Genomic DNA, 72,089 nt, shown 5'->3' with positions numbered 1-72,089 from the left:
CAACTAACATTCAACAGGTCGACCCACCAGATGAACCATTCTCTAATGGAAGCCTCACTAGGCATGGACTGTGGGGTCACAGACTATGAATACCATTTGCTTCTGTCTGTAATTTTTCTCATACACTACTACAATTCTTCCCTAAAACAGCTATGGGGTTCTTCTCACAGCCTATTAGTAGTGTGTTTTTCACTTATTGGATGCATTTAATTCTGTGGATTGACAGGAAGATAATTTATTCTTATACTGTGCAATTTTGATGAATAAAATATACTTTCATAGCCAGGCCTTTGTTTCATGGCTTCAAGACAATTACATACAATTAGCTGATTTAAAACCTCAGAGCAAGTTCAAAGTAGACCAGTTGCTCCTGCAAATGAATTGCACAAGGGCAAATTCCCAGATGTCTGTTGAACCAAGGTCAGGCAGAAAGCAACTTAGGTGCCAGTTCCTCACTTTCTAAAGTCTGGCTAATAAACATTAAGACATGAGTCCCTACACAAATTCCTCAGCAATTAACTCTCTACACAAACTCCTAATCTCAGTTTTATGATACAAGATTCAAGGTTCAGTCAATTAACTGTTTATGTTTAGGTTCTGGGATGCTTTTAATGTTACTATCTCTCAAGGAAGTGCTGAGCATTCATTGCTATGAGCCCCTCCACTTTCACTTTATAGACTGTATGCCTTACAGCCTGCACACCAGGGATCCTGGCTGACAGGTGAGTGTTGCCATGGTTACTTACTCCCAATCATGCTGGTGGCATTCCCTAGACAGCAAAACAATCCAGGTTCAAGATGAACCGACACTTTTTAAATGATACCTTAGAATGTTTATCACACTTAGAAATACAGAATACAATGTACAATTTCTCTAATTTTTAGGCTCCCCAATAGTTAAACTTTTAACCTCTTTTATAGACTATTTCCTTAGCAGAAGCAAAATGGTTGGATCCTCCTTCACAGCTGCAGCTGCCTCACTAACAGGTTTATTTCTTGTGTGTTATCAGAATGGCTCTGCTCCCTATCATTTACTCAATAAATATAATGTGACCTGCAAATGTAACTTTTAATATTGCCCTCTGCTGGGTGTATCTATGAGAATGTAGATCAAAGAGAAAGAGAGATGGAACTCAAAAGAATTGGAACTTGAGAGAAAGAGAATGACCATCAGTAGGTAAGTCTTATTACCTCAGATAGATGAGAATCATTCATAAGCCCTCACTACGCTGAGGCATTCTTTTTATTACTCTGGAGCAGTCCTGGGAGCTGGTGTCTCAGGATAAAATAGTAATTCTTATTTGATAACTGTTTTTGTTGTATATAATTTTACTATGTTAGAGTTAAAAACCTTTTTTATTTAGACAAAAAGGGGGAAGTGTGGAATATTCCTTCACACTGTGTAAATATATGTCACCATGATTGATTTAATAAAAAAGCTAAATGGCCAGTAGCTAGGGAGAATTATTGGGGCATAAAGAATGCTGGGGAGAAGAAGGGCAGAGTCTGAGGAGTTGCCTGCCAGATGTGGAAGAAACAGCATGGGAAGTAAATATACTAGGTAAACAAGCCTTGGGGCAACACATAGATGACTAGAAATGGATCAATTTAAGTTATAATCGTTAGCTAAAAACAAGCCTAAGCTATTGACCAAGCTTTAATGATCAATATTAAGTCTCTCTGTGGTTATTTTGGGGCAGCTGGTAGAACAGAGCTGATTGGAGGTCCTGATGAAAAACTCTGTCCAGACAGAAACTAAACAGAGAAATAACAGAACCAAAAGATGTTATGACTCAAATGGACCTAACAGATATCTACAGAACATTTCACCCAAACACAAAAGAATATACCTTCTTTTTAGCACCTCATGGAACTTTCTGCAAAACTGACCATATATTTGGTCACAAAGCGAATCTCAGTAGACGCAAGAAAATTGAAATAACCTCCTGTATCTTATCAGACCTCCATGAATTAAAACTGCATTTCAACACCAACAGAAACAACTGAAAGTCTACAAACTCATGGAAATTGAATAACTCTCAACTGAATGATTACAGTGTCAAGGCAGAAATGAAGAAATTAAAGAATTCCTAGAATTCCAAGAAAATGAATGCATAACATAAGCAAACTTATGGGACACAATGAAAGTGGTGCTAAGAGGAACATTCATATCACTGAGTATCTTCATATAGAAATTGTAGAGATCTCATGCTAGAGACTTAACAGCATATATGAAAGCACTAGAACAAAAAGAAGCAAATGCACCCAGGAGGAGTAGACAGCAGGAAATAATCAAACCGAGGTCTGAAATCAATAAAATAGGAACAGAGAACAATATAAAAAAAAATCAATGAAACAAAGAGTTGGCTCTTTGAGAAAGTTAAAAAGATAGACAAATGCTTATCCAAACTAACTAATAGTCAGAGGGAGAATATTCAAATTAACAAAATCAGAAATGAAAATGGAGACATCACAACAGACACTGAGGAAATCCAGAAAATCATTAGGTCATACTTCAAAAACCTATACTTCACAAAATGGACAAATTTCTTGATAGATATCACCTACCAAAGTTAAATCAAGATTAGATAAACAATTTAAATAGACCTATAACCCTACAGGAAATAGAAGTAATCGTTAAAAGTCTCCCAACCAAAAAAAGCCCAAGGCCAGACAGTTTTAGTACAGAATTCTACCTGATTTTCAAAGAAGAGCTAGTATCAATACTCCTCAAATCATTCCACAAAATAGAAATAGAAGGAACAATACCAAATTTATTTTAGGAGGTCACAATCACCCTAATACCCAAACCACACAAAGACTCACCAAAAAAAGAATTACAGACTAATTTCACTCATCAACATTGATGCAAAAATACTCAATAAAATACTTGCAAACTGAATTCAAGAATACATCAAACAGGTCATTCACCATGATCAAGTAGGCTTCATCCCAGTGATGCATGGATGGTTCAACATATGAAAATCTGTCAATGTAATACACCATATAAATAAACTGAAAGCAAAAGAACAAAAACAAACAAACAAACAAACAAAAAACATGATCATCTCGTTAGATGCAGAAAAAGACTGGCAAAATCCAATACCCTTTCATGATAAAAGTCTTGAAGAGATCAGGGATACAAGGGACATACCTAAACATAATAAAGGCAATTTACAGCAAGCCTATAGACAACATCAAATTAAATGGAGAGAAACTCAAATCAATTCCACTAAAATCAGGAACACGTCAAGGCTGTCTACTCTATTCATTATAGTACTTGAAGTTCTATCTAGAGCAATAAGTCAACAAAAGGAGATCAAAGGGATACAAACTGGAAAAGAAGAAGTCAAAGTATCACTATTTACAGATTATGTGATAGTATATGTAAACAATTGAACTAGGGAACTCCTACAGCTGATAAACACCTTCAGTGATGTGGCTGGATAAAAGGTTAACTCAAAACAATCAGTAGCCCTTCCATATACAAATGATAAATGGTCTGAGAAAGATAACAGGGAAACAAAATGGTGGTGGTTTCCAAAGGAAGTGGCACTAATGGGAGGTGTGACCTTGTTGGAGGAGGTGAGACCTTGTTAGAGGAAATGTGTCACTGTAAGACTCAGCTTTTCAATCTTCTATGCTCAAGTTACATCCAGTGAGACAGTTCACAGTCTGTTGCCTCTGGATCAAGATGTAAGGAGTCTCAGCTTCAGCACCATGTCTACTTGTGTGCTGCCTTGCTTCCCACCATGATGATAATAGGCTAAATCTTTGAATTGTAGGTGAGCCACCCAGTTGAATATTTTTCTTTATAAGAGTTACTTTGGTCATGGTATCTCTTCACAGCAACAGAAACTCTAACTAAGACAAATATCCTTTATAATAGCCATAAATAATATAAAATATCTTGGGATAACTCCAACCTAGCAAGTGAAAGACCAGTGCAACAAGGACTTCAAGTCTTTGAAGAAAGAAACTGGAGAAGATACCAAAATATGGAAAGATCTCCCATGCTCATGGATTGGTAGGATTAACAAAGCAAAAATGGCTATCTTACCAAAAGCAGTCTACAGATTCAGCACAATCCCCATTAAAATCCCAACATAATTCTTTATAGACCTTGAAAGAATAATACTCAACTTCATATGGAATGCCCCCCCCAGGAAAGCTAAAACAATCTTGTTCAATAAAAGAACTTCCAGAGGTATTACCACCCTGATTTCAAGCTCTACTACAGAGCTATAGTAATAAAAACCAAATGGTATTTTCATAAAAACAGACTGGTAGGTCAATGGAATTGAATTGAAGACCCAGATATAATTCTACTCACCTATGGACATCTGATTTTTGACAAAGAAGCCAAAATTATACAATGGCGGTGGCGGCGGGGGGGGGGGGGGGGGCGGGGAAGCATCTTCAACCAATGGTACTGGCATAACTGGATGTCTGCATGTAGAAGAATGCAAATAGACCCATTTCTATAACCCTGCACAAAACTCAAGTCCATGTGGATCAAAGATCTCAACATAAAACCAGACACACTGAACCTGATAGAAGAGAAAGTAGAGAATAGCCTTGAACACAGTGGCACAGGAAACAACTTCCTGAACAGAACACCAACAGTGCAGACACTAAGAGTGACAATGATTGGGACCTCATGAAACTGAAAAGCTTTTGTAAGGCAAAGGACACCATCAATAGGACAAAACAGTAGCCTACAGAATGGGAAAAGGTTTTCACCAACTCCACATCTGTCAGAGGGCTAATATCCAAAACATATAAAGAACTCAAGAAACTAGACATCAACAAACCAAATAATCCAATTAAAAATGGGGTACAGATATAAACAGAGAATCTGAACAGAGGAATCTCAAATGGCTGAGAAACACTTAAAAAATATTCAACATCTTTAGCCATCAGGGAAATGCAAATCAAAACCACTTTGAGATTCTATCAGAAGCTGTCAGAATGGCTAAGATCAATAACACAAGTGACAGCTCATGCTGGAAATGATGTGGAACAAGTGAAATACTCTTCCATTGTTGGTGGGAGTACAAATTTGTACAGTCACTTTGGAAATCAATATGACAGTTTTTCAGAAAATTGTGAATTAATCTACTTCAAGACCCAGCTATACCACTCTTAGCCATATACTCAAAGGACACTCCATCCTACCACAAGGACATTTGCTCAACTATGTTTATAGCAGCTTTATTCATAATATCCAGAACCTGGAAACAGCCTAAACATCCCTCAACTGAAGAATGTATAAAGAAATGTGGTACATTTTCACAATGGAGTATTATTCAACTGTTAAAAACAATGGCATCAGGAAATTTGCAGGCAAATGGATGAAACTAGAAAAAAATCTTCCTGAGTGAGGGAACCCAGACCAAGAAAGATAAACATAGTATGTACTCACTTATAAGTGGATATTAGCTGTAAAATAAAGGATAAATATGCTACAATTCACAGATCCAAAGAGGCTAGGTAACAAGGAGGGCCCAAAGGGGGACACTTGGATCTCCCTGGGAATGAGAAATAGAACAAATTTCATGTGTGGACTGGGGGTAGGTGGACAGGGAACATGAGGGATGAGGTGGGGGGATAAAGGGAGAGATTACTGAAAGAGATGACTGGCAAAGGGGATAATTTCAGGGTGAGGTAGAAATCTACTGCAAGGGAAACTCCCAGGAACTTATAAGGATGACCCCAACTAAGACTCCCAGCAATAGGGGATACATATCCTGAACTGGCCATCTCCTGTGACTAGACAAGACTTCCAGAGGAGTGATTGGGATACCAACCCAACCACATAACCTTTGACCTACAGACTGTCCTGCCTATGTGATATGCTGGGGTAAGGGAGACCTAGAAATTGAGGGGCTAGCCTGAGACCCATGCCATGAGAGTGAGTCCAGCCCTGATACTGCCTATAGTGCTGGGATGTAGAGGCTGGACAGCCTAGAGACATAGGATAGAACCAAACATGACTGGAAAAAAAATGTCAATGTAATGATGCCTAATGATATTCTGCTATACTCATAGATTGGTGCCTAGCCCAATTGTCATCAGAGATGCTCACCTAGCAAGTGATGGAAACAGATGCAGAGACCCACAGCCAAACATTAGGCAGAGCTCAGGGAATCCTGCAGAAGATAGGAAGCAAAGATGTAGGAGCCAGAGAGGTCAAGGACACCACAAGAAAACTCACAGATTGAACTAACCTGGGCTCATAGGGGCTCACATAGACTCAACTGACAGCAAGGGAGCCTGCATGGGACTGACCTAGGTCTACTGCCTATATGTGACAGTTGTGTATCTTAGTCTTCTTGTGGGACTCCTAACAGTGGGAGCAGGGGCTGTCTCTGACTCTTTTGCCAGCTTTTGGGACCCTACTCCTCAACTGGGTTCCTTGTCTAGCGTTAACATATGGGGAGATGCTTTGTCTCACTGCAACTGCACATGCCATGTTTTGTTGATATTCATGGGTGGCCTGCCCTTTCCTAAACAGAAACAGAGGAGTGGATGGGGGGTGCAGAGGGGAGTTGGGGGGAAGGGTAGGAGGAGAGGAGGAAGGGGAAAATGCAGTTGGGATGTAAATAGATTAATTAAAAATATAACAAATTTATAATAAAAAGGGAAAAGAGAAGGAGTTAAAAAAGCTACCAGAATGCTTTCTTTCTGGGCCCTCAAAACTTGGGGACTGCTAGTTCCATGCACAGGAGTAGGTTTGACCTGAACTTTATGCTGCTGCTGACTGTGCACTGGACAATTGTCCTCTGTACACTATAGCTATTGTCATTTTAGAACCAGGGCCCTCTGCTGGCCTCACTTTGCTTTGCAGTTTGTGAGTGGGCAGGTTCTGGGTCTCCTTAGATCACACTCCTTGGAGAGGCTACTGTGCTGGCTGGCAGGTGTGCTGGGAATGCACCTCCAATAGAGGAATTTTAGCTCCTTGGATTCTCATTTGCACAGCTGCTCTTCCCGTTTAACCGTCTCTGTAGAACTGTGAAAAAGAGATGATATAGGCCCACACAGAACGTTTCCAGGGATACTTAGAAAACATTAGCAACCCAAGTTACAGGAAGCCCAACGCCAAGTAAGTGACTGTCTTAGACAAGTGAGATCTAGTCCAGGACGGAGAATCCCAAGGTCAGTTGAGTATCCCTGAGTTTTCTTTTAAAAGGGACCACAAACATAAACTGAGTTTACCAACTTTCCTATGGGCGAATCCCAAGTGAACTGAATATTCCAGGTTTCTCCTTTTTCTCCCTTTACCTTTTTCCTTTAGGTATTACAAGCACAGAAATCTCTGTATAAATTAAAAAACAAAAAACAAAAAACCCAAAGAGTTTACCGTAAATACCTAAGAGTAGACTAGGTTTAATATATTCATGTTTTGTATTCTTTTAGTTTCTTGCTTGTCTGTATTCATGGTAATTGTTGATTTCATGTAATTACTTATGTGTCATATTGTCTGTTGGTCTAGCTATTAGTCTGTGTCTATGATTTGATAGTTTTGTTGAGGTATGTACTTGTTTGTGAGACTGTAGTATGGAGGCTTTTGTCTTTCTGTAACCATCTGGATATTTTTTTTCTTCTAAGCAAATTGATTATTAAAATTGTCTATCTTAACTCAGTGCTAACTAAATTGCAGACATATGAGAGTTAATTATCAAACTATCTGGGAACTAAGGAAAATAAATTCTCCCAAAGAGATATCTTAAAGTACAGCTGGTTTACTTAAGAATAAACATATGAAAGCCGGGTGGCGGCAGCGCACACCTTTAATCTCTGAGTTTGAGGCCAGCCTGGGCTACAGAGTGACTTCTAGGACAGGCTCCAAAGCTACACAGAGAAACCCTGTCTCAAAAAACAAAACAAAACAAAAGAATAAACATATGGTCTTAATATATTTTGTTCTTTTATACATTTGTACTTAATGCTCCTTTAAAAATTGGTAGATTTGTTTTGCTCTATTACTTGTCTTATGAATAAGGAACCAGCTTTACCAGTGTGTAGGTCTCCCATGGCCCTAGTGGGCAGAGCTCAGCTGTTTCCTGTCTCTACTGGGGTGCTTACTTTGTGCCAGCCACTAATCTAAGTGTTTTATAAATGTGAGTAATCTAATACTATAATACCTCTGTGGTGGATTTTGATACATTTCCATTTTACCAATTGTGGAAATTGAAGTGCAGATTTCAAATGCCTAGCTCAGAGCACAGAGTAATAAGGGGCTTAGGCCACTTACAAGACCAAATCACACTATCTAATGCTTAATTAGAGGCAGGTATGGAGGTTCATGCCTATAATCTCAGTTCTTGGGAGACTGAGGCAGGAGGATTATGAGGCAGAAGCTAGCTTGAGCTACATAGTAAAACTCTGCCTCAAAATACCAACCAACCAACCAACCAAGCAAAGATGCTCAGTAGGAGTGAAGCCATTAGACTGTATTTCCAACCTGATTTTAGGCTGAACGGTCAGAATCACGTGGAGCTATTCAGATATGCCAAAAGACCCCAAGGTCCAAATCTGACAGTAACAGAACTACATCATGATTAATGCCATGGGTTTATTTCTGAGATCTGAACAGCCATTGCCATTGAAGTAAGAACCAACTCTCTGTTAAAGCAGCTGAGAAGTGACATCACTCTGACTCTAGTTCAATTAGGAGAACCTGTTTTGTTTGAGTTTTGGAGTTTATGGAAGTCAAAAGAAAGTTGGGGATTCCCTCTGCAGAAAAGATACCCATGAATGTATGAAAAATGACTTCCCCAGAGTCCCTAAGGACTTTTAGCTTCATTGCATGCTGGAATCTTAGGCAGGGTCCTTAAGATTGAATTACTAGCTTGCTGGTTACCTCTAGAACTTCTAAGACCAGGTGTGTCTATCGTTCACAGAAACTTTGGGAAACTTGCAGGAATACTTGGTGAGTTCATGAGTTTTTCAACCCATGGGGTTTTGTAGCAACATGGGTGATTCTGGCCTTCTACACATACATCAAACAAGACAACAAAAGAAAGTGAGTGAACACAAGAGGTGGTCATGGGTGGTGGAGGCAGTGTGTGCTCTAGACATTTGTGTATTGTTTCATTGGTCAGATATTTTATTTTCCTTCATTTAGAGGTGATTGCTTCTATGTCTTTTGCATGTGAGTCCTTTATATACATACATGTCACAAATGGTTCTTTTTTGTGTCTGTATTACTTACTTTTCTTGTTGCTATGACAACATGCCTGATAAAAGCAAAGCAGGGGAGGAAGGGTTTCAACTCACAGTCTGAGTCATCATGGCAAGGAAGGTATGGCGTGAGGTGTTCTCACTCAGGAAGCAGAGAGAGATGAAGGCTGGTGCTCCATTCACTTTCTCCTTGTTTTTCTCAGTCTGAAATCCCAGTTCACAGAGTAAATGTGCTCACATTCAAGGTGTGTCTTCCCATTTCAGTCAAGCCTCTCTGGAAGTGCCCTCAGAAACGTGCACAGAGGACTGCCTCCTGGGTGATTCTGAATCCTGACAGTTGACAGTCTCAAGAGTAAAGACAGGAATATGCTGTCAGTGAGGCAGCAGCATGCTGTCAGTGAGGCAGCAGCATGCTGTCAGTGAGGCAGCAGCATGCTCTAAGTGAGGTAGCAGCGTGCTGTCAGTGAGGCAGCAGCATGCTCTAAGTGAGGTAGCAGCGTGCTGTCAGTGAGGCAGCAGCATGCTCTAAGTGAGGTAGCAGCGTGCTGTCAGTGAGGCAGCAGTGTGCTGTCAGTGAGGCAGCAGCATGCTGTCAGTGAGGCAGCAGTGTGCTGTCAGTGAGGCAGCAGTGTGCTGTCAGTGAGGCAGCAGCATGCTGTCAGTGAGGCAGCAGTGTGCTGTCAGTGAGGCAGCAGCGTGCTGTCAGTGAGGCAGCAGCGTGCTCTAAGTGAGGCAGCAGCATGCTCTAAGTGAGGCAGCAGCGTGCTGTCAGTGAGGCAGCAGCATGCTGTCAGTGAGGCAGCAGCATGCTGTCAGTGAGGCAGCAGCGTGCTCTAAGTGAGGCAGCAGCATGCTGTCAGTGAGGCAGCAGCGTGCTGTCAGTGAGGCAGCAGCGTGCTGTCAGTGAGGCAGCAGCGTGCTGTCAGTGAGGCAGCAGCGTGCTGCAGTGAGGCAGCAGCGTGCTGTCAGTGAGGCAGCAGCATGCTCTAAGTGAGGCAGCAGCATGCTGTCAGTGAGGCAGCAGCATGCTCTAAGTGAGGTAGCAGCATGCTGTCAGTGAGGCAGCAGCGTGCTGTCAGTGAGGCAGCAGCGTGCTGTCAGTGAGGAAGCAGCGTGCTGTCAGTGAGGCAGCAGCGTGCTGTCAGTGAGGCAGCAGCGTTCTGTCAGTGAGGCAGCAGCGTGCTGTCAGTGAGGCAGCAGCATGCTCTAAGTGAGGCAGCAGCATGCTGTCAGTGAGGCAGCAGCATGCTCTAAGTGAGGTAGCAGCGTGCTGTCAGTGAGGCAGCAGCGTGCTGTCAGTGAGGCAGCAGCATGCTCTAAGTGAGGCAGCAGCATGCTGTCAGTGAGGCAGCAGCGCGCTCTAAGTGAGGCAGCAGCATGCTGTCAGTGAGGCAGCAGCATGCTGTCAGTGAGGCAGCAGCATGCTGTCAGTGAGGCAGCAGCGTGCTCTAAGTGAGGCAGCAGCGTGCTCTAAGTGAGGCAGCAGCATGCTGTCAGTGAGGCAGCAGCGTGCTGTCAGTGAGGCAGCAGCGTGCTGTCAGTGAGGCAGCAGCATGCTCTAAGTGAGGCAGCAGCATGCTCTAAGTGAGGCAGCAGCGTGCTGTCAGTGAGGCAGCAGCGTGCTGTCAGTGAGGCAGCAGCATGCTCTAAGTGAGGCAGCAGCATGCTCTAAGTGAGGCAGCAGCATGCTCTAAGTCAGGCAGCAGCATGCTGTCAGTGAGGCAGCAGCGTGCTGTCAGTGAGGCAGCAGCGTGCTGTCAGTGAGGCAGCAGCATGCTGTCAGTGAGGCAGCAGCATGCTCTAAGTGAGGCAGCAGCGTGCTGTCAGTGAGGCAGCAGTGTGCTGTCAGTGAGGCAGCAGCATGCTCTAAGTGAGGCAGCAGCGTGCTCTAAGTGAGGCAGCAGCATGCTGTCAGTGAGGCAGCAGTACTTAAGGCAGTAACACTGCTGCCTTAGTTAGAGCTGCTGACTAGAGGTGAGGAAGTTCAACCTACTAATGCCAGCCATTTAGTTCCAAGGAGGAGCCTTTTTCTTAGCCTAGAAGTGCACATGGAAAAGGGGGTGTGGAGAGAATCCCTGAGCTTCTCATTCATTGTCTTTTCTTCTTTTTTCTTTTTCTTTCTCTCTTTCTTTCTCTCTTTCTTTCTTTCTCTCTCTCTCTTTCTTTCTTTCTTTCTTTCTTTCTTTCTTTCTTTCTTTCTTTCTTTCTTTCTTTCTTTCTTTTGAGACAGGGTTTCTCTGTGTAGCCTTGCCTGTCCTGCAACTCGATTTGTAGACCAGGTTGGCTTTGAACTCACGTAGCTCCACCTGCCTTTGCCTCCTGAGTGCTGAGATTAAGGGTGTGTGGCACCACCACCTGGTTCTATCCATTTTCTTTTTGGTATCCTTTGATCAGAAACATGTAATTTTATTGAAATCCTACCGAGGTTTGAATCTGAAATGTTCTCCATAGACACCTGTGTTTGAATACTTAGTCCCCAGCTGGTGACACTGTTTGGGAAGGCTGTGGAATCTGTTGGAGGCAGAGTAGCTCCTGCAGGAAGTGGCTCACTGAGGGTGGGCCTTAAGGCTTTTTCTTTTCTTTTCTTTTTTTGAGACAGAGTCTCTCTGTAGCCCTGGCTGTCCTGAGACTCACTATGCAGACTAGGCTAACCTTGAACTCATAAAGATCTGCTGCCTCTGCCTCCTGAATGCTGAGATTAAAGGTGTGTGCTGTCACGCCCTGCTCAGCTGTGAGGCTTTGTAGCTAGGTCCCACTCTCTGTTTACTCTCTGTTCCCAAGTATGACTGCGGTGTGACTCGCCTGTTTCCGCTCCTGCCGTGACTCCCCACTGTGATGGGCTCTATCAACCAGGAACCATAAGTCAAAATAAATCTTTCCTTCCCTGAGTTGCTTTTGTTAAGGTAGTTTATCACAATAATAGAAATAAGATAAATTCTAAAGGAGCCTTTTCTTATATGGCAGGTACCTTTGTATCTTGTCTCAATGATCTTATCTGCCCTCAAAGTTGTTTAATCAGACTCCTATGCTTTTTTTCTGGAGACTTTAGAGTTTTGTCATTCACATTAAGATCTGTGGCCCATTTTAGTTTAATTTTATGTAAAATTGAAGGCTCAATTTTTAATAATACTTTTTTGAGCTACATTTATTGAGAATGCTTTTATTAAATACTGGTTTTCTTTGATGGGTTTGTCAAATATAAAGCTACATTCAACCCAGTTTCATTGATCTGTGCTATGAAATAATTCTTCTGTACACCGTGAAAACATGTTCTCATGGCTAATAAAAAACTGATTGGCCAGTAGCTAGGCAGGATTTTTGGGGCAGAGAGAATGCTAGGAAGAAGAAGGGTGGAGTCTGAGGAGTCTTCAGCCAGACTTGGAAGAAGCAACATGGGAACTTGGTGGATGAGGTAAAGGAGCCTCAGGCAGCCCATAGGAGAAATGTGTTAATTTAAGTTGTAAGAGTTAGTTGGAGACAATCATGAGCTATCAGCTGAGCATGTATAATTAATATTAAGACTCTGTGTGGTTATTTGGGAATTGGCTGGCAGGACAGAAAAGTTCACCTATAGATCATCTGTACTCTGCTATCACAGTGCTGAGTTTCTGGTGCTTTAGAGACAGTTCTCAGGCCCTCTGACTTTGTCCTCCTTTGAAATGGTTTTGAACATACCTTTACTGCTATAAAGATTTTAGAATCAGCTTGTCTAGTTATAAAATAAAGTTTGACAGAATTTTGATGAAGATTCTCCTGAATTTATAAATCAATTTGAAGAGAGTTGATATTTTAACAATGTTGAATTTTCTAATCTACGAATATAGCATATCTCTTAGTGATACTTTCAAAAAGTCTATATACCACAACAATAATTGCCCATTTAAAGACTAAAGTTCAATGGTTTTTAATATCAGCACAAAGTACAACTATCATTATTATGTAAGCTAATCTAATTCCAGAACATTTTCTTTTCTTTTTTTTTTTTTTTTTGTCATACTTGAGACAGGGTCTCACATAGCCAGATTGGCCTTAAACTCACTAGACAACTGAGAACAATTTTGATTCTCCTGTCTCTACCACACCAGCATTGAGAGTATAAGCATACATTGCCATGCCTGGCTTTAATTACAGAGCACTTCCTTACCCATTAGTAGGAATTCCTAGTTCTCTGTCTTAATTCCCCCAGACTCTGCCAACTACTAACCTCCCTCCTATCCTGATGCATCCTCTTATTTTGGATTCCTCATATAAATTAGACCAAATGATACATAGTGCTTAGTGCTTGCTTTCTTTCCCTTAGCATACATGTCCACTCTTCATTTTTGTTATAGCATACATTAGTCCTTCTTTCTTATAGCTAAATACTTGTTTTATGGGTATTCCACATCTTGCTGATCTATCAATTGATCATCAATTGATGGATATTTGAATTTTTTTCTACATTTAGGTTATTATAAATAATACTACAACAAACAATAATTTATGTATTTTTATGTAGATGTGGGTTTTTAATTCTCTTAGGTGTAGATGAAAGAGTAGAATTACTATATCACATGGTAATTCTATATTTTATGGCCTAAAATAACTATAAATTTTGTTCTAAAGGGTACACACTTCTTACATTTTCATTGCTAGCTGCACCCAGCTCATGTCTATATACCAGCACTTGGGAGGTTCTGGCAGGAAGCTAATGAGTTTAAGACCACTCAGCAATACTTAGTGAAGTTTGGGCTAGCCTGGACCTTATATTGAGAACATGTCTCAAAAATAAATCCCACTCTCAATGTCTTCATATCCTTTTCAACATGTGGTGTGCAGGCTAGTCTTCTGTCAACTTGATAAAAGCTAGAATCATCTGAGGGGTTGGGCTCAATGGAGAAAATGACTCCATAAGATTGGACTGTAGGTGGGCAATCCTGTGGGACATTTTCTTAACTAGTGATTGAAGAGGAGGGACCATCCCATTGTGGGATAGGGCTACTGCTAAGCTGGTGGTCCTGGGTTTTATAAGAAAGCGGGCTGAGCAAGCCATGGAGAGCAAGCCAATAAGCAGGACTCCTCCATGGCTTCTGCATCAGCTCCTGCCTCTTCCAGGTTCCTGTCATGATTTTCTTCAATGATTAACTATGATATGGAAATGTAAGAGAAAGAAACCTTTTCTTCTCCAAGTTACTTTGGTTATGGTGTTCCATCACAGCAATAGTAACCCTGACTAAGACATATGCTACCATTTGCCATTCAGATGGCATCCATTGTGGTGATCCTTAGGTAGTATAATATCTGTGGTTTTAACTTACCTTTCTCTAATAGCAAATGATATGGATCAGCCTTTAATGTTTCTTGGTCTTTGGGTATCTTCTTTGGAGAAACGCATATCCACTTCATTTCCCCATATTTTAGTTGTTTTTTAACCCATATTTTAGTTTTTTTTACCAAATTGTAGGAATTTCTTTTATATTATTTTTTCCTTTGCTTGTTATTTTTGTTTGTTTTGTTTTTGAGACAGGTCTTGTGTTGTTTTATTGAGTCAATGGAAAGTGACCTCAAAAAAGCAAGACTGGCCTTGAACTCCTGATCTTCCTGCTTTCACTTCCCCAGTGGGGATTACAGATGTGTACCTCCATGCCCTGAATAATTATTTATATATTCTTTTTAAAAAAGTATTATTTTTAAATTACACTTTTCTTATTTTAGTGTGTGTGTTGACACAGGCTTGCATGTCTGTAGAGTGTACTTGTGGAGGTCAGAGGGCAGTTTGCAGGAGTTGGCTCTATCGGTCACCGTGTGAGTCCTGAGGACGGAGCTCAGACCATCGATCGGGCTTGCTGGCAGCACCTTTCCCTGCTGAGCCACCTCACCAGCCCGCTTTATATAGTCTCAATACTAGTCTTCTATAGACTATGAAACTCACATGCATTCCACCCTCCTTATGGGTTGGTTTTTTTCGCTTTTTGATAGTTTCCTTTGGAGCAGAGGAAACAGTTACTTTGGGTTGTGTGTGACTTGTCTGCTGCTGTTGGTTTTGTTTTCTTTTCTTTGAGCTTGTCTTTAATTAGTGACATAAATGTTTGGAATTTTGAGTTTTCCCGTATAATGGATCCCTTTATGGTGCTGAGCTGGCTTCCTTTGTATTCCGTGATCTCCTTGACCTGGATTCTACTTTAATATTAAACTACCTACCCTGATTTCCTTGAGCTACTATTAACATGGAAGATAACTCCTCTTTTAGTTTCCTGAATGTAAAGTGCTCTTTTTGTTCTGGCTGGTTTCAAAGTATTCTACTGTAGATGTTTCTTATCAAATAAGAAACACAGAGCCGATTCAGAGGAGAAAGCCAAGAGGTCAGAGCTAAGAGCCTCACCCTTCCTGCTTCAACGATCCTCTTCAGTCAAGAGAGCTCTCCGAAAAAGACCTACTTCCTGTGTGTATGTCTTTATATACTCTAGCTGTTCTGCCTTCTCATTGGTTGTAAACCCAAACATGTGACTGCCTCGTCACTGCCTGTATGTACCGCCCTCCAGGTCCTTAAAGGCATGCGCCACCACCACCACGCACTTGCTATGGCTCTAATAGCTCTGAACCCCAGGCAACTTTATTTATTAACATACAATTAAAATCACATTTCAGTACAAGTAAAATACCACCACATTTCCCCTTTTCTATTTTAATAAAAAGGAAAAAAAAAGAAAAAGGTTATAACTAACAAAAAAACCCTATATACAAAAGTACAATGACTATATACAATATATACAAGTAATAAATGTCTAAACAATGTCTAGTTCATTTGTATTTGACAAATTCAGAGAAAATAATTTCATTATCTATCCTATTTTGTTAAGTCCAAAATGTATCTAACTCACTTTCTATCCTAATTAATCTTCAACTATAACTAACCTTCAACTATAACTAACTAATTTTGAACTCTCTCAGAGACCCAAGAAGGAAATAATATTAGCTAACAAAAATAAAAACAGAAAGTGCATGCAAGTAACTTCCAAAAAATTTGTGAGTTGACAGAAACAGCCAGCTGCCTGGACAGTCACCTGAGGTTTCTCCGCAATGCTGGGGCATCATCTTCAGCCTATAGTCTTAGCATATCTGACAGACTCATTTGTGAAGTAGGATGTACACAAGGTCAACAGTTCAACCTCACATTGGGTGAGAGCAGTCCATGTACCAGAAACACCTGAATTCCACTAGTGTCATGTTATGATTCAGGATTTTAAATTCTGGAAATTGTTGTTGGTTTTTTAATTCAGCTGTCCATTCTTCTTGGCTGTGTATATATGGCTTCATCTCAGCATCCCATTCTTCTCCACATCCCTCTATCAAATGCCAGTCTACTATTGAGGGGCGTGAGCTTAGTTACTCTTCAAGAATAACTGTTTCAGCTGCTGTTCCATTGCACATCAGAAGCCATTGGCCCACTGCCTGTTCAGCTGCCTTTGAAGAAAAGGGCATTGTACCTTTTCCAAATTGTGAAGGCCACTTCAGGGATGGTGCCATATTGTCCTGGCCTCAGAAGATGCCTTTTGATAAAGCCATAACCACATTTGTTTTGGCAAGAATCAGTAGTCCTTTGTTTCATGTCCTGTCTGTCCATTTTGTCAGCAGTTAATTCGAGGATACTTTGTTGTCCAGTGGCTAACTTTTGCCACAATGAAAGTTAACTCCATATGCAGTTTCTTCAATGCCCATATTTTCTCTGAAGTAGATTGGTACTGCCAGGAGCCGACATGTCTCATAATCATAACAAAAAAGAAAAATTTTCTAAGTTATTAAAACATTTTAAATGCCATATTCTGTAGATCTCTGAAGGGTTTGAAGATGACCTGTCTAAAATATATCTGTTCAATTTTTAAAACATATCTAATATGACTACAAGTTCTATTGTAATGTCTAACTACTAACTTTCATTTCTTTATATCCTAATAGTTGGTAATAATAACATTCAAGGATCAGAAAATTGCATTGTTAAATGAACGGTATAAGTACAATTAGAAATATACATATAGCATTTTCTAACAACATCAATTTCAATATATATAATTTGTATACAATATAAAACAATCCAATCCAATGTAAAGTATTTAAAACTAGTAATTGTCTTTTTCTTCTTCTTTTTTCTCTTTTTTTTTAATAAGAACCTTAAATCTAATCTGCTTAGCCTTTGTCCTAACCCTTGACAACAACTTGTAACCAACTCCTCTAAACAATGAAAATTATCCCAGACCCAAAACCCATTAAAAAGACCAAAAAACGACCCGCCCCACACCACCTCTTTGGGAATGTGGGTGTCGTATTCTTAAAATTGCTTCCTGCTGGGTATGGGCGAAGTTATCTTTATCCTGAAAGAAAAATTTTAGGTTAATTGTCAAATTCTAGGAAAGGTAACTATATCCTTCATTATCCAGTCTGTGTATAATGCCAAAGTTCAGGGTTTATCTCAAGTCCTTATTCAAGTAGTCTTTGAGACTGGATCATCTCAGCTAGTCATCTCAAAATTGCTCTGAGCACCTTGTAGTTCAAAGCTGATCTGTAGATGATGTTTGTCAGCTTAGTGATGTTATTATTGTCCACGTGGAATTGTTGTTGTTGAGGGGCCCCAATTTCTTCCTGGAGACTTCAGTTGATGTTAGGCCTGGCCGTGATTTCCTGCAGAAAACTGATAAGAGACTCGAACACAAAGACATATATATACAGCTAATTGAAGCCTTTTTTCTAGAATTAATTAGTAATCTATATGACCATTCATATCTTAACAAAGTTTAAAATGTATATATATATATATATTAATCTTGTAAATTTTGATATAGAATTTATACTTTAAGAAAAGTTTTAAAGAATCAGAATAGAATCAAAGAGTTGAGATTAGTAATAGAATAGTCCCATAATTAATTTGGCTTTTCTCCTGTCCCATAGCAGAAGATGACTCTTTTCTTCTGGCATGATACAGGGAGTTTGCATTTTCCTTTTAACAACATGCTTGAGTTTAAAGAAGGAGAGAGCCATTCTCCAACTCCAAAGTCAGCTTTAAATTTTAATTGAACTGGGACTATTAGAAGACCAATAGTGTTAAATTTTTAGAGAAAAGCAGAAGCAAACCTATAGGAAGACATAAAATTTTTTTAGATAATATATACCCATATGCCGTTTCACTCTGTTTCCTGGGATAGATGATTTGCCCCTTTTCTTCAGTTGTCTCATTTGTCCAGTGTTCTTCAGATTCCTTAACCTTCATTCTCCTAAAAGACAAAAACAAAAACCTTTCCCCAAGACTAATTTTGGGGATGTTCCTTTTTGGCAAGTTATTATCTGATTAAATGAAAAGACATGTGTTACTGGTATAAGTTAGTTTAAATTGGATGTTCATGCTGGTTGATGAACTATCACCTCCTCTAATTAAGAGGTCTCTCTTGTTCAAATCGAACCTTTATCAATTTTGATGGTACCCACAACTTATCTTCTCCTGTAGAAACAAAAGCAAAACCTCGTCCCCAACGTAACACATACCCTGGTTTCCATTCTGAGGTCAGCACATCCTTAAAGTATATAGGCTGATTTAATTCTGTAGTTTTTTCTATTATCCAATGTCTCTCTGCAGCTGTACCTTTCTCATTGGCATTAAGAAAATTCAAAGTTAATAGAGCATTATGCAGTCTGTTTCTGGAGGTTTTTGTTACCCCTTTCTGTTTATTTAGCATATCCTTTAGAGTTCTGTTTGATCTTTCTATAACTGCTTGACCTGTAGGATTATGTGGTATGCCTGTAATATGCTTTATATTGTAATAAGCAAAAAACTGTTTCATTTTAACAGAGACATATGATGGAGCATTATCAGTTTTGATTTGTGCAGGTATACCCATGATGGCCATAACTTCTAGCAAATGAGTGATTACAGAATCAGCTTTTTCAGAACTCAAAGCAGTTGCCCACTGAAATCCTGAATAAGTATCGATAGTGTGGTGTACATATTTCAGTTTTCCAAATTCTGCGAAGTGAAACACGTCCATCTGCCAGATTTCATTCCTTTGAGTACCTTTTGGGTTACATCCAGCTGGTAATGGCGTTTGATTGTAGAAGGAACAAGTAGGACATTTCTTTACTATTTCTTTGGCTTGTTGCCAGGTTATGGAAAAATCCTTTTTTAAACCTTTACTATTGACATGATGTTTTTTATGAAATTCTGAGGCCTCCAGCACATTTCCTATCAATAATTTATCAATCTCATCATTGCCTTGTGCTAAAGGGCCTGGCAGACCAGTATGGGATCGAATGTGAGTTATATATAAAGGATGACTCCTTTTCCTGATTGTATCTTGTAATTGAATAAATAGTGAAGTTAATTCTGAAGCATCAGGGATAAATTCTGCAGTCTCAATATGTAATACTACACTTTCAGCATACTGAGAGTCAGTTACTACGTTGAGAGGTTCTGAAAAATCTATTAATACCAACAGAATAGCATACAATTCTGATTTTTGAACTGAATTATAAGGACTTTGAACCACTTTACTTAAATTTTCTGATTTGTAACCTGCCTTTCCTTGTTTGTTGGCATCTGTATAAAATGTACGAACTCCAGATATGGGTTTTTCCTGTACAATTCGAGGCAAGATCCAATCAGCTCTCTTTATAAGATCAATTCTATTGCTTTTGGGATATTTGCTGTTAATTTCTCCCAAAAAATTACTGCAAGCTCTTTGCCAAGGTTCACTTTCTGTCCATAATTTTTCAATATCCTCCTTAGTTAAAGTACGACAATTTCTGCTGGGTTTATTCTTGCTAATTGACAAAGTCTCAATTTTCCTTTCCAAATCAAGTCAGAGATTTTTTCCACATAAGTTTTTAATTTTTTATTTGGTTTATTTGGTAAAAATATCCATTCTAATATAATATCTTCCCTCTGCATTAATATTCCTGTTGGAGAATGCCTAGAAGGTAAAATAACCAAAATGCAATCCAGCTTTGGATCAATACGATCCATGTGCCCTTCATGTACTTTCTTTTCTACCAAGGCCAATTCTTTCTCAGCTTCAGGTGATAATTCTCTTGGACTATTTAAGTCCTTGTCACCTTCTAAGGTTTTGAACAAATTATGCAGTTCATCATTTTTTACCCCAACAATAGTTCATAAATGAGAAATATCTCCAAATAATCTTTGAAAGTCATTAAGAGTCTGTAGTCGATCTCTCCTAATTTGCACCTTTTGGGGTCTAATTTTTTGTAGCTCTATTTTATATCCTAAATAACTAATAGAATCTCCTCTTTGTATCTTTTCAGGAACCATTTGTAATCCCCAGCAAGGCAAAATTTTCTTTACTTCTTCAAACATTCTTTCTAAAGTATCTGCATTTGAGTCAGCTAGTAAAATATCATCCATATAATGATAAATTATAGATTTAGGAAATTTTTTACATATCACTTCCAATGGCTGTTGTACAAAATATTGGCACAGAGTTGGGCTATTCAACATTCCCTGTGGGAGGACCCTCCATTGAAATCTTTTAATCGGTTGAGAATTATTATAAGTAGGCACTGTGAAAGCAAATCTTTCTCTGTCTTTTTCTTGTAAGGGTATTGAAAAGAAACAGTCTTTTAAATCAATAACTATGAGAGGCCATCCTTTTGGTAACAGAGTAGACAAAGGAATTCCAGATTGTAGAGAGCCCATTGGCTGAATTACTTTGTTAATTGCTCTAAGGTCTGTTATCATTCTCCATTTACCAGATTTCTTTTTAATAACAAATACAGGAGAATTCCAAGGGCTGCTTGATTCTTCAATATGCTGAGCTTATAACTGTTCTTCTACCAGCTCTTCTAAAGCCTGGAGTTTCTCTGTGTTAAAGGCCATTGCTGGACCCATACAGGCTTGTCTGTTAACCATTTTAAAGGTAGAGCTGTTGATGTCTTTGGAAGATCATCAGTTGTTGTGCCCTGTTCTTGTATAATATGGATGGCTGGTGACCACTCAGAATAATGCCTTCTAATATTTCTCTCAGAAACATGTGCTAGTTTATGATTTGTTTCTGAGATTGGAGGGATGTTAATCTGAGTATTCCATTGTTGCAACAAGTCTCAACCCCACAGATTCATAGCTATGTTAGCTACATATGGTTTCAATTTTCCTCTCTGTCCTTCTGGACCTATACATTCGAGCCATCTTGCACTTTGTTTCACCTGAGATAACGTCCCAATTCCTAACAGTTGAATGTTTACCTCCTGAAGAGGCCAAGTTGGATGCCAAAATTCTGGTGCAATTATGGTAACGTCCGCACCTGTGTCTACCAGACCAGACAACAAAACACCATTTATTTTTATCGTTAATTTTGGTCTTTGTTCATTAATAGAAGTTTGCCAAAAAATTTTCTTTATGTTTTCTCCTGAAATTTCTATTTTCTCTGTTTCATCATCCTGACCAGCATGACTTATTCCAATAGGCATTTGGTTATTTAATTGCTCTGAGTAGGGGTTTCCTCTACGACTGCAGGAAAGGTTTGAACTGGATTTGCTATTGGGGCCTGCATGAGGCCCCTCTGGGAGTTTCCCGAAGACTGAGACAAAAGATTATGCTGTCTGTCCCTTGTTGATCTACATTCGTTGGTCCAGTGTTTTCCCTTACATCTGAATCTGTCTTATTGTGAATCTATTGCTTTAAGCTGCAGCAGCTGTGGCTGCCGGCTCTGCCCACTTCAGCTTCTCAACATGGTGGTGGTCTGTTTTCTACCAGCTCTGGGAGCCATAACTCTCAGAAACAGTGGGTCTATGCTTCTATTAAAGCAGTGTGTAGCCCAGAAACCTCTTTTTTTATATATATATAGTAGTAAAGACTACATCTACCATACAGCGTAATGTGTTGCTGGCAGACGCCTTATTTCCGCCATACTGCTGGTCAAACGTGGAGGCCAGGAACCTGCCAGTAGTTCAAACCCGCATTTTGTGGCGTCTAGCTGCCCCTATGAGACATGAATCAGGAACCTGGTTTTGGCTTTGTTTAGAATTGGTTATTAAATATTCTCAGGTTTAAGGTGGAGACTCGAGCCATTGGGCACCATTTGTAGCTAGAGTTTTCCTGCCTGGCCCACAGTCAGGACAAATCTCTCTCACCCGCCAGTCCTGTGGTACAATCCTATTATATGTTGACCAAGAGTTTAGCATTTGCTTTACATATGGGGAATGCATGCCATAAGATACTATTGCCTCCTTAAACCTTCATAAATCTAACATTTCAATTGGAGCCCAAATATTTTGTGTAGTCATTTGATCAGGCAACTGCTGTATGGTTACTGGACAAACTAAGGGTGACTGTGTGAAAACAGGCTTTCTTTCTGTAACCCTATGATCCAATCTTGAAGCAACTTCACTGTTAGTTTCTTCTGTCTGAGTTTTTACAGGTTTAACAAGTTTTTCTAAAGCTGTCACCCTAGCACTTAAATTGACTATCTTTTTAAATAGTAAAATGAGAATAGGCATAGTAATAAAATGCATAATTCGATCAACATTAATCTTCTCATATAGCTGTTCCATTGTCAGACTGCCTAAAATTGCAAACAAAGCCCAATTTTCTTCCAATGAACACAGAAAACCCATTTTTTTTAATGTGGAAAAAAATTTCTCTTTTAAATAGTTTCCTTTAAAATATTTAATATGTTAAGTGACTTACCAAGTCCTCGTAGAACAGTACCAATCCGAGGGAATTTCAAAACAGCCACCTAGTGTCTGAGGTGTGAATCCAGAGAGAGAGAGAGAGAGAGAGAGAGAGAGAGAGAGAGAGAGAGAGAGAGAACATGCAAGAACAGTAGCCGCAAGTTCTGCCTAAGAGCTTGAATCCAGCCACGTGTTCCCGCTTGAGCCTAGTCAAGCCTTGGTTCTGGCTACCTTAAGCTCCAACCATGTGCATTGGCTTTACAGGCAGGGGCCCTGTTCGGCAGGGCAGGCCTGAATTGTCTGTAGCACCGGCTTTAAGCAAGTAGCTCAAGGTTAGTCCGGCCTGAGGTCAAGCCGACCTGGGCCCGGGCTAGGGAGCCGGCCGCCCTGGCAGGAAACCGGACCTGCCGCCAAGCCAAGTTAAGCAGTTTTTAATGGATTCTTGTCACGTTGGGCACCAAATGTAGATGTAACCAACCGTCTTATCAAATAAGAAACACAGAGCCGATTCAGAGAAGAAAGCCAAGAGGTCAGAGCTAAGAGCCTCACCCTTCCTGCTTCAGAGATCCTCTTCAGTCAAGAGAGCTCTCCGAAAGGGACCTACTTCCTGCGGGTATGTCTTTATATACTCTAGCTGTTCTGCCTTCTCATTGGTTGTAAACCCAAACATGTGACTGCCTCGTCACTGCCTGTATGTACCGCCCTCCAGGTCCTTAAAGGCGTGCGCCACTGCCGCCACGCACTTGCTATGGCTCTAATAGCTCTGACCCCCAGGCAACTTTATTTATTAACATATAATTAAAATCACATTTCAGTACAAGTAAAATACCACCACATTCTACTTTATCTTTAATCCTATTGATTTAACAATAATGTGTATGCATGTAGTTTGTTTTTTTATTTTGTCAGTTTATTCTACTCTGGGCTCATTGAATTTGATTATCAGTATTAGAAAGTTTAGCCATTGTATCTTTAGATTTTTTTTCCTTTTCCATCCCTTTTATGCTATTCTGTCACTTATTTATATGTATTACAATGTTTGAAGTAGTCCCATACACCTTTAATGTCCTGTTCTTTTAAATTTAATGTATTTTGCTTCAGTTTTGGCTAATTTCGGATGATGTGCTGCTTCCATCTCTTCTTCTGATTTTGACCCTACAGAACTCTTCTCAGATTTTGTGTTGTATAGTTGTAGATGTCCCATTCAGTTGTTTTTCATACTTTACATTCATCACTTAAAATTCTCTTATTATAGTATGGGATGCTGACTTCTGACTGTGGCATAGCTGTTACATTCTTGAACTCACAGTAGCTATGATCACCTACACAAGATCTGTACAAGGTTGGGCCATCAGCACCCGTCACAGGAGAGGGAAGGGCTCCTGGCATCTTAGTAAGATGCACATACATCCTGTAAGGAAACTCTCCCCCAAGCCCCTGTAAACAATGCTAATGAAGAACACACTTGGGGACTCTCTCTGTCTCTCTCTCTCCCTCCCTTTACCTCCATCCTTTTCTCTCCCTCCCCCTCCCTCCCTCTACCCCCCCCCCCAGAATGTTGGATGTAGAGGCTATTGGAAAGAGGAAGGGGATCAATTATCAGCAATGGGAGGGAAATGAGAGAATAAAGAAGATGAATATGATCAAAATACATGTCTGCACATATGAAAATATCACAGGGAAACCCATTGTTATGTGTAATTCATATATACTTATAAAACAAATAAAAACGTTAAATAGTTTCCTTTAAAATATTTAATATGTTAAGTGACTTACCAAGTCCTCGTAGAACAGTGCCAATCCGAGGGAATTTCAAAACAGCCTATCTTGGGCTAGTGAGATAGCTCAGCAGGTTAAGATGCTTGCTGCCAAAGTTGGTTCCCCGACTTTGATTTTCCAAATCCACAGGATGGAAGAGCTGACTCCTTCAATTTTTTTTCTAACTTTCATGTTTGCCATGGCACACATGCATCCCCTGCCCCTTAAAAATAAATTAAATATAATTAAAAACTTGCCTTACATTATCTGTGTTTTACTTTGACTTTTTAATACATTTAAAATAGTCATTTTAAAGTTTGTGTCTATTAACTCCAACAGCAATAACTGTGGGCCTGCTTCTACTTACTGCTTTGCCCTTGATACTGGCTTACATTTTCTGTCTCATACCTCTTGTGTGCCAGGTATAATGCTAAAAAAGACAGTAAGGGATAAAATAGATACTCCATAAACCTTCTTTTCTGGTTTAGACTTAGTGTGATCTCTATAACTGATCTGGGATTTATTGAGGCTATTTAGCTACTGACATGGTCTGAATAGGAAATGTCTACCAAAGCCTTGTATGTTTCAATGTTTGGTCCCCAAGTCGTTGTGTTATTTTGGTGGGTTCTGGAAACTCCAGGAAGTGAGACCCAACTGGCAGAAGTATATCACTGGGGCAGTCTTTGGGGGTGCCTTGTCCCTGGATCCTTCTTACTCATTTGATTTGCTTCCTGGCAACTACTCTGTGACCTGTTCTATTCTGACATTCCCTCCCCGCTGTCACAGACTGACATCTCTGAAACTGTGAACCAAAGCAAATCTTCCCTTCAATTTTTTTTTTTATGTCAAGAATTTGGTTTCAGCAATGCAAAATTAAGTAATAGCACTTAGCAGGCCAGTTTCTGTTTATCTCTGGCCTCTGATATTTCAAAGAGTGTATTCAGATTTATCCCTGTAGGGATTGGAATATAGGTGCTTTAGGCTACAGAATTTTTTTGTTTTGCCCTTGGCCTCCAAACTGCTATTCACTCAGAGTACAGTGCAAGAGAATTCAGAAGTTAGAAAGATTGAGTTTGGCTTTTCAAGATTCACAGATTACCACACTACTTCTGTTGTGTTCTTATCCCAGCAGCTCCCTCTACTGGCTGCCTCCGTGTTCACATAGGCTTATACTGCAGGCATCTGGTCTGCTCATTGAGGAGTGGCCATCCTACTCTACAATTTGGTTATTGTATACTTCACCGTATTCAGAGCTTTACAGTAGCACAAAGAAAAAAATATTTGTGCTTTATTTATTTGTTGCTGTTTTCTTGTTTTAGTGGAAATGGCAACCTTTCCCTACCTTCATTTCTAATCTTCATCTGAGGCAGAATGAAGGTTAGCAGACAGGTGCTATGCTGCTGCTGCTGCTGCTGGTGTGTGTGTGTGTGTGTGTGTGTGTGTGTGTGTGTGTGTGTGTGAAACATACAAGGCTTTGGTAGACATTTCCTATTCAGACCATGTCAGTAGCTAAATAGCCTCAATAAATCCCAGATCATTTATAGAGATAACACACACACACACACACACACACACACACACACACACACACACACCAGTAATTATATTTCTAGTTACTAAACTTAGGCTCTAGGCCAAATCTGTCCCCGAATCTTTTACTCCCCAACTTTAGAGTATACAATACATCCACATGAAAGCAGTTTTGATACTCAAAATGGCCTCTTAGGCTAAGCCAAACTTCAAAATATTTAATTTCATAGCATAAAAGCCATAGTAGCTGATACAACCCCTTATATCAACTGCAGAGAACATTTATGAGACATCGGCAGAAGAGCCTCTTAAATTCCTATTTGGGAGAAGTTCAGGTCTCATGTATGTTGCATGACTTAATTTGGACAATTATAATAAAAGTGCAGAAATAGTGAAGTAGTGCACAATGTAGTTGCAAGTTAGAGGATGGAAGAACACAGCGTGAAAGAAGACGACAGGGCTCAAATCAGGTCACCACAGACTGCTGTGAGGCCACACCCACCCAGGACCCTGACACTCCCCAGTGAGGAAGGATGAGCCAGAAATACTGAATCAGACCCTGTTACCTCATTTTAATTATTTGTTTTTGTGTTTTTTGTTATATGTTTGTGTTTTTGCTACTTGTATTTTGGATATATGCATATATTCAAGCTGCTTTCAAATACTTCACTTACACCTAAATCACATGCCTATAGTCCCAGGACTCAGGATGCTGAGGCAGGATCGCAAGTTTGAGGCTAGCCTCAGTTAGTGATACTATCTCAAAAGATTTGTCTTTATTCACCCATTTAATCACTGAATGAACACACGTGCTTCATCCCTGATAGCTGCCACTTGTTTCAGAAAGTGGGGTGTCTGGTGTCATAGTGGAATCTTCTCCTAATCTTACTGCATATGCCTTATCCCATAGTAACTTTTTAATTAAACCTTGTGCTTTCATTATAAAATCCAAAGTTTTGTTTCAATGTGCTATCTTCATAGCTTGATTGGGAGCAAGTTAGATATAGAGATTTATAAAATGTACACGACAGCACTGGGGCCGACAGACCAGACTGAAAACCAAAATGAGTCAGCCAGTTGAAGTGCCAAATCAGCAAATAAACTAAGCTGTCATCTGACCTCCTGAGAGGTCAGGAGAGCGGTCATAGTAAATGTGCACAAACCTCTGCTTTCATCTTCATACAAAAAGCTCCTGGAGGTGGGGGCGGGGCTAGATACTAACCCACGTGATTGTCAGTCTCCATGCTCCCACCTTACAAGGAAAGGAAGTTGGACATGCCAAATTCTCTTTTGTTATGGTTCTGCTTTTCCCAGCTTATGTCTGTCTGTGAAACCAATGTCCTCTCAGCTCATGAGAACATGTATTTTATGGAACGGTGTATTGCCCAATTCTAGAATGCCAAGTTAACACCAATTAAGATCTGTATGGTAAATTGCTGCAATTTTGTCTTTTGACAGTAGCTATCCTATAATTTTCATCCATGTATTCAAAACCTAGAGTGATTCATTACTCTTGGGCAGCTAGGAAATGTTTGTTGATCTTACTCAATGCCGGTTGTTATGATGTGGGAGAGTCATATTTGTTGGCAAGCCTGACATCTACAATACATCCTGTCCTATGTGCATGGGTACCTATGGCATTTACATACTTGCAGAGCAGGCAATATCTTGTGCAAGTTGCTTCATGTAGTGCCAGCACTGCACTGGATATCCCTCCTAGGACGCCGTTGGATCCTAGTTTATTTATGACAATACAATTTACCATGCACTGGCTGTATACAAAGAAGCATTCAGCCAGAACAGCAGTCCTGGGCATGGAGCAACCTTCCTGCCCATTGCAAATAATATCAACTTGTTGCTTTTCCATGATTGTCCAGTGCCTTTTCTTATTGATGCTTTTTGTTTCCTATACTAACTACACTGTTTTCTATAACCACACTAACTTAGCTAACTATAATAAATTTACTCTTTCCAAGCTTCCTATGTATTATCTTAGGCTATACCTCAGCAACATAATATTTTGAATGTAGTGGATATATCCAAGAAATGCCTGACCTTTGTCTGCCTTTATTTGCATAAAATCTACAGGCCCTCTGAATATCTTTTTTGATGAAGAATTTGACTTTGTGTGTAGCATTCATAGTGGGGGCTTTTGTCCCTGGCATAGCACCTTTGTGTAGAGATAAAATGTAGCTTGACCATTGGTCACCCACATGGGCAGTATGAGCCATTATACATACTGACACAAATGGCTCTGATGAGCTTCCCCAGTGGTAAACACCCTGCATATTGTCACACACTATATCCAGGAGGACATAGTGCTCTTCCATGAGAGGACAGTTGAGTGTGCTCAAGTCTACTTTTAGGAGAGGACGAGTGGAGAGAGGGGACACTTGGGAAGAAGAGACAGGAGGCTCTCAAATTTGAGACAAGCCTGATCCACACACATAGAAACTGTATCTCAAAAAAGTAAGAGAGACAAATGAAATGATACTCCAATATAAACACTAGAGTACTTTGTATAAATCATTGTCCTCCTCCAAAGGAAGCTATTTGTCTGCTGTCTCCATTTCCCCCTTTCTCATGTTAGCTAATTGTGAATAGCCTTGGTGGCCTTGTTCCACTGCCCACGCTTTGTACGCAAAGATCACAAATGCTGTCTATTTTGTAACTCATCCATTTTGTAACCGAGCACATGTTTATTTAGTACCACTGCAAGTCAGTGATGACCAAAAAACACAATCCTGATTGCTGGCACTTATCAGTACAGAAGGGAGTGCAGACAAGCACACAGTATGTTGTGGAAATCCAGGGAACCATGGCCAACTTACAGGCCCAGCTCTTCACAGCATTTGATGCCAGTGCCCGTCTGGCTCTTCCTTTTTCTGGCGCCTTCTATTTTTGTTTCTTCATTCCCTTACTTGCTCCCTATTATTATTATTTTATGAGGGTCTCAGTGTCACTCAGCCTAACAATGAACTCATGACAGTTCTCTTGACCTAGCTTCCCAAGTGCTGTGGTTACAGACATAAACTGCCATTCCTGGCATCTATTTCTTCTCATCTCCTCTGCTCACAATTTTCTTTGCCTACTTCTAGAACCTTCTGTTTTTCTAGCACCTGGGCTCGGCATTTTCTTCACTCTCATTTTGCCCTCACTGGTAAATCTTTTGCAGCTGTAGTTCTGCCCTGATGTAGTGCACTGATGTTCTCACATCTGTGACTTCCACAGAGGTGATTTTCCTGAACTGCAAGCATGAATCACCAGTTCCCTTCTGGGTGTATTTAATATGACTCAAGGGAACAGCATGCCTCTCCCTTCAAAGGGCTCTGCCCTCTGGGTTTCCTACCTTGATGAATAAATAATATTCCCATCCACTTAGACTCACGTGCTGGACACCTGCTGTCAGGCTGTGTGTCTCCCGCTTTATTGTATCTCATTCGGTCCCCAAGCTGCTTTGTCCTTATGATGCCTGGATCACTTTGTATTTTCTTGATGGTTCAGAGTCTGATTCCCCTTCCTGCTTGTGGGAGGTGTTCTGCTACAATGTGAAACAACTTGAATCTCCATTTTGGTAGCCAGGTGTTCACTTTCTCCATCACTGACAGCTGTGGTTGGTGGTTTAGGCCTATAGTGGGAGGCTGAGGCAGGAGGATGCTAAGTTCAAGGACTGCCTGTACTACCTATTGAACTCACATCTGTTGTTGTTTCTTTACTTTTTTTGGGGGACCCACCACCCAGCTCCCAAATAAGTCACTCACGGAGGCTTAGTCTTAATTGTGAATGCCTGGCTTAGCTTGGCTTAGTTTCTTGCCAGCTTTCCTTAACTTATCCAATCTACCTTTTGCCTCTGGGCTTTTCCTGTTCTCTTACTTCTGTAAATCTTACTCTTACTCCATTGCTGGTTGTGTAGCTGGGTGGTTGGCCCTAATGTCCTCCTCCTTCTCTGGCTCCTTCTCGCCTCCCAGATTTATTCCTCTATGTTCTCTCTGCCTGCCAGCCCCTCCTATCCTTTCTGCTGCCTAGCTATTTGCCAGTTCTTTATTAGACCATCAGGTGTTTTAGACAGGCAAAGTAACACAGCTTCATAGAGTTAAACAAATGCAACATAAGCAAAAGTAACACACCTTAAAATAATATTCCCCAACACGTGTCCTCATCGGGCAACTTAGTGAGATACTGTTTTAAAACTGAGATGGGGGTAGCAAACAAACAGGACTGAGGATATAAATCAAGTAGAACTCATCTAGCACGTGTGAAGTCCTAGGTTCAATCTCAAGCAAAACACACACACACACACACACACACACACACACACACACACACACACACACACCCCACATACACACCACACACAATCACTCCCTGTTCAAACATTTCTAATGGCTTTCTGTCACACGTAGTATCTCTTGTGGCCATCAGATCCTGCACCGTCAGCTCCTTGCTAACTGTCCCTTTACTTGCCAATCTTCCCTTGTTCACCCGGCTCTAGCTTCTTGATTCCTACAACCTGCCAAGCACATTCCCGACTCAGACTCTTCTCACTGGCTTTCCCATGGTGTCTCACTTATCAGATCATTACTGGAATGTTTGCATCCTGCTATGTTAAATAGTCACAGCCCTGATCACTCTTGGCCTCTGCCTTCATCATTGTTCAAACACTTCCTACTGTCTGATATTCCATTGTTGAATTAGTTGTATATTACTCTTTTCTATCCTTAAAATAGCAGGTAAGTTCCCTATGGCCAGTGAGGCACCCACAGCACTCCCAGGTCACCTGGCTGGCAAAACTATGTAAGAGCTTTCTCATCCCTCTTGAAGGGAAGTGCCCTGCAGCTCCTGAGAGGCAGAGCTTAGAGGAAGCAACCTGGATGCAGAGGAGGGTGTGGCTATGTGTTTCTATCATAGCCTGCTTAATTCTTCGTGATCATACACTCATGGCCTCTGTATTAATCGAGGGAACACAACATATATATATATGTAAATATATATATAAATATATATGTGTGTGTGTGTGTGTGTGTGTGTGTGTGTGTGTGTGTGTGTGTGTGTGTGTGTGTGTCTGGGTGCTCAGCCGTCCTAATCAGATGCTGAAAACTTAAAAGGTTCCTGGAGAGCTCCTGATCCTCAGTCAGTAATGGAAGTCTGAAAACACTGGTTCTGATTTTAGGGAGCGCACCAAAGGCAGGGGCAACAGGGTAAATCAGGCTGAGTAGGCAAAAGGCGAATAACCTTCCTTCTGCCATTGCCCTGTTTCACTTGGACTGCTGCCAGAATGGGCTGCCCATGATGGCTGTGGGTCTTCTGCATCAGTTAAGGCAATCAGGAGGTTTTCTCATCTGAGGCTTGCTACTCAGTTAATTCTAACTGTGGCAAGTTGACATTCAAACCAACCATCATTGCCTCTCTGAAAGAAGGGGCAGTGGTTTGTCAGAGGGTTTGATCCCATTTAGAAAATTATCCATCTATCTATCCATCTGTCTGTCTGTCTGTCTACCTTCCTATCTACTTCCTCCCGCTGGACTGTGTAGCCTTCATAGATTTGAACTTCTCTCACCTCTGACCATGCTAGTGCCGAGTGGGTGCAGTAAAACAGGAACTTTCAGTTTACGGGCACCTATGCACCTGCATTGCCTAGCCCAGCCTTGAGTCTAAGCAACATCTGTCATCCAGGACCTGATCATCTCCACCATCTCCATTTTACGGGAGGAAGAAATCGACATCGTGTTCTTCATCTGCAGCTAGCTCATTGTGGGATAGTCAAGTGGCCCTTGTCCTACTCTTTGTTGTTGCCCATGACAAACAAAGCTCAGTGCTCAGTTCCGAGTTGCGATGTTTAAGGAAAAGTCTTTCCAGGCAGTCGGATGGCGGTGGAGGTGACTGACGGACCTGTGGTCCTCCACTTGCTCCACACTGCGGGAGAAGACTTTGATTTACTACAGTCGCAAGACTTTCAGCACCTGCTGTCATTTGCAACCAATTTTGCTGCTTTGTCTAGCGAGACCTCGTCCAACCCACTCATTCACTGCCCTAATTGGCGACATCCTTGGCACTGGAACTCCTTACCACAAGGCTCCCTTTGTGCTTGATGTCTTTCTGGTTTTGGCATAGCTTATTTGCTACCTGTGACCTTTGTCAGTCAATTGTTCTCATCCCTGGCCATTAGATGGATTCGTGTCACACAGAAGACAATTCCAGTCTACCCATCTTTTGTTTTGAGACAAGGTCTTGCTATGTAGCCTAGGCTTGCCTTGTGATTCTCCTTGCCCCCACCTCCCCAATGCCACCACACCCAGTACAAACATGTGCTGCTTGGGGCCTTTTGTGCCCATTACTTGTGCCTTGCTTCCTTGGGCTAGAACACGGAGAAACCTCCAGGACTCTCACCCTCTCAGTGCATGGTTGAGATAGGTGGAGGGGCCTGTGGGCTTTCATTCTTTTTGGCCATCCACACCCTACCTATTGCCCTGTAACTGAGGCATAAAAATGAGTTCTTGCCTTTTAGGCTGGAAGCAGAGTTGCTGTCTTCCCACAGCAACGTTTTAAACTTAGAGGATTCTAGAACTCATTGACAAGCACTAAAAATATAAAATAAAATAAAACTAAATATAAAAATAAAAATCATAGTGCTCCCTTGTGAAATTCTTTCAGTTCTGTGCGTATGAATGTAAGTGTGCAAGCATGTACTGTGAGCAATTTGAAATCTGTTTAATGATGCACTTTGGAGTCAAGTAGAGAAGCACTGTCAACTTTGAGGTGATGATTATAATTTGACAGCATGCATTTGAAAGGTGCTCTACTGCCAAATCATGGGATGGAAGGGCCAGGGTGTGTGTTTTCAAACTTCCTGACTGATTACAACACAGCTTTCTCCATACCTCTCGATGACACACACTCTCCGGCTCGTGAGGACAGTCACTTTGCTCTCCTGGGCCCTTCTATGATTGAAGTGGTGTCTAGCACCAAGAGGGCCCTCGGCAGATACTTACAGCTGCCAAGTGCAAGTGTGAAGGCGAAACCGGAGTCTAGGTGGTTTTCTTCTTCCATTATGTTCAGCATACATCTGGCACCTGGTGAATGCCACTTGGTGTGGTGATAATGACTCATGGAAAGTAAACCATAAGAGTCCAAGTGATGAACAGACACAGGTGTAGTGAACAGTCAGCCGCACACCCAGACACACAGAACCGAGCTGTTTCTCCCTCAATGAATGTGAACAAACAAATCCAAGCCAGGAAACCTCGGGGAAGGAGGTCTGTCGCCTCACAAAGCAGCAGGGCCTATCTCCTCTTAACCTTTGTGACCCTCAAAACCCAGTAAATTCCTTCTTTTATCTATCTCAAATCCTTCCTATTACCCTCTAAGCCAATTTTCTCTTGTACTGTATTCACTGGGAATTGAAAACAGCTGGTCACCATCTGCTGTAGATTAATTCTTCATGTACTTGAAGCCTATAATTAGGTCATTCCTCAGCCTTCTCTTCTCCAGGCAAAATAGCTTCTTTCCTTTAACCCTTCCCTGAAGGTTTTGTTTCCCATTATTTAATTGTTCTTTGCAGGGTTACCCCCAACTCTGGATTCTCCACACACCTTCAGTCAGGGAGGGCAGTGGATCACCGTGAAGGGTCAAGGCGGTGGATCAACGTGAAGGGTCAGAGCGGTGGATCAACGTGAAGGGTCAGGGTGGTGAAGTCCCCAGTGCCACCTTCCATGAGTCTTTTTCTGAGTTTATTGTCAGAGGACCATTTATTATTTTTTAAAAATTTAGCCGGGTGGTGGTGGCACACGCCTTTAATCCCAGCACTTGGGAGGCAGAGCCAGGCGGATCTCTGTGAGTTCGAGGCCAGCCTGGTCTCCAAAGGGAGTTCCAGGAAAGGCACAAAGCTACACAGAGAAACCCTGTCTCGAAAAACCAAAAAAAAAAAAAATTATTATTACTTTATTTTATTTTTAACTAAAATATAGTACATCATTTCTCCCTCCCTCTCCTCTCATGTTCCCCCATCTAAAATTCATGGTACTTTTTGCTTTAATCATCATTGTTCCACACATATACGTTTGTATATGCACATGAATAGCTAACACATAAATTCAACCTGCTGAGCCCCTTTGCTGTTGCTTGTGTGTATATGTGTTTCGGCCTGACCCCTTGGTGTTGGACAGCCATTAGGGGGCTTACCCTTGGGGAAGGCTGCTTCTCCCTCTCTTGGCAGTTAATTGCTTGTGGTTCTTCATCTAGGTGTGGGACCCTGTGAAATGTCCCCATTCACGTTGTACGCCTACTGATTTTATCATTGTTCAGGTCTCGTTCAGGCAGCCATGTTGTTAGGATTTCCTGGTGCAGCTTCCCTGTTGTATGTAGAAGACACAATCTCACAGCAGATGGCCTTGTCCTCTGGCTCTTACAGTCTTTGGCCCCTCTTCTCTGATGTTTCAGAGGTCCACTTACACAGGAAAGAGCAGCCTTCAACCCAGCAGGCCCCCACTGTTTTGGAACTGGAACAAAGAGGTGAGAATGTCGCATTTTGCTCTTCTCCTCACAGGGGAGGAGCTGGAACACATGGCCTTTGCTTCTCAGTGTCTGTAAGCTCTCCAGTGCTGACCCCTGAGCCATAATCTCCCTCTCAATTATGGGTGCAGCATTGAAATAACACTTGAAAAGTAGAAAGATTTTTCTTTTGAATGTTTTTGTGAACATATATCAATTATATACAATAATGGGTTTCACCATGACATTTTCACACATGCTTATAAATATTTTGATCATATTTACCCACCATTACCCTCTCTTGTCCACCTCCCATTCTCAATGATCCCCTTCTTCCTAGCCAGTGTCCCAGTAGAAAGACACTTGACCAGTCTCAGGATACAGGTCTGGTTGAGAGAAATAGTGCTCTCTTCTAAAGTTTTTATTGTTTGTTTGAATATTTATTTGATGTGTGGGGGGATGCATATGCCACAGTGATACATGCCAAGGACAAGTTGAGGGCGTTGATTCTTTCCTTCTGTCATTTGGGTTTTGGGGATTTAACTCAGGTCATGGTGGCAAGTGCCTCTACCCACTGATCCATCCTAACTGCCCCCCAATTTTATCTTAATTAATTCATTTTTTTGAGACAAGGTTTTGTTCTGAAGCCCACGTTGCCCATGGATTTACAATCTTCCTGTCTCTGCCTCCTGAGTGCTGGGAGTGCAGGTGTGTGTCACCATACCCAGCTCATTCTTCCTTTTAAGTCTTGGAAATGCGCTGACACCTTCCTGTCACCAGCACTTCTTGGTGTGTTGTGGGAGACTTAGCTGGCTAGCAGGCTAGACAGGATGGTAGTGGCCCAGACCCCTGCTCCCTAAATGTGGGAATAAGCTATTGGTTGGGGAAAGATTAGGAAAATTCCCCCTAGAAATGCATGCTGCCTCACCAGGCAGGCGTCGCCTGAAGAATAGAGCCTAAACTGAAGGATAAACAGCCATAATTTGAAATCCAATTACAGCATTGCATTTGGTAGTGGAAGTAAAATGAAGGGGTAACCACTCTTAGTGATGTCACAGCTACATGGTTGTAGTGTTGTCTTGGCAACATGGCAGGGGCGTCACAGTCAAGAGAAACAAGAACAGATGGGCAGGGTATCATTTTGTTGATAATGTAGGGGACATTAAAATGTTTCCTGAAATGAGCAGCATAAAAGATATGTGATATACTGAGCAGCACCATGATGGAAGAGGAAAACTTGAAGACCTGGTTCTATGGATAGATTTTTAAATCTACAAAATGTATTTTAACTATAGCAATAGCAGAAGGCTCGCAGATGTCTGAGAGAGCTGAATTCTATAGACCTCATTTGCAAACAATTCTCTAGCAAAGCACACATTGCACCAAACACTCATAGTACATGGGAAAAGAGTATGGTGTAGGCACTTGGAGGCCAAAGTCTGCAAACACGACCAAACTGTCCCTTGACCTCATCAGACTCAGCATTGCAATTGACATTTGTCAGAGGAAGAAGATAAATGCGATTTTGAGGGTTCATACATATTTGCAGTTATATTTCAAAATTATATATATTACATAATATTTATAGGCAATGTATGTATAAGTCTATGCATATGTTTATTTAGAGACAGGGTCTTACTGTGCAACTCTGGAAGGCCTGAAACTTACTGTGTAGACTAGGCTAGCCTCAAATGCACAGAGATTCATATCTCTGCCTCCCATATGCTGGAATTAAAGGTGTGTGCAACAACCTCCAGCTAGGCAATGTTTTAAAACAGCTTAAATTTTGTATTTAAAATTTACAAATATTTATTCAGTAAATTTTTTACTTTTTCTTTTCCATTTAGGGAAGAGGTGATGGAACAGAACCAAGGCTTTGGGCGTATCAGGCAAGCACTCTGACACTAACCTGCACCCCAGCCTCAGAACACTGAACTCAGGAAAGGCCAATACTTAATACTTTAGTGTCTGTGTGCCATCATTTCTCAGTTTTATAACAACCTAATTGAAACTCCTCTCTATTCCAACAACTGAAGCACATTAGATCTTTACATGTAGCTGGTTGAGGCTGTGGGTCTCTGTAAAACATACTGTCACATCTTCATCTCACTGATGAACATCCTGGATGGCTTTCTCTAAGCCCAGACATCCTGAGGAGTCTGGCTACTGAAATCCAGGTCTGAAAGTGGGTAGACTCATTCGGGAGCTGGACTACATTCTGTGCTGTACAGAACCAAAGATGTCTATTCTGGCCACCAAGTCTCATCCCTTTTTTTTTTTTTTTTTTTTTTTTTTTTTTTTTTTTGCTGCTCATTGAGCCCAGAGCCCCAGACCTATCAGAAAAGGACTCTACCGCTGACACACCCATGCCTGTTCTGAAGTCAGCACTGGACAAAAGTGAGGCTTCCCTTTTAGAGGAAATTCTATTCAACTATGAGGAAATTCATAATTTCCTGATGGAAATCAATTGGTACAACATGGTCAGACTGAGCTGGTCTAATTAATGACCTACTTGCTTCTTCAGTCTTTCCAGGTTGTCTGAGTGTATAACTAAGATCAACCTTGCAGATGTGAAAGTCTCAAAATGGAGGCCACAAGAAAAGGAGCAGCTCCAATCCTGGGATGGATCTTGTGGAATGGGGTAGGGCTCAGTGACCCCATATGGCCCACAGAGTAACAATCTGTGGGAGACAAGAATGCTTTTCAGTTCAATACAACTCAGTAGCCAGTGTTGGTTCAAACTTTGAGAGTCTGACCCCAAGCAGTTTGTTGTAGGCATATTTAAACACGGCGGAATTTGGTGAAAATTTTCCTGCTGATAATCAACTCACAATCTCATGTGCATACTAAAGCTTGAGATGTAACTACATTGAAACTCTTTGTAAAGTACATATGACATCTTCCATAAAGATAGGTTCTAGACATTGACAAGTTCATGACAAGGGTCTTGGGGAGGATCTGGTCTCAGTGACATGGATAGCACAAGAATCATCAGGCTATCAACCATGTCTTCTGCACTGTTCTGGGCTTTCTGGGTGGATAACAGGTTATGCACCCCTCCCTTTGTTGGAGCAACCCAGTGTTTAACATTCCTGGCTCCCCTAGTGCTTATCTGTGAGCACAGGAACCCTTGTGTCTCCCACAGGATGTCTTGTTATTCTTGAGGATTCCATTAATTTCAAATAATTGAAGTAGAGTTGAGTTACTCTAAGCAAAGGAGGCCTTTGGGTTCTGTGATGAAAGAGTGAAACAAAAGGACAAGACTATAACTTACAGCCTCTTTGGTGCCAAGGTATGGTCCCTTCATTCCTACTTCATCCAAGGCTTTAATGAGGGATGCTGAGCACTGTCAAAGACCTTCTCTGTATCAAATGAGACGATCCTGTCATGTGTGCTCATAAGTCTATTTATGTGATGAATTATACCTATGTGGCTTACAGACCACAGACTACCATCAAGGGAAGATGAAACAGGAGCTTTGAGCAGAAATCACAGAGAAACACTGCTTCCTGGCTCACTTACTTTGACTTGCTTAGCTTCCTTTCTTAGAGTGCTCAGGCCTACTTACTGAGGAATGGCATGACCCACAGTAGACTGAGCTGGACCCACCCACATCAACCAGCAATTAGAAAATGCCCCACCAATATACTCCCAGGCCAATCTGAGGAAGGCAGTTACTCAGTTGAGACTCCCTCTTGTAGGGGGAGTTTTCTCCAGTCCTGCCTGGCTCATGGTCAGGACAAATCTCTCTCACCCACCAGTCCTGCAGCAGCTTAGACACACAGAGACTTATGTTGCTTGCAAACTGTATGGCCATGGCAGGCTTCTTGTTATCTAGTTCTTCTATCTTAAATTAACCCATATCTATTAGTCTATAAGTTGTCACATGGCTCGTGGTTTACCAGTACCTTACATCTTGCTTCTCATGGTGGTGACTGGCAGTGTCTCTTTGACTCAGCCTTTTACTTACCAGAATTCTCCTCTCTGCTTGTCCCACCTATACTTCCTGCCTGGCTACTGGCTAATCAGCATTTTATTTATACATAGCGATATCCACAGCACTTCCCCTTTTCTTTTTTTTCAAAAAGGAAGGTTTTAGCTTTTGCATAGTAAAATTACATATAACAAAACAATTATCAAGCAAGAATTACAGTTACAATATCTAGTCTATTTATAATATCTATCCTATTTGGATTTGCCAAAATTAAAGAAGATATCCTTCCTATCCTATATTTGTGAGTCTAAGGTTTCATATCTAACTTATCTTTTATCATACCTAAGGAAATTATAACTATCTAGTCTTCAACTACATCAAAGACCTCAGAAGGATATAATATTACCTGAGAAATGGGAGAAGGATGCAAGCAACTTTCGGGGAGTCTTACAAGAGTAGACAGAGACAGCTGTCAGCCTGGACAGTCATCCAAAGTTTCTCTGTAAAGTTGGGACATCTGTCTTCAGCCCACAGGCCTAGAGTCTCTGAGTCACTTCTCTCTGTGTCCTGTAGAATGTCTGGCAGTTTCCTCTGTGAAGCAGGAACCTGAAGGACCATTTTGCCAAGCAAATTTCAGTAGTCACTTTCCTATGGGTCCTGCATGTCCAGTTGATCAAGCAGTCCAGGCAAGAACAGTTTCTTGCCCAAATGGCTATTTTTGCCAAGGTGAAGATAAACTCCATATGGAGTGTCTTTGATGCTCATCCTCCTCTCTGAAGTAAATCGGTGCTGCATGGAGCAGACATGTCTCACTGTCCAGAAAGTCTAAATTTTTAAAACTTTTTAAATGCCATATTCTGTAGGTCTTTGAAGTGTTTGAAGACTACCTATCTATCTGAAATATATCTATGTATACCTAGAAGACTTAACTAACATGTTACAAGTTTGACTATCATAGAAGACTAATTATTAATCTGAATTTCTTAATTATCCATTACAATCTAAATGAGTTACATAAACATAATACCTTAAACGAGAATAGAAATATATATACAGTATAACAAAATTAAGTTTAAACTTGTATCAATAAACTAAAATCTATACCAATGTAAAACATTTCAAACAAGTTGTTGCTCTTTAAAAGTAGGTTCAACAATCTACCCTTTCATCCTATCATTATCTATACTATCACCTTTTTTTTTCTTTAGAAAGTGATTGCATTTATAATCAACCTGTTTTAAATAAAAATACTGGTTTTTCTCTGTCCCACACTAGAGGGCTCTTCTGATTTGGGGCACAAGAATCTCTTAACCTTTTCTTTTAGCAATATGCCTGGGTTTAGAGAAGGAGTGAGCCAATTTCATCTCCAAAGCCAGCTTGGTGTATTTGGGAATTTGGGCGTAGCTTCTCTTACTACTTCCTGCTGGAGGGGGGCGCTGTATATTATGGGGACACAAAGAAAATTTTAGGATTATGGAGTAGTCCGTGAGGGTGTATTGTCTGAGCCAGTTGCATTGAAACCGTTCTGGATATTGGATCATCTGGGCCAAGACCTTTCTGGGGGTCTTGGCTGGTCAAACCTGATGTATCTTAATCTGGAACAAATCCACAGCCTCTGGCTTTCTGTGGAAACAAAAGCAGAGCCTCCTTTCCAAAGCAGCATATCCTTACATCCAAATTTTGAAGTCAAGGTACCTTTAAAATATACATATTGGCTTAACTCAACAGCTTTTATGATTAAATGTTTTTCTGCAGTTAAAAATCCCAAAGACAACACAATCCAGATTCTCTGTGTAATATCCATTTTTTGTGGCTTTTTTTATACTACCTTTAGTGTCTCTTTAAAGACTTTATTTTTAAAAACTATATATTTTTTATATACTTCTATATATTTCTTTTTTTCTTTATTCCAAGCCTATGTACAGTTTTACACACACTGTAAAGCATTTAAAGTCTTGTTTCATCTGAATCTGTCTTATTGTGAATCTATTGTTTTAAACTGCAGCATTCTAAGACTGAAACGGTGCTGTGGCTGTTGGCTCTGCCCACCTCAACTTCCCAACATGGTGGCAGTACATTTACTGCCAGCTCTGGGAACCATCAACTCTTAGAAACAGTGGGTCTATGCTTTTATCAAAGCAGCATGTAGCCCAGAAATCTCTCTCGATCACTTTTTTTTTAACTAGCAAAAACTATATCCAACACACAGCATAGTGTGCAGCTTGGAGACACCTCTGTGTAACATAGTGTAGGTCAAGCCCGCACGTACACCACAAACATGACATAGAGTAGCTCAAACCCACAGGCTGTTGCTAACTTGAGGGAGACAACTAGAAAGCTGTTTTTAGCTCCGTTTTAGAATCTTTTTTTCTCAGGTTTTAGGTGGAAACTCTTGCCAACCCATTGGGTGCCATTTGGGGTACCTACTACACCCTCTTCCCCAGTTTGTCAAATTGGTAGTTGAAGCTAACCATGACATAGATTTAAAATCAATTATGTCTCATTGACACATCATCAATGGCCATATAAGTAAAAGTTTAACTACTGTAGAATGTGCAGTGAAGTTAACAATGCCTTAAGGTAAGTGTGGAAATTACAAGTGGATGAGACAAGGCAGGAGGCAGGTATGATGGTTAATATTGATGGTCACCTTGACAGGCTCTAGAATCACCTCGGAGAACAGCCATTGCTCATGTCTGTTGTGAAGTAACTAGATTAGGTTATCTGAGGAGGGACGGCCCACCTTAACTGTGGGCAGCACTGTGCCATGGGCTTGGGGGTACTATATGGGTAAAAAGAGAAAAGCTAACTGATGTTATCATTCCTCTGTCTCTGCTTCCTGACTGTGTCCAGCTTCCTCAAGCACCAGCCACTGTGCTTTCCCACCACGACAGACTGAACTACCACACTGCATCAGTACAAACCTTTCTGTAAGCTTCTTTTTTCAGAGGAACAAAACAAGGAACTAACACATCGGGGAACGGGAACACAGCAATGAAACAGGCTAAATAAATAAAAAAAAAAGAAAGAAAAATAAAAATAGAGGGAGAGAAAAGAAAACAAAGATTTCCTGATACTAAAAAAGGTCAAAATCAGACTTAGATAAATATAAGAAGGTGTAACAGATCCCCAGACCTTAGCACAACTGACTCCATGATGGAAATACCATTCAGGCTGTGAAACTCAGCACACAGATAGCACCATCTGCTAAAAAAGAAAACAAAGGTCTAATCCATCAAAGTCCATAGTTCTGGAAAGTCTCTGAGTGTACTAACCTTGCTTTCTGGCTTCTGCAGTTCCGCTTCTGGCTAACTGTTCCTGTTAACTGAGGTGTGTCAACCCAGAACATGGTTTTTGTATTGAAAGCTCACCCTGAGAAAGGCTGGGGCCTGCACTGGGATCTTGAACACCCAGTGTGGTCACTGGTATGCTGATAAACTCATGTTTGAGCAGTCTTCTCCGGTGAACGCCCCACAACAGAAGGAATAAGGAATAAAACAAGAATATCTTAAAGAAAGCCGGCAAAACATACTCAAAGTACTAGATGTAGGGGCGTCGTAAGACTGAAGTAACTCCATGGGCAAAAGATCAGCAAAGAAACTAAGGAAAAAAAAAACCCTAAACATACAATAAAGAACAAAACAAAACACAGCCTCCAAATGGGAAAAAAATAACCAAAATTAGATAAACTAGGAAGGGGGATAACAAATAAAAGAATGACAAAAAATAAAGTAAAAATTCTGCTTCATCTATATAAAAATGAGCGACTCACAGGGTTAAGAAAAGGAAGAGAAAAGAAGAGGAAAAAGAAAAGAAAAGTAAAGAAAAAGGAGTTACTGAACAGCTTCTCCCAGGGACTTCAGACTGGAGAGCACACCTGTTAACAGAACGGAGTGAGTTGAGAGTTGGCGGCCACTGAGTCTGCTTTAGTCGAGTGTCCTCCCAGGCAGCCTTTACAGTGCCATTTTCCTATTTCGTGTGCATCTGGGGCTCTGGGGCCTCGCTTAGCTTTGCCTTCTGTGGGATGGGCTGTCTCTTGGCCTTCCAAGACTCTCCAAATCGTAGCCTCTGGGGCATCTGTTCAGCTAGTGGTTGTCTCCCAAGTGCACGGGCAGTGTGGGAAGCAAGCACCGCGGTGAGCTCACACAGATGTGTGGGCTGCCCCTGTGCTCTCCAGGCCTCTTGTTTGTTAAGCACTGTGTCGGAGAGAGGCCACTGTGGTATCCCCGTGTTGTGCACACCTCTGAAACTTCAAGGCCCCACAGCAATGAGTGACAAATCGGCAGTGAGTGGTTCCAAAATTTGATCCACCCAAGCACTTCAGGCTCAGTGCTATCAAACTAGGCTAATTCTCGACTGGTTGGATCTTTTCCAGCCACAGGCCACTGCGGATGAGGCTGTCTTTCCTTAAGTACCGCCCAGCTTGAGCCAATCTCCTGCTGGTCATATCCTTTGGCCCTCTTGTTCACCAAATGGCCATCTGGGCTTCTCAGATTCTTGGGTGTTCCCTTATCTCAGGCCACTTGGGTAGCCCAGTGGTTAGCAAAAGGTTCTCTTTCAAGAAGGCACCAAGTTGCTGCCCTCCGAGGAAGTCAGGCCGTGTGGCAACATGGGATCTCTCTCCTCTGTGCATCCATCTTACCAGAGAATCTCCTTCCAGCAGCAACCTCAACTGAATTTCAGGCTGCCAAGGGCCATGAGCTTGTCCTGAGGGCGAGACTGCTTGCTTCTTCCTTCCTTCCTTCCTTCCTTCCTTCCTTCCTTCCTTCCTTCCTTCCTTCCTTCCTTCCTTCCTTCCTTCCTTCCTCTGTCTCTGTCACTCTCTCTCTCTCTTCCTCCTCCTCCTCCTTCTTTTTTGCTTTTTGAGACAGGGTTTCTCCGTGTAGCTTTGGAGCCTGTCCTGGAACTCACTCTCTAGCCCAGGCTGGCCTCGAACTCACAGAGATCAACCTGCCTCTGCCTCCCAAGTGCTGGGATTAAAGATGTGCGCCACCACCAACTGGCTTATTCCTTTCTTCTTATTCTGACTCTCTCCTTCACTGACTCTCACTGACGCAGCCTTCAATGTACAATACTTTTTTTTTAATTGAAAATAAAGGTTTTTTTCATGTAATGTATTCTGATCACAGTTTCTCCTCCCTCATCTCCTCCCAGATCCTCCCCCACCCCAGCTCCCTACCTCCCCACCCTTCTTCTTCTTCTTCTTCTTCTTCTTCTTCTTCTTCTTCTTCTTCTTCTTCTTCTTCTTCTTCTTCTTCTTCTTCTTCTTCTTCTTCTCTCTCTCTCTCTCTCTCTCTCTCTCTCTCTCTCTCTCTCTCTCTTCTTTTTTTCTGGAGCTGAGGACCGAACCCACGCCACTGAGCTAAATCTCCAACCCAACAGTTTTGGTTTTTCTTTTGGTTTTTCGAGACAGGGTTTCTCTGTGTAGTTTTACACTTTTCCTGGAACTCTCTCTGTAGCCCAAGCTGGCTTCAAACTCACAGAGTTCCGCCTGGCTCTCCCTCCTGAATGCTGGGATTAAAGGCATGTGCCACCACCACCTGGCTTCTTTCTCTCTTAAGAAAACAAACAGGCAAATAAAATAGACAAACAAGAACAAAACAAAATGAACAAATTGACCAAAAAAGAGAAGAAAAAGAATAACACAAGGAATGTGCATGTGAGCACATGTGTGCATGTGAGTGTATGCAAGTGCATGCATGCCCACAACCCATAAAAACACATGAATGGAAACCATGATATATGTAAAAACAAAAAGTTAGAGACTGTGATAGACAAGCTAAAGACTGGTAAGGTAAAAATTGCCCAAACAAAGCAATATGAGACAAAAAAAAAATCTCCAAAAATACCTTTGAGTTCTTTTTGTGTTGGCCATCTACTGCTGGGCATGGGGCCTGCCCTTAAGTGTGGTTGGTATATCCAGTGAGACTCCCTTGGAGAAGTAAATTTTTCCTTTGTGAGTAGTTGTTAATTGGAGATAGCCTTTTGGTTGGGGGTGGGAGCTCATGTCTACTTCCCTAACTCAGCACAAGACCCCTGTCTGGGTTGGATCTATGCAGGCCCTGTGCATACACACACAGCACCTGTGAGTTCATACGCATATCAGTCCTGTCATGTCTGAATACAGTTTCCCTGGTGTCATCCACCCTCTCTGGCTCTACAGTCTTTCCACCTCCTCTTCTATGTAGTTCCCTGAGCCCTGAGGGTAGGGGTGTGATGAAGACATCCCATTTAGAACTGAGTGTTCCAAGGTCTCTTACTCTCTGCACATTGTCCAGTGGTGGGTTTCTGTATTTTTTCCATCTACTTCAGGAGAAAGCGTATCGGATGATGGACGATGATCTGTGGGAACAGCAGTTTGTCCTTCGGAGTCATTTTATTGCTGTCTTCCTTTAGCACAGTGATAATGTCTGGTTTTCCCCTAGGTCCGTGGCCTGTTGAGACTCATATTCTTGGCCACCTGAGCAGTGTCAGGCTGTGGGTTCCATCTCACAGAGCAGACCTTAAACTCAAACAGACAATGGTTAGTTACTACCACAATGTTTGTGCCACTACTGGACTAGTGTATCAAGCAGACAGGTCACTGGTGTAGAATGAAGGGTTTGTAGTAATGTTAGAGTTTGCCTTTCTCCTCTGGTAGTGAGCAGAGCACTTTCCAGAACAATAAACATTAATCTGTAGAGGAAAGGCTCTGGATAGGCACCGGCTCAACTTCTTTGTGTTCAATGGGATATTCATTGTCTTCAGCAATAGGGCTATATTAGTCATGGTTCTCTAGAGGAACAGAATTTAGGGGATTTGTTAGAATGGCTTATAGGCTGTGGTCCAGCTAATCCAACAATGGCTGTCTACCAACAGAAGGTCCAACAATCCATGTAGTTGTACAGTCCATGAGGCTGGTCTTTGGTACACACCAGAATCCCAAAGAAGTAGACTCTAATGCAGTGAAGGAATAGACTTGCCAGAGAGTGTGGTGATATATTGTGTACCCTAATAAACTCACCTGCGGATTAAAGGACAGAGCCAACCACTAGATTAGACATAGAGGCCAGACAGTGGTGGCACACACCCTTAATCCTATCACTCAGGAGACAGAGATTGATCTGGTTCTCTGTGAGTTCAAGGCCACATGGGAAACAGAGCTAGGCAGTGGTAGCAGGTAGACAAATTTCTAAATGGCCTTATTAAATAAAAGACATGGAGCCAGATTTGGGGTGAAAACCTGAGAGATCAGGGAAATAGGAAAAGCCACAGCTAACACCTTATCTCACCAACTCCACAGCTTCCAAAGAGACCTACTCCTGTATAATCAGGCCTATATGCCTTTCTGTTCTGTTTTCTCATTCACTCTCTCAGCCCAGCTATATCACTTCCTTTTCCTGCCCAGCTCTGTCACTTCCTGTCTGTCTGTACAGACCTCTAGACCTCTATGGTTGGTGCTGGGATTAAAGGTGTGTGTCACCATGCCTGGCTCTGTTCCCTAGTGTGGCCTTGAACTCACAGAGATCCAGACATTCCCTGCCTGCCAAGTGATAGGATTAAAGGCGTGTGCTACCACTGCTTGACTTCTGTTTAATATATAAAAAATATAATATAATTTTTCCTTTGACCTCCAGGCAAGCTTTATTTATTAGAGCACAAATAAAATATCACCACAGTAGCACATACCTTTAATCCAGTACTGGGAAGCACACATGCCTTTAATCCTAGGAAGTGACATGGCTGGGCAGAGAAAGGTATATGAGGTATGAGGAAATAGCAACTAAAGCAGTTCAGCAGAGACCCTTTTGAGTGAATACTCCAGGACTTTCAGTCAGAGGATTCATGGAAGTTGGCGAGGTGAGGTTGGGCTGTGACTTGCTCTGCTTCTCTGATCTTTCAGCTTTCACCCAAATATCTGGCTCCAGGTCTTTTTTTTTTAATTAAAAAACTATCTAAGATTCAAACAGTGAGAGAGAGAGAGAGAGAGAGAGAGAGAGAGAGAGAGAGAGAGAGAGAGAGAGGCAAAGAGAACAATCTTCTTCTACCATATTTTTTATATAGGCTGCCAGCAGAAGGTGTGGCCCAGATTAAAGGTGGATCTTCTCACCTCAAAGATCTGGATTAGAAGTAGGTCTTCCCACTTCAAAATGATTTGATTAAGAAAAAAAAAATCCCTCATAGGTGTGCCTAGCCACTTGGCTTTTAGTTAATTCTGGATGTAGTCAAATTGACAACCAAAAATGACTATCAAAAGAGCATTACTACCAGTTTTTGGAAAACAACCAATTGCCTTGGCAACAGCCTGAGTTTGATGGTTTCCATGCGGCTCCTTTGGCCAACAACTCAATTAGATTGTAACCCATCCCTGGCACTGGAGGTTTCACTTGGTAGCAAGAGTTCTAGCTGGGGCTTTGTCACCCACATTGTTTGGTGATCCATTTAGATTTCTTTTATATATGTATATTATGGATTACCCTGGGGTCCTGGGGTTCAGCTATGTCCAGCGTGGGATAGCTGAAGGAAAAAAAATCTACCCACACTATGTTCTTATGTCTGTTAACTTTATTCCTCTAAGACAAAATTCTATCAATTCAGCTATAGCTCCACCAGGCATTCAAGGCAGGAACAACTCTAGACATACCAAGCTCTATATCCATCTACTTTATTTCTCTGGGATGAAATCCTGTCTCCATAACTACAGTTCCGTCCAGCTCCCCAGCTCATAGTCCTGCTAATGACTAAACTCCTATGCTTCCAGCCTCATCTTTGTCCTTTGTATCCCTTTTCTCCATCTCTACTACTCTCTACTCCTGGCTCTCAGAAAACTCTACCCGAGATCTGCTTACCCTCCATGGAACCTCTGTCATCCTCTCTTCTCTCTTACCATGTTGTTCTGTCCATTTCTACAAAAATGCCTGTCCTTTCTTTTCTCAGGCACTCAGGAATGTTATTCTACCTCTCACCTTGATGATTAAGGTTGTTGAACATTTCTTCAAGTGTTTCTTGGCCATTTGTGTTTCATCTTTTGAGAACTCTCTGTTTAGTTCTGTACCCCATTTTTAAATTGGGTAACTTATTTTCTTGATGTCCAGTTTTTTTTTTTTAATTTAAAGGTATTTCAGGTACCATTTTTTTTAATTTAAAGGTATTTCATGGTACCAGGTCCTTTATTGGATGTGTAATTAGTGAAAAATCTTTTCCCATTTTGTAGCCTACCATTTTGCCCCAATGACGGTGTCCTTTGCCTTACAGAAACTTTTCAGTTCATGAGGTCCCATTTGTTTATTAATTGTTGTTCTTAGTGCCTGTGCTATGGGTATCCTATTCAAAAAGTAATTTCCTGTGCCAGTGAGTTCAAGATTATCCCCCAATTTCTCTTCTATCAGATTCAGGACATTTGGCCTTTTGTTGAGGTCCTTAATCCATTTTAGAGTTGAGTTGTGTGCATAGTGATAAATATTGGTGTGTTTGGATTCTTCTACATGAAGCCACCCAGTTTGATCAGCACTATTTGTTGAAGATGCTGTCTTTCCTTCCCAGTGTTTATTTATGTCTTTGTCAAAAACAACAACAACAACAGGTATTCATAGGCATGTGGAGTTATGTCTGGGGCTTAAATTTAATTCCATTGATCAACATGCCTGTTTTATGTCAATACCATGCTGTTTTTATTATTATAGCTCTATGTACAACTTGAGATTGGGAATGGGCATACCTCTAGCAATTCTTTAATTATTCAAGGATTCTTTTAGCTACCCTGGGATTTTGTGTTTCCATATAAAGCAAGAATTGTCCTTTAAATATCTGTGAAGAACTGTATTGGAATTTAGATGGGGATTATGTTAAATCTGTAGATTGCTATTGGTATGTTGGCTATTTTCACTATATTGATCCTACCCATCCATGAGCATGGAAGACCTTTCCATTTTCTGGTATCTCCTTCAATTTCTTCTTTCAATATATTGTAGTTTTTATTATACAGATCTTTCACTTGCTTGGTTAGTTATTCCAAAATACTTTCTTTTGAGGCTATTGTGAAAAGTATTGTTTACTTGATTTTTTTTCTCAGTCTGTTTGCCATTTGTATATAGGAAGGCTATTGATGTTTATGATGTTGTATTCAGTTTGTTAGCTCAAAGTGTTTACCAGCTGTAGGAGTTTCCTCACGGAGGCTTTAGGGTCATTTATGTACACAATCGTATCATCAGCAAGTTAAGATACTTTGACTTCTTTGTTTCCAATTTGAACCCCTTTGATCTCCTTCAGTTGTCTTACAGCTTTCGCTAAGACTTCGAGTGCTATATTGAATAGGTGTGGAGAGAGTGGACAGCCTTTTCTTGTTCCTGATTTTAATGAAAATGCTTTGAGTTTCTTTCCATTTAGGTTGATATTGGCTGTGGGCATCCTGTAAACTACTTTTAGTATATTGAGGTATGTCCCTTGTATTCCTAATCTCTCAAGGAATTTCATGAAGGGGTGTTGGATTTTGTCAAAGGCCTTTTCTGCATCTTATGAGATGATCATGTGGTTTTTGTGTCTTTCAGTTTGTCTATTGATTTTTGTATATTGAAATATCCCTGCATCTCTGGATGAAGCCTATTTGGCATGAAGCCTACTTGATCATGGTGGGTGATCATTTTGATGTGTTTTTATATTTGCTTGCAAGTATTTTATTGAGAAATTTTGCTGTAGGTGTAACCAACCATCTTTTAAAATAAGAAACACAGAACCAATGCAAAGAAGAAAGCCAAGAGGTCAGAGCTAAGAGCTAAAACCTTACCCTTCCTCCTGCAGTGGTCCTACCTCTCCAAACCAGAGCTACCCCTGTGTTAAAGTCTTTATATAGAGTTCCTGTTCTGCCTTCTCATTGGTTGTATACCCAACCACATGACCGCCTCGTCACGGCTTGTCTGTATAGACCTCCAGGTTTTCTATGATTAGTATTGAAATTAAAGGCATGTGTATCCAATACTGGCTGTATCCCTGAACACACAGAGACTTACCTAGCTCTGCCTACCAAGTGCTGGGATTACAAGCGTATGCTACCACTACCCTGCTTTCCTATGGCTTGCTAATAGCTCTGACCCCTGGGCAACTTTATTTATTAACATTTTGCATCTTTGTTCATAAGGGATATTGGTCTATAATTTTCTTTCTTTGTTGGGTCTTTGTGTGGCTTAGGTATATGGGTAATTGTGGTCTTGTAAAAAGAATTAGGTAATATTCCTTCAGTTTCTATTTTGCAGAATAATTTTAGAAGTATTAGTGTTAATTATCCTTTGATGTTCTAGTAGCATTCTGCACTGAATCTATCTTGCCCTGGGATTTTTTGGTTGGGAAGCTGTGGTGATATTTTATTTGTCCTGAAATGTGATATTTTATTTGTATGTTAATAAAATTTGCCTGGAGATCAGAGGTCATAGCAAAGCCATAAACAGAAGTCAGGTGGTGGTAGCACATGCCCTTAATCTGATCACATGGCAGGCAGAGTCTCTGTGTGGTCAAGGACACAGCTAAACGTGGTGACACACGCCTTTAATCCCAGTTAGTGTTAGTGTCATTGATATCTAGCTTTAATCCATGGTCATCAGATAGGATGCAGGGTGTTATTTCAATCTTCTTGTATTTGTTGAGACTTGTTTCATGGTCAGTTTTGGAGAAAGTTCCATGAGGTGGTTCAACATCTGAGATTCTCTCTTTCATCTCTTATATTCTGTTGGGGAGAGTTGTCTGTTGATTGGGTTCCTGTTAGAGTTCCTAATTTTCATTTCCAGTTTTCTTTTGTGTGGGTTTTCTTCAGTGATTTATTTCTACTTTCATGCCTTGAACTGTTTTCTTTAGTTTACTCCATTGGTTATTGGTTTGTTTTTTCACAGACTTCATTAAAGGATTCATTCATATCCTCTTTAAGGCCCTTGTACAGGTTCATAATTGCTATTTTGAAGTTTTTGTCATGCTTTAGCTATAGTGCATTCTCAGGGTCTACTGTAGTGGGGTTCCTGGATTCTTGTGGATGCACACTATCTCCCCTGTTAATGTTGTATTTGTGCTGGTGTCTAGGCATCTGCAGGTATGATGACTGAGGTGATTCTAAGTGTTTATATCTGATCTTGTCTTTGCTGGGTGTATTCTGTTCCCTCTCTGGATCTTAGAAAGTGTGGTGGCTGTGGGTCACCTGGTGGAGAGTGCTTCTGCAGGTCTGTGGGTGGCAGAGAGGAATTGAGGTGCACTAGGAGAAAAGGCTGAGAGGGATTTGGAGAAGAGCTAAGGGGATTCTGTGCACATCATGAGGTGAGGTTCCCAGGGAGTTGGAGGTGTGATGGGAAGAGAGGATCCAGAAAGTAGGTTGTAGTATGCAGTGGTTTGAATTATGGCCACCATAAGCTTATATGCTTGAATGTTTTGTTCTCAGTTAGCAGAACTATTTGGAAAGGATTTAGGAGATACGGTCTTGTTGGAGGAGGTATGTCACTGTGAGGAGACACCACTTTGATGCCTCAAACACCATGCCAAGTTTTTTCTCCCTGCCTATAACTTTCAGATTAGATGTATACTCTTAGCTACTTCTCCAGCACTATGTCTGTCTGCCTGCTGCCACACTCTGTGCCATGATGATAATGGACTAACCTCTAAAACTGTAAGCAAGTCCCCATTTAAGTGCTTTCCAGTTGCTGTTTGGTTTTGCTCTTTTTTGGGGTCCACCACCCAGCTCCCAAATAAATCACAGACACAAAGGCTTATTATTATTTATGAATGTCTAGCATTAGCTTGGCTTAGCTTCTTGCCAGCTTTCCTTAATTTATCCCATCTTTTGCCTCTGGGATTTTTCTGTTCTCTTACTTCTGTAAATCTTACTCCATCACTGGTTGTGTAGCTGGGTGTCTGGCCCCTGATATCCTCCTCCTTCTCTGGCTCCTTCCTTCTCAATTTCTCTTCCCAGATTTTTCCTTCTCTCTGCCTGCCAGCCCCACCTATCTTTTCTCCTGCCTCACTACTGGCCATTCAGATCTTTATTAGACCATCAGGTATTTTAGACAGACACAGTAACACAGTTTCATAGAGCTAAGCAAATGCAACATAAACAATAGTAGCACACCTTAAAACAATATTCTAAACACTTTCCTTTGTAAGTGTTGTCTTGGTCATGGTGTTTCTTCCGAGCAATAAAAGTGACAAAGGCAGATGGGCTGTTGCTTTTATTAATTTGGGCAATTCTCAAGCATTATCTGTTTGAATATTTCTCTTTTTCATGTTTTCTAGTCCCTCCCATTGGAACTGTTTATACATTTACTTCCTCAGGTATTTTCAGAGCATCTGAAAGGAGTGTCAAATCTACATTGTGATTATTGATATTGATTGATAACTTGGTATGCTACATAATCACCTAGAAGGCAGAAATCTGGACATATATGTGAGTGAGTTTCTAGATTAGGCTAACAGTGGTGAGAAGACCCACCCAGAGTGTGAATATCATCTCTCATGGGCTGGAGTCATAGATTGAATAAAAGCAGAAAGCAAGTAGAGATTCAGCCTTCATTCTCTCTGCTTCCTAACTGTGGATGTGATGTGATCAGTTGCCTTAAGCTTCTGCTGCCCTGACTTGCTCACTTGATGGACTGTACCCTTGAACTGTGAGCTAAGTAAACCCTTCTGTCCTTAAGTGATTTTGTCATCTATTTCCCCATAGCAACAAGAAAACTAACTAATACATGCCACTCAGCATATCTAAATAGTAGCATTTTTCATTTCTAGGTATTTCAATTTTTAATATTTGGAACAATTTTTGTGTTCTTTTTATGCTTCAATTCTATCTATAATCATAGCACACACATAAACATCTGCAATTAATAATGCCTTTTTATTCCTTTTCTGTTTTGTGTTTGAGACAGAGTCACACTGTTTAGCTCACTGTCTAAGACCTCACCTTGAAATCCAGGCTAGTCTTGAGCTTGTAATTCTGCTTCGGCCTTTTGAGTGTTAGATGTTTTGACTGTGCCATACCACACTCAACCTTAATGACTTTCATTTGATTATCTATTATCTGAAGTTGATGAAGACCATTCAGACCATTCAGTTCTTATGTCGACTTGTGGTCTTGTGATCTGGAAGTTTGATTCTGAGTTTAGCTAGCTTTTCTGTGTGGGGATGATCCTTCAGAGTAGCTTTGAGTTCACTTATACTAGACTCTCAACAGTACCATAAGCCTGTGAATGGATTTCACTATTCTTGTTTCTAGACTGTATTTTTTATTTTATTGATTCTGTTGACTAATTATGTAAAGTTACAACATTAAAGAGCCTGCTTATCTCCTCCGCAACTTTCTGGCACACTACCTCCCTTGCTATCCTGCTTACTCTCTCAGTTCGCTGTCCATGATGGAAGCAGTGTTAGTATTTTTTCATTGCTTAATTCATTCATTCATTTAACAAAAACGTATTATCCACACCAGGCTTTGCTATAAGAAGCTGGAGTGAACTAATGAACAAAATACGATCCATGTCTCCAGAAAGCTTATGTTGTAGGAGGGTATGTGTTTATGTATGTACCTGGGGTGGGGTGGGGGATAATAAATGATAAATATAACCAATGAGTAAATTTAATAGACAATAATTGAATAATAGAATAACAATGTGGCAATGGTATGAAAAGTGGGATATAGGAGGCATCTCAGAAGGATAGAATTGCATTCAGTGGGAAGACTGTATAATTATTGATGGGCTAAATTTGATGGAAAACTTAAGAAAGCAAAGTCATTAACAAGTAGGTTACTGGGAATACATGTTTCACCAAAGGGAATAACTGGACCAAAAGTACACATTAGAAAATGCCTAGCCAGGGGAATAGCAAAGGGCTAGTGTACCAGAATGTTGTGCTGGAATGGGCACTGAGAGAGGAAAAGTTGAGCTTACAGACCTGGTATCATTTTATAGGGCATCAAAAGGACTTGAACTTCTGCTTTGGGCATTGCCATAGGGAACGTTTGCATCTTTTTCAGGATAAGGATGACTTACATTTTCAAAGGACCATTCCAGCTTCTAAATTTGAATCTGAATGTGTGAACATGGTGTGGGGAATGAAGGCTGAAGCAGAGAGATTGGCAAGAAACAGGTGCATTGGTTGAGATCATCTCATGTTCTTTCATGAGATTGTTAGCCTGGTGAGGCCATGGGAACAGACATGGAATATGTTTGGAGAAACAGAGTTTCTGGAGAGGAAGAGTCTCTGCTTGTCGTGAGGGAGTCACACAGGAAGAGTGACAGGGTGCCAGATGCCATGGGAGTATATAGCAGATGACAACTATTATTCAACAGGTTGACCCATGAGATGAATAACTCTCTGATGGGGAGCTCCACTTGGCAAAGACTGTGGGGTCACTAAATGTGAATCCATTTGTTTCTGTCTGTAGTTTTTCTCATGTACCACTGCATTTCTTCCCTAAAAACAGCTATGGATATTTTTCCCATTGCTTGTGTGTTTTTCTTGTGAATATATTCCATCTTTGGGTACACATACTGCTATGGAGGGTCAGGAAGATGATTTCTGCTTAAGATATGTAATTTTGATGAATAGAAATAATACTAGGATATTTTTCATAACTCAGACTGACATAGGAAAGTAACAGTATTCTCAGCTACAAAGACAGCTTTTTACACATTTAGCTAATTTTAGACTTTAGAGCAAATTTAAAATAGACTAGTTGCCCCTACAAAACATGCACAAGGGCAAGTTTCCAGGTGTCTATTGCTGTATCAAAGTCAGGCTGATAACATGAAGACATAACTCCCTGCAGCAACTGACTTTCTACATGTACTCCTAACCTCAAGGCTCAGCCAACAAACTGTTTATTGTTTAAGTCCTGAATTTCAATGTCATTCTCTGGGAACTCTGACCACTTAGAGCTATGTGCTTACTTTTCTCACCATACCTGGTCAATGTGACATTCTAAGCCTGTGAGAAGCTGTGTGATTTCTTGCATGTATCAAAATGGCTCTGTCTCTTATTGTATATTCAAGAAATGATTTGTAACCCTGAAAATGTAACTCATATCTGTCCAGAGTTCTTATGTACAGAGATATGTGTATATGTAGGGTAGAGATGTATATGTAGGAGAGAGATATGGGTAAAGAGAGGTGTGTGGAGAGAAGAGATATAGCTGTTGAAGGAGGTGTGTGTATAAAGAGCTGTGGAGAGAGAGAGCTGTAGCTGGAGTTTTCTCCAGTCCTGCCTGGGCCTGCAGCCACTCAGACCCAAATAAACACACACAGGCTTATATTAATTAAAACTGTATGGCCTGATGGCTTAGGCTTCTTGCTAGCTAGATATGACATCTTAAATTAACCCATTTCTGTGAATCTATACCTTGCCATGTGGCTTGTGGCTTACCGGTATCTTTACATCTTGCTTCCTCTGTGTCTGGCTGGTGACTCCTGACTCAGCCTTCATGTTCCCAGCCTTCTCCTCTCTCTTTGTCCCACCTATACTTCCTGCCTGACTACTGGCCAATCAGCACTTTATTCATTAACCAATCAGAGAAACACATTCACAGCATATAGAGTAATATCCACAGCAGATAGCTGTGTAAAGAGCTGTGTAGAGCTATGTAGAGAGAGCTGGAAAAAGAGGTGTGTAGAGCTATGTAGAGAGGATGTGTTCAGAAAGAGCAGAGAAGAGATGATGAATAGCTATGTAGAAGAGAGAGCTGTGTAGAGATATGGAGCAGTAGCTATGTAAGGATGTGGGTAGGAAGAGATATATAGAAGAGAGATGTGTGTAGAGAGAGATGTGTGGCCATGTAGAAAGAGATGTAACTGTGTAGAGATGTGTGGCTGTGTAGAGAAGTGTCACTGGATAGAAAAGAGATGTGTGGAGAAAAGGTATGTAGCTGTTGAGGAGAGATGGGTGGGTAGAAGAGAAAAATGTAGCTGTGTGGAGAATGTAGCTGTGTGGAGACAGATTTTCAGAAAGAGATTTTTCAATATGAATAAAAGAGAAAGTTACCATCAGAAAGTGTGTTTCTTTATTTCCCCTCAGATAGAAAAAGTCTAGCCCTCACCACATTTGTAGATTTTTTTTTGCATACCCTGGGTATGGTTTTGGAGCAGGTCCTCTAAAGGCTGCTGATAAGAAAAAAGGAAATTCTATCAAGCATTGGGGAGCAGGGAGAGAACAATGCCCCCTGAATAAGTACCTTTGTGGAGGCGGGGCAGAGTATATATACAAAGGCAAAGGAAATTTCAGGGGTGTAGCTGAATTTTAGCAGGTTCTAGTTAAGGGAGGGCAGAAAGAAAAGATTATGACAGGGACCAACATAGCCCAGAAGGGCCTCTGGGTACTGAGGGGGAGTGCCCATACATTGTTACAGAAAGGAGATGAAGATCAGAGATCTAACCAATTATCCAGTGAAAGTCCAGGAATACACAGGTGTGTGGATGGTCATTATGTAATTCTGATCTGTTATGTTCTATGTTTTATGTCTTAGCCTTTTCCAGTCACTGCAGCTCATGTTCCATGATGCTCCATGCTTTAGTTATTCCTGTATTACAATTCACACATTTTTAAAGTCACAGACTTGGTGAAGGCTGGTGCAACATCTTAAATTCTCAGTGAAGAGTCCTGCTCTCATACCTCCCATCACAATTTATATTAGTATCTTGTGTAGTACTTAAGCATGAGGCTTTTGTTTTACATTTGCTCCATTTTATTGTCTTACATAGATGTACTTTCCAATTCTCATCACAGTCACATCTTAGCTTAGGCCCTCTAATTTACTGAATTCATGCTCTTTCATGTGTGCGTGCACATGGAGGCTGGAAGTTGACATTGAATGCCATTTGCAGTCACTTTTTCACTTTGATTTTTTTTGAGACAAGGTCTTTTACTGATCCAGGAAATCATAGATTTGGATACAGTGGCTGGCCAGTGAGGTTAGGGAACCTTGTGTGATGGAGTTATCTCCTTATCTTGAGTGCTCAGGACTTGCATGTGTACGTGATTGTCTTAGTTAGTGTTCTATTGCTGTGAAGAGACACCATGACCACAGCAGCTCTTATAAAGGAAAACATTTAATTGGGGCTGACTTACAGGTCAGAGGTTTAGTCCATTATCATCATGGCTGGAAGCATGGCAGCAAACATGTAGACATGGTTCTGGAGAAATAGCTGAGAGTTCTATTTCTTCATCTGCAGGCAGCAGAAGCAACTGTGTATCACACGGACATAGCTTGAGCAAAGGAGCCCTCAAAGCCCAATCTCACACTGACATACTTCCTCCAACAAGGCCATACCTACTCTAATAAAGCCACACTTCCTAATAATGCTACTCTCAATAGGGGCCATTTTCTTTCAAGCTGTCACAATGATACATGTGCAAGAAATACTGACCAAATGATTGAAGACTTGCAAGGGTAGGAGTGCCATTCAGGATAGTGTGATGATACTCTTATAAAGAAAAGAATGCCATTCAGGATGGTGTGATGATGCTCTTCGAAAAGAAAAGAATGCCGTTCAGGATGGTGTGATGATACTCTTCTAAAGAAAAGAATGCCATTCAGGATGGTATGATGATGCTCTTCTAAAGAAAAGAGTGCCATTCAGGATGGTGTGATGATACTCTTCTAAAGGAAAGAGTGCCATTCAGGATGGTGTGAAGATGCTCTTCTAAAGAAAAGAATGCCATTCAGGATGGTGTGATGATGCTCTTCTAAAGAAAAGAATGCCATTCAGGGTGGTGTGATGATACTCTTCTAAAAGAAAAGGCTACAAAGTGTGGGGGGTGTCTAGGAGGAGTTGGAGGGAAGAGTCATGAGTGAATATGATCAGATACATTGTATGAAATTATCTAAGAATTAACAAAAATATATTATTTAAAAATATATTCTGTAGTATCACAGAATGAAGATTTTATAGTGATTTGGGAGGAAAAAGTTTAAAATATTGATATCTAAATTTATTTTGAAATATTACACTTTTTGCATTAACACTTAAGTCATATCAGAATGGAATGATATTTGTTAAATCTTAACAAGATAGTAAAACTAGTCCAGGTTATTATTATTATAGTGCAGCCTATTCAGCACAGTGGCACACTTCATATACCTTAGGTTGCATTGTGTAGAAGTATGATGTGAAACACGTGTTTGGGCTAAGTCTGTGGTGGTAAAAATAAAAGGATGGGGTGACATTTGTGGCCTGGCTGGGAAGGTGACATGCAAAGAGGGGGTAGCACAGGTATGCGGTTCTCTTAGCTGTGAATAACTGGTAAGCTACAGCAAGGCAGGCCACTTGCTGCTCAGTACACAGAGGGGCTTAATATGTGTTCATTGAACTCAGATAGTCTTGAGAACATGCTGTTGATATGAACAAGTTATATCTAAGCAAAAACGTAGAGCCAGGTGGTGGTGGTGCATGCCTTTAATCCCAGCACTCTGGAGGCAGAGGCAGGAGGATCTCTGTGAGTTCAAGGCCAACCTGGTCTACAGAGAGAGTTCCAGGACAGGCTCCAAAGCTACACAGAGAAATCTTGTCTCAATAAAAACAAAAAAAAATGTAGAAACATCAAGGAGGGGATTTTTAATTTTTTTATTGTATCAACTAAGGCATACTACAGTAGAGATAATCTAAAGGTCATCAGTAATAAATGTAGATGTAACGGTCTTATTAAATAAGAAACACAGAGCCAAATGCAGAGTTAAAAGCCCAAGAGGTCAGAGCAGTAGCTAAGAGCTGAAACTTAAAACTGCCTTCTTATACTTCGCTGCCGCTGCTGTCCTTCCCCTAAGAAAAAGACCAACTTCCTGTGTATCTGTCATTTTATTGACTTTCTGTTATGCCTTCTCATTGGTTGTAAACCCAACCACATGACCTCCTCATCACTGCCTGTCTATTCAGACTTCCAGGTCTTCTATGGTTGGTATTGAGATTAAAGGTGTGTGTCTCCATGCTGGTGGTGACCTTGAATACACAGAGATCTGCCTGTCATGTGATTGGGATTAAGGGCATGTGCTACCACTGCCAGACTTCTGCTATGGCTTGCTATTAGCTCTGACCCCCGGGTAACTTTATTTATTAACATACAAATAAAATCACATTTTAGCACAAATAAAATAACACCAAGTTTCCCCCTTTCTATTTTAATAAAAAGAAAAAAGGAAAAAAGTTATAACTAATATAAGAAAAACTATATATAAAAAGTACAATAACTATATACAATATATATATAAGCAATAAATACCTAAACAATGTCTAGTCCATTTGCATTTGACAAATTCAGAGAAAATAATTCCATTATCTATCCTATTTTGGTAAGTCCAAAATGTACCTGATTCACTTTCTATTCTAACTTATATTACTAACAGAACTATCTTATAATGTCTTTCAAATTTATACACTTACACCTCTTTAGTGAGTTTCTTTTCTGAAATTCTTAACAAGGAAAACTATAACTATCTAATCTCCAACTGTAACTAACTAATCTTCAACTCCCTCAGAGACTCAAGAAGGAAATGATATTATCTAACAAAAATAAAAACAGGAAGTGCATGCAAGTAGCTTCCAAAAAAAAATGTGAGTTGACAGAAACAGCCAGCTGCCTGGACAGTCACCTGAGGTCTCTCCACAGTGTTGGGGCATCATCTTCAGCCTATAGGCTTAGGGTATCTGACAGACTCATTTGTGAAGTAGAATGTACACAAGGTCAACAGTTCAACCTCACATTTGGTAAGAGCAGTCCATGTACCAGAAATACCTGAATTCCACTAGTGTCATGTCATGATTCAGGATTTTAAATTCTTGAAATTGTTGATGTTTTTTATTTTTTGAATTCAGCTGTCCATTCTTCTTGGCTTGTGTGTGGGGTTTCATCTCGGCATCCCGTTCTTCTCCGCATCCCTTTCTTCTCAGCTTGTGGGTGTCTTCAACTCTTTTATTAAATGCCAGTCTACCATTGAGAGGTTAGACTCTGTCAGTTTAGTTATTCTTTCAAGAATAACTGTTTCAGCTGCTGTTCCACTGTACACCAGAAGTCATCAGTCCACTGCCTGCCTGTTCAGCTGCCTTCGAAGAAAAGGGCACTGTACTCTTTCCAGATTGCAAAGGTCACTTCAGGGATGGTGCCATATTGTCCTGGCCTCAGAAGATGCCTTTTGTTAAAGCCACAATCACACTTGTTTTGGCAAGAATCAGTAGTCCTTTGTTTCATATCCTGTCTGTCCTGTTTGTCAGCAGTCCATTCAAGGATACTTTGTTGTCCAGTGGCTAACTTTTGCCACAATGAAAGTTAACTCCAATTGCAGTTTCTTCAATGCCCATATTTTCTCTGAAGTAGATTGGTACTGCCAGGAGCCGACATGTCTCATAGTCATAACAAAAAAAGAAAAAAATTCTAAGTTATTAAAACATTTTAAATGCCATATTCTGTAGATATCTGAAGGGTTTGAAGGTGACCTGTCTATCTAAAATATATCTGCTTGATCTTGAAAACACACCTAATTGTAGTGGGTAGCCATTCCAGCTTTGATCTGGAAGTTCCAACCCCCATTGAGACTTCGGCAACTGTCACGCCTACATGGCGGGGCGAAGGGAGGTGCCTGGGGACCCGAGATCTGGATCGGCGGGTGCTCTCTCTGTGGTGGGACCCTGGACTGGAGAGGTGGACCAAGCAGAGCTCCAGAGAACACCGCTGGACTGCGATACACCTTCCCCAGACCCCGCGACCTACCTATCCCTTAATTTGTAAGTTACACCATTAAATAAATCTCCTTTTAACTATGTGGAGTGGCCTTAATAATTTCACCAATATCTGGCGCTCACGTGGGGCAGATTCCAAAGGCCTGGGTGGCTCCCACCCTCAGCCTCCTCCCCGGCTAGTGGGTACCTAAACCCGCCTGCAAAGTTCCATATAACCAGGGAACGCCTACATGGTTCCATTCTCTAAAGAGGGAGCAGCTAGTCGGGTCTCAGCTCCCCAGTTTAGCCCCGAGACCAACAAAAGAGGCACTCCCCGGCTTCCTGAGTGCCGGCACCGGCTCCGGCTCCCGCCATCTTGACTCCAGCGAGCTGCAGTCAGCCAAGATCACCAGCAGGCCCTGCTTTGGAGCTGTACCACCACCACCTGCTGGCTGAAAAGTGCTACTACACCCCCCAAAACCACGAAAGGTAAGTAAAAGTACCTGATAATTTTACACCTTAAAATTGACTAACAAATTTTGAGTAATTCTTGTAATATGGCTGACAACATTACCTCACAAGAATTCGAAAACCTTTTTGCCTGTATGATGAATGACATCTTCCTGGAAATATACGACCTTCCTAAGGCATATCTGGCCTGTACCATTTTGGCATTCATTGTAATAATCCACACAGTGTTCAAACACTGGTTTAATAACAAGAACAAAGATGAGTCATTATTGGGACTGATACAGGCTTTAAGTGAGAGCAATGAAGGCTTACAGAAAAAGATTCTATCTCTGGAATCTGCTTTAAGGGATAGCAATGAGACCTTAGAGAGAAAGGTTCTTTCTCTGGAATCTGCTGATCAGGATTTACAAAACAAGCTTGTACCAAAAATTGATCTTATTGATAATAAATGTGAATATTTAATGGACAGAACACTAACTCTCCAGACACTATATAAGGAAGAAAGATTATCATTAATTGATAAGATAAGGTCCATGGAATCATGTGTTTCTGAGGAACATAAAAACTTCTATGATTCCATGAGAAATCTGGAGTCCCTTGCCAGAGAAGAGGCCCACTCCACAGAACAGACCCTAGGTGCTCGTTTGCAGGCCTTAGAAGAAACTCTCAGTAAACATGACAAGGGACCTAATAAGCAGAAGGGCAAGACCATAGAGGTTGTAACATCTCCAAATGACTCTCACACAATGGCTTATCCTGTTATCATCCATGAGAAGCCAGCAGATGACACACACCCCGAACCATATACTACATATACATTACAACCAATTTCAACAAGGGACTTTAAAAATATAAAGGAAGCAGTAGTTAGTATGGGATACACTCCACATACGTAAAACAGATGTTAAATTCGTGGTCTACCTCACATAGAATCATCCCAGATGACTGGCATCAGTTAATTTCAGCTGTTCTAGAATATAGCCAGCAGCTACAGTGGAAAAGCTGGTTGAGAGAAGAGGCAAAAATTTTAGAACAACAAGGTAAACTCAGAGGTTTTGTGATCTCCCAAGATCAAATACTTGGTGAGGGATGTTTTGCTGACAGGAATGTACAAGCCATTTATGATGAGCATACAATATCCCTATGCCGTACAGCAGCTCTAAACGCTTGGGAAAAAATTCCAGAACCTGGAAAACCAACTGAGGTATACACAAAGATATTTCAGGGACCGCATGAACCCTTCACTGATTTTTTACAAAGACTGAACACAGCTATAACAAGAGCTGTATCAGATAAAGAATTAAGAAAATTATTAACTGAGTCCTTGGCATTCGACAATGCTAATGCAGAATGCAGAAGAATACTTTCAGCATTAAAGATCAGATCAGCTCCTTTGGAAGAATGGATTCAGTATACTAATGGTGTTGAGTCTTGTAACTACAGTAATGAGGCTTGGATAGGAGAGACAAATCCCAGAGGTGAAAGAAGGCCCCGTGTTACCAAATGTTTTAAATGTGGTACACCAGGTCATATAAGTAAAAACTGTATGTGGGGTACTCCTAGGAGTAATACTCCTTTTAGGAATAGCCTAAACAGGAGACCCCAACCACCTCCCGGATTATGTAGAAGGTGTGGCAAAGGCCGACATTGGACCAGTGAGTGCAGATCAAAAATAGATATACGAGGTAACCCGTTACTGGTGGAAAATGCCTCAGGGGGCCTCTTGCAGGCCCCCAAATCAAATGTAGTATGAACATTCCCAGCCACTGTGGAAGAAATTCCTCTCCAAGACAACTGAATAAACCAATGCCTAATGTAAAAACCAATACTGCAATGGATGATAAAACAGCTCTGATGGATGGATCACAGTTTACAAAGAACACTATAAAACAAATATTTTGGCAGACTTCCATAAATGATCAAAGACCAAAGCTTAGAATTCGAATTAATGGCCTGGTTATGGAGGGACTGGTAGACACAGGTGCAGATGTGACTATAATTACACCAAAATCATGGCATCCAAATTGGACTCTTCAAGAGGTAGATGTCCAACTTTTAGGGATTGGCACCCTATCTCAGATAAAACAGAGTTCAAGATGGGTTGAATGCATAGGGCCAGAAGGACAGAGAGGAAGGCTGAAGCCATATGTAGCAAATGTGGCAGTAAATCTTTGGGGCTGAGATCTGTTACAACAGTGGAATACCCAGATTAAAATTCCTACACTTTCAGAAAAAGAATACAGACAAATGCATGTTTCTAGGAATAATATCATCACATGCTATAAAAATCAGGCACCAACAATTCAGGCTGTTCACAAACAGAGCACAACTGCTGTTGAACTCTCAGAAGTACCAACTGCCTTACCTTTAAAATGGCTAACTAAAGCCAGGTGGTGGTGGCGCATGCCTTTAATCCCAGAACTTGGGAGGCAGAGCCAGGTAGATCTCTATGAGTTCGAGGCCTGCCTGGTCTACAGAGCGAGTTCCAGGACAGGCACCAAAACTACACAGAGAAACCCTGTCTTTAAAAAAAAAAACTGAAAAAAATGCTTAATAAAATGGCTAACTAATAAACCTGTCTGGGTTGGACAATGGCCTTTGACAAAAGACAAGTTACAAGCTTTAGAACAGCTGGTTCAAGAGCAGTTAAATGCTCAACACATTGAAGAATCTACCAGCCCTTGGAATTCTCCTGTATTTGTTATTAAAAAAAGTCTGGTAATTGGAGAATGCTGATAGATCTGAGAGCTATTAGTAAAGTAATTCAGCCAATGGGCTCCCTACAGACTGGGATGCCCTTCCCCTCTCTGCTACCTAAAGAATGGCCTATAATAGTTATTGACTTAAAAGACTGTTTCTTTACCATACCCTTACAAGAAAATGATAGAGAAAAATTTGCCTTCACAGTACCTAATTATAACAATTCTCAGCCAGTCAAGAGATATCAATGGAAGGTCCTCCCACAGGGAATGTTAAACAGCCCTACTTTGTGCCAATACTTTGTGCAGAAACCATTGGAGATAATTTGTGTAAAGTTTCCACAATCCATAATTTATCACTATATGGATGATATCCTATTAGCTGATCCAAAATTAGATACATTAGAAAGCATGTTTGAAGAAGTAAAAAAAGTTTTGCCTCGCTGGGGACTGCAAATTGCTCCTGAAAAAATACAAAGAGGAGATTCTATTAACTACTTAGGATATAAGATAGAGTTACAAAAAATTAGACCCCAAAAGGTACAGCTAAGGAGAGATCGATTGAAGACTCTTAATGATTTTCAAAAGTTATTAGGAAGCATTTCCAACTTACTGGGTATCATGGGAATACCCAAAGATGGACTACAAAATTTGGCTAATACTCTAGAAGGGGACAAAGAATTAAATAGTCCAAGAGAATTATCAGCCGAAGCTGAGAAGGAATTGGCTCTAGTAGAAAAGACAATTCGAGAAGCACATGTGGATTGTGTGGATCCAGAACTTAAATGCATTCTTGTCATATTCCCCTCCAGACATTCCCCAACAGGTATTTTGATGCAGAGGGAAGATATTATATTGAAATGGATATTCCTACCACGTAAACCAAATAAGAAATTAAAGACTTATATAGAAAAGATCTCTGATTTGATTCAGAAAGGTAAACTAAGACTTTGCCACTTGACAGGAATGGACCCAGCAGAAATTGTAGTACCTTTAACTAATGAAGAAATTTCATCACTATGGAAAGATAATGAATACTGGCAGAGTACTGTGGGATGGTCTGTATGTCAAATGTGTTGCTGATTGGTCAATAAATAAATCACTGATTGGCCCATGGCCAGGCAGGAAGTATAGGCGGGACAAGGAGGAGAATAGAGCTGGGAAGTGGAAGGCTGAGTGAGAGAGACACTGCCAGCTGCCATCAGGACAAGGAAGATGTAAAGTACCGGTAAGCCACAAGCCACGTGGCAAGGTATAGATTAATAGAAATGGATTAATTTAAGCTGTAAGAACAGTTAGCAAGAAGCCTGCCACGGCCATACAGTTTGTAACCAATATAAGTCTCTGTGTTTACTTGATCGGGTTTGAGCAGCTTGGGACTGGCGGGTGAGAGAGATTTGCCCTGACTGTGGGCCAGGCAGGAAAACTCTAGCAACAAATGGCATCCAACGTGGTGGCAAGAGTTTCCACCTAAAAACTGAGAAAAGATTCTAAAACGGAGCTAAAAACAGTTCCTAATTGTCTCTCTCAAATGAGCGGCAGCTGCCAGTTTGAGGTACTGGCGGGTTCCTAGCGTGCGCGCTCGACCTGCCGCCATATGGCGGGAATGAGGCCTCTGCAAGTGGCACATTAAGCTGCTTGGTGGATTTAGCCTTTGCTAGTACAAAACAAAAAAAAAAAAAAAAGAGGTTTCTGGGCTACACGCTGCTTGGATAAAAGCATAGACCCACGATGGCTCCCAGAGCTGGCGGTAAGCATACCACCACCATGTTGGGAAGCTGAGGTGGGCGGAGCCAGCAGCCACAGCTGCTGCAGTTTAAGGCAATAGATTCACAATAAGACAGATTCAGATGTAATAGTTTAAAATGTGTGTAAAATATACGTAGGCTTGAAAGAGACAAAAAAGGTGATATATACAGTATAGAAACAAATACATGGTTTTAAAAAATAAAGTCTTTAAAGAGACAGTAAAATTAATATAAAAAATAAGCCACGTAGAGATGACTATTACACAGAGAGTCTGGATTGTGTTGTCTTTGGGATTCTTAACTACAGAGAGATATTTGATTGTAAAGGAAGCTGAGTTAAACCAGTATGTATATTTTAAAGATACTTTGACTTCAAAATTTGGATGTAAAGATATGTTGCTTTGGAAAAGAGTCTCTTTCGTTTCCACAGAAAGCAAGAGGCTATGGATTTGTTCCAGAGTAAGATACATCAGGTTTGACCAGCCAAGACCACCTGAAAGGTCTCCGATGACACCATGGCCCAGATGATCCAACATCCAGAACCGTTTCAAGGCAACTGGCTCAGATGATACAGCCTCACGGACTACTCCATGATCCTAAAATTTTCTTTGTTTCCCCAGAAGATACAGCGCCCCTCTCCAGCAGGAAGTAGTAAGAGAAGCTACGCCAAATTCCCAAATATACCAAGCTGACTTTGGAGATGTGTAAAGGTTAAAACCTTCCTTTTTAAGAAAAGAAAAGGGGAAGTGCTGTGGGATGGTCTGTATGTCAAATGTGTTGCTGATTGGTCAATAAATAAATCACTGATTGGCCCGTGGCCAGGCAGGAAGTATAGGCGGGACAAGGAGGAGAATAGAGCTGGGAAGTGGAAGGCTGAGTGAGAGAGACACTGCCAGCCGCCATCAGGACAAGGAAGATGTAAAGTACCGGTAAGCCACAAGCCACGTGGCAAGGTATAGATTAATAGAAATGGATTAATTTAAGCTGTAAGAACAGTTAGCAAGAAGCCTGCCACGGCCATACAGTTTGTAACCAATATAAGTCTCTGTGTTTACTTGATCGCGTTTGAGCGGCTTGGGACTGGCGGGTGAGAGAGATTTGCCCTGACTGTGGGCCAGGCAGGAAAACTCTAGCAACAGCAGAGAGCCTGCAGTAACTTTTTGGGAGAGATTAACAACCACTATCCCAAAAGCAAGAGAATAGAATTCATAAAGAAGACTGAATGGGTCCTTCCTCACATTGTACAACAAAAGCCAATTTCTGGAGTTCTCACATTCTATACTGATGCAAATAAATCAGGGAAAGCAGGATATAAATCAGGAGACTTAAGTAAAGTGGTACAAAGTCCATACAGCTCTGTACAAAAGGCAGAACTGTATGCCATTCTTATGGTACTGATGGACTTCACAGAACCCCTCAATATAGTCACTGACTCTCAATATGCAGAGAGAGTTGTTTTACATATTTAAACTGCTGAATTTATTCCTGATAATACAGAATTAACTTCATTATTCATACAATTTCAGGAAATCATCAGAAAAAGGGAACATCCTATATATATAACACATATCAGATCCCATACAGGTCTGCCAGGACCTCTAGCACAAGGTAATGATGAGATTGATCAGCTACTAATAGGTAATGTGCGAGAAGCTTCAAAATTTCATAAGAAATACCATGTAAATAGCAAAGGTTTGAAGAAGGATTTCTCCATCACTTGGCAACAGGCTAAGGATATTGTGAAAAAATGTCCTACTTGTTCCATCTATAACCAACTTCCATTACCTGCAGGGAGCAATCCAAAAGGTATACAAAGAAATGAAATTTGGCAGATGGATGTGTTTCATTTTGCAGAATTTGGAAGATTAAAATATGTACATCATACCATTGACACCTATTCAGGATTTCAGTGGGCAACTCCTATGAGCTCTGAAAAGGCTGATTCTGTGATTACACACCTATTAGAAGTTATGGCCATCATGGGAATACCTGTACAAATTAAGACAGACAATGCCCCAGCATATGTCTCCAATAAAATGAGACAATTCTTTGCTTATTACAATATAAAGCATGTTACAGGTATACCACACAATCCCACAGGCCAAGCAGTCATAGAAAGATCCAATCGAACTTTAAAGGATATGCTAAATAAACAGCAACAGGTAACAATGACTCCTAGAAATAGATTGCATAGTGCTTTATTAACCTTGAATTTTCTCAATGCTGATGAGAAAGGAACAACAGCTGCGGAGAGACATTGGACGACAGACAAAACTCCTGAGCTAAACCAACCAATTTATTGCAAGGATGTGCTGACCTCAGAATGGAAACCTGGATATGTTCTACGTTGGGGAAGGGGTTTTGCCTTTGTTTCTGCAGGAGAAGAAAAGCTATGGATACCAACAAAATTAATAAAAATTCGATTAGAACAGGAAAAACCCCTTGATGAGGAGAAGTAAAAGATCATCCACCAATGTGACATCTCTACAAGTTGTAAGAAAAATTTAACAATCAAAGGTTGGGGTAGGGTTCTGTTTTTGTCTTTCCAGGATAATGGAAATACCCATCTTCCAAAAATCATAAGGCCTTGGATATCCGGATGTTTACAGCAGAAAGAAAGAATCTATTGGTACCAATCTACACACGGTAAAATCTCACTGTCTAATATCTATCTCTCTATCAATCTAGAAAAGTGGTGGTTCCAATTCAATTATAAGCCAAGCTGACTTTGGAGATGGAATTGGCTCACTCCTTCTCTAAACCCAAGCATATTGCTAAAAGGAAGTTTGAGAGATTCTTCAGTCCCATATCTGAAGAGCCCTCTGGTGTGGGACAGAAGGAAACCAATAAAAAGGGACCATTGTCTTCTAGATTCTAACTCTCTCCATGCTTACTCTTGATTTCTCAGAATCCTTTCTTACATGCTATGTCCTCTTTTAATCCAATTCTTCCATTTTGATAACAAATAAGTTTTTCTAATAGCAATCTCAGAAGTCTCCAGAGACCCCAACAACAACTCTACTCAATCCAGAATGATGCCATGGTAATCATCATCATACTACACTTCTTACCAGAATTTCAGACAATCTTACCCATTACTCTAAGACTTGCTGCAGAACCTACAGTTAGTCTAACTGAGATTTAACTATCTGAGCTTTCTCACAGTACCCAACAGAGATAACATCACCCCCTAAACAGCAGGAAGCAATTCTAAGAAAACGACGCCCCTTCTCCCTTAGGTTTCATAATTCTCAGGGTTATGGATGATGGTTATAGGGTTGGGGGTGGAAGGAAATATTAAACTCAGTATTCTAAAAAAAAAATGAAAAGAAGAAATGGAATGGATAGGTATAAGATATTATGGTAGATTATTATGTATACTAGTAAACAAATTTAGTAAAATAGCAGCCTTAAATAATTTGCACTGTAATTTGCACTGTTATGCATTCTTATATGTTGATACAAATGTAAACTATTTTTATATTCCTGTTTAAGATAATTTGTATATTGATACAAATACAGAACTATATTTGTTATAATGTACATATATTTTTACTCTTATTTGAAATATTTGTATATTGATACAAATGTAAATTTATATCTGTCATACTTTATGTAGGTTCTACTTCTGTTTAGGATATTCGGTATATTGATATATATTTAAGATTATTGTCATATTGCATATCGCACTATATACTCCTACCTCTGTTATAACATCTTGTGTATTGTCACAATTTTGAAGTCATCGTTCTTTACCATACACTTGCTTATAGACTGTTTACCTTGTTTACGTGAAGCCTTAGTCCTTAGGTTATTTTGGTAGATAAGACTTATAGATTTATAGTCACCTATGCTTGTCATCTCTATAGTTACGTTAGTTAGGTTATCCAGATTTACAGATACATAGGTCAGATGGACAGGTAATCTTCAAACACTTCATAGACCTAGAGAATATGGCATTTAAATAACTTAGAATTCTGTTGATGTGAGACACAATTGCTCCTGGCTGCACCAATTTGATCCCAAGAGAATGTTGGGCTTCTAATACATTTCCATTTGGAAGTTTGTCTTCTTGGCATGAAATGGACTACTGGGCAAAGAACTGCCCTTGCCTCGATGGCTGACAGTACAAATGCAATGCTATCCTTTCTGGACAAGCGGGACACAAGGAAAGCGACCACTGTACTCTGCCAAGACAGGGTAAGATGGTCTTTCAGAATTCCTGCTTCTGAAAATGGTCTGTCAGATTCTTTAGGCCTGTAGCCAATTTGAATGCACCAACAATGCTGAGAAACATTAGGTGACTGTCCAGGCTGCCAGCTGTCTCAGTCTACTCTCGCAAGATTCCCGAAAGTTGCTTGCATCCATCTACCATTTCTCAGGTACCATTATATTCCTTCTCAGGTCTTTGATGGGATTGAAGACTAGCAGTTATAGTTACAACTTAGTAGATAGAACATATTAAGTATTAGATTCAGGTTCTTTAGGATAGGACACCTTTTGGAATGATCTTTGTAACATGCCATTTACCTATGCTCTATACTTCTCTGGATTTTAGTATGTGTTTCTTGCTTGATATTGTTTGCATTGGTTGTACTTCCATCTTATCTAGGTCATTATCCCTCATTATTCCTGGACAATATTTGATAACCATTCCTTTGTATATAGTCTTGTATTAGGTTAGAACTTTCTTATTTAGACAAAAAGGGGGAGATGTAGTGGGTAGCCATTCCAGCTTTGATCTGGAAGTTCCAACCCCCATTGAGACTTCGGCAACTGTCACGCCTACATGGCAGGGCGAAGGGAGGTGCCTGGGGACCCAAGATCTGGATCGGCGGGTGCTCTCTCTGTGGTGGGACCCTGGACTGGAGAGGTGGACCAAGCAGAGCTCCAGAGAACACCGCTGGACTGCGATACACCTTCCCCAGACCCCGCGACCTACCTATCCCTTAATTTGTAAGTTACACCATTAAATAAATCTCCTTTTAACTATGTGGAGTGGCCTTAATAATTTCACCAATACCTAATATGACTACAAGTTCGATTGTAATGTCTAACTACTAACTTTCATTTCTTTATATCCTAATAGCTGGTAATAATAACATTCAAGGATCAGCAAATTGCATTACACTGTTAAATGAATAGTATAAGTACAATATCTTGAACACGATTAGAAATATACATATAGCATTTACTAGCAATCTCAATCTCAATATATATAATTTGTATACAATATACAAAAATCCAATCCAATATAAAGTATTTAAAACTAGTAATTGTCTTTTAAAAGTAGATTCAATAATCTATCTTTTTATCTATATTATATCTATATCTTCTTTTTATTTTTCCAAGTAGATTCAATAATCTACCCTCTATTCTATCATTTCTATGTATCTTTTTTTTGTTAAACAAGAACCTTAAATCTAATCTGCTTTGCTTAGCCCTTTTCCTAACCCTTAACAACAACTTGTAACCAACCCTCCTAAACAATGAAAACCACCCACCCTACACCACATCTTTGGGAATGTGGGTGTCATATTCTTAAAATTGCTTCCTGCTGGATCTGGGCGAAGGTATCTTTATTCTGAAAAGAAAAATTTTGGGTTAATTGTCAAATTCTAGGAAAGGTAGCTATATCTTTTGTTGTCTAGTCTGAGCATAATGCCAAAGTTCAGGGCTTTTCTCAAGTCCTTATTCAAGTAGTCTTTGAAACTGGATCATCCCAGCTAGCCCTCTCAAAATTGCTCTGAGCAGTTTGTAGTCCAAAGCTGAACTGTAGATGATGTTTGTCAGCTTAGTGGTATTATTATTGTCCATGTGGAATTATTGTTGTTGTTTAAACCTTTGTTTATTGTGGGCTACATTCTGATAAAGCCATCATCAGTTTTGAGTATCATAACCCAAGAGGGCATTTAATATGTTCAACCTACCAAGCACTGTAGAGTATCAGTGACTTTCCCCTGGGTCTGTGTGGCTTACTGGCAGTGGTGGCTGCCTGGCATCATGACAGAAGGCCCTACCAGCTTCTCAGCCTTTTGGACAAGATCAAGTGAAGAAATACCAATCACATATCACCAGTGGGGGTAAATGATCAATATTTAAAAGTGTGTGTGTGTGTGTGTGTGTGTGCACAGATACAGATGAACAGGTCAGAGGTCAGCCTCAAATGTCATTCTTCAGGTGTCTTTCATCTTGGTTTTTGAGACAGGGTCTCTCACTGGGTATCTTAGTTAGGGTTTCTATTCCTGTGACAAGACACCATAACCATGGCAACTCTTATAAAGGAAAACATTTATTTGGAGCTGGCTTACAGTTCAGAGGTTTAGTCCACTGTAATCATGGCATGAAGCAGGGTGGCATGAAGGCAGACATGGTGCTAGAGAAGGAGCTGAGAGCTCTACATCTGGATCTGCAGGCAGCTGGAAGAGAACTGGCTTGAGTGTCTGAGACCTCAAAGCCTACCCCCTCATGACACACTTCTTCCAACAAAGCCACACCTCCTAATAGTGCCACTCCCTGTAGACCAAGTATTCAAACAAACGAGTCTTTGGGAGCCATATCTATTTAAACCACCACACAGGGACCTGATGATTAATAGTCAGGGATCCTTAGGTTTCTACCAGTGCTGGTATTCCAAGTGTGTGCCACCACAACTGGCTCTGTAGATGGGTGCTGAGGATCAAACTCATGTCCTTGTGCTTGTACAGAAGGCATTTTACCCACTGAGCTGTCTCCACAGCCTTTGAATATGTTCTTCTTTTTCTTTTTTAAAAACAGTTTATTTTTATTTTATGTGCATTAGTGTTTTGACTCCATGTATGTCTGTGTGAGGGTGTCAGATCACCTGGAGCTGGATTACAGACAGTGGTGAGCTGCCATGTGGGTGCTGGGAATTGAACCTGGGTCCTCTGGAAGAGCAGCCAGTGCCCTTAACCACTAAGCCATCTCTCCAGTGCCATTTCTGAATACTTTCTAAAAAGAAGTT

Source organism: Peromyscus californicus, unplaced genomic scaffold, assembly GCF_007827085.1.
Source record: "Peromyscus californicus insignis strain IS unplaced genomic scaffold, ASM782708v3 Scaffold_5__1_contigs__length_169319896, whole genome shotgun sequence".
Classification (NCBI taxonomy): Eukaryota; Metazoa; Chordata; class Mammalia; order Rodentia; family Cricetidae; genus Peromyscus; species Peromyscus californicus.
The sequence above is the reverse complement of the archived record's forward strand: the minus strand, read 5'-3'. Positions refer to the sequence as shown.